The sequence below is a fragment of the Engraulis encrasicolus genome, unplaced genomic scaffold, assembly GCF_034702125.1.
Source record: "Engraulis encrasicolus isolate BLACKSEA-1 unplaced genomic scaffold, IST_EnEncr_1.0 scaffold_29_np1212, whole genome shotgun sequence".
In the NCBI taxonomy this organism is placed as follows: Eukaryota; Metazoa; Chordata; class Actinopteri; order Clupeiformes; family Engraulidae; genus Engraulis; species Engraulis encrasicolus.
The window spans coordinates 1,952,376-2,018,736 of record NW_026945588.1 but is presented as its reverse complement, the minus strand read 5'-3'; the positions used below and the strand labels follow the sequence as shown (position 1 = coordinate 2,018,736).

The following is a 66,361-nucleotide window of genomic DNA, read 5'->3' as shown; positions in this document are numbered from 1 at the left end:
GTGTGGTGTAGTCTGCCACCCGCAGGCTCCATGTGGAATGACACCTGTATATCACCCTGGAGAGGGCAGGCCCAAACACAGCTACGCCACAGGAGCAGCCAGGTGTCAATCAGAAAGAGGGCGGGCCATGACTAGTCCAGGGTGCATTCCCATTGGCCAGAAGAGTAGCAGGAGATGAGGCAGCAGTAGGGAGCCACCTGGTGGTGGTAGACGGAATAGACCATTGGGGCCAGACATCTGGAGATGTGACAAAGTTCTGTCCATTGTCATATCTCTTGTCCTCCAGTTTTGACTACATCGCAATAAGTCCTTGAGGACAGACGTTAAATTTAATGGCTCCTAAAATAGGCCCAGTCATCTAAAGAGAGCCCCATGGAGGTACAACATTAAAACATGAAATCTCTTCTGATAGTCTATAAGTTGCTAAATCGCCAAGGCCCTGAATATATTGTAGATATGCTCTAAGGTAGTGCAGGGGCCCTAGGTAGTGTGGGGGCCCTAGGTAGTGTGGGGGCCCTATAGTGCAGGGGTCCTAGGTAGTGTGGGGGCCCTAGGTAGTGGTGGGGCCCTAGGTAGTGCAGGGGCCCTAGGTATGGCGGGGGTGCTAGGTAGTGTGGGGGCCCTAGGTAGTGTGGGGGTCCTAGGTAGTGCGGGGGCCCTAGGTAGTGTGGGGGCCCTAGGTAGTGCAGGGGCCCTAGGTAGTGTGGGGGCCCTAGGTAGTGTGGGGGCCCTAGGTAGTGCGGGGGCCCTAGGTAGTGCAGGGGCCCTAGGTAGTGCAGGGGCCCTAGGTAGTGCAGGGGTCCTAGGTAGGGAGGGGGTGCTAGGTAGTGTGGGGGCCCGTAGTGTGGGGGCCCTAGGTAGTGCAGGGGTCCTAGTGCGGGGGTCCTAGGTAGAGTGGGGGCCCTAGGTAGTGTGGGGGCCCTAGGTAGTGTGGGGGCCCTAGGCAGTGTGGGGGCCCTAGGTAGTGTGGGGGTCCTAGGTAGTGCAGGGGTCCTAGTGCGGGGGTCCTAGGTAGAGTGGGGGTCCTAAGTAGAGCAGGGGCCCTAAGCCATCTGGGCTGGGAAATGCCCAATAGGGACCCTTATTGCACATCTGTTTTCACACTGTTCAGTGTTTGTAGGCCTAATGTTCACACAGTGTGTTAGGAGCTTATAGGCTACACATTGTATTCTGGCACTTACTACTTAGGCCTAGCCTGGCGATGCCATCCATGTACTCCACCCAAAGATTGGAGTCAACAGTCGGCTATTCGCCCAGGCTAACTTAGGCCTACTAATAAATAGAAATATAAGCTTACTGGTCCGGTTATATTAGTAATAAATCCCTAATTATGCATTAACAAGACATTTGCGAATACATGCCTAACAAATGTTTGATATTGCTTAGTGCATGCGTTACAAGTTACAGGCATTAACATTGTATGTGTTGGTGCTTATAGATGTAACGATAAAATAGTGTTACCAATACTACTACTACTACTACTACTACTACTACTACTAATAATAATAATAATAACAATAATAACAATAATAGGCCTAATAATCATGTTGGTCTGACTGAAGCCTATGCCCACAAATAAAGACGGTCAAGTTTTGATAATTCGATAATTCGTGTCATTGTTGTATTTGTATGTTGGCTAGAGGTTTGCAAATAGCCTACAGCTAAAACTTACTTGGTCTGACATGCAGTTCGTGGCTACATCCGTCCCAGTGGTGTAGTCTACTTTTTTATGGTGGGTATATTTGTGCTATTCAAAACAATGGATCAATTCATTTTAAGTGGGTATACTGAAATCTCTGAAATTTAGAAGTGGGTATACTCCATATACCCGCGTTCTACGTAGACTAGGCCTACACCACTGATCCGTCGACGTCAGTAGCCGAGAAGTATGCTGCGTCTCGGATGGAGCATTTGTTTTAGGCTAATGAATAGGCCTACGCCATGCCATGCGCACTGAAACATGTGACACTGACGTGCACATGAAAGTGAAAGTAGATTTCGACTCCATTTTGTGATCCAAAGCTACGTGACGTTCCACAATCCTCAATTGTAAAAAGAAAAAGAAAAAACACCAACAATGTAAGTGTTTGAATGAATGCCTCTTTGGGATTGTGCTGTAGGCTAAACACAGCAACCCAATATTATTTTGTTTGACAGTGGTTGTTTACGCACTTGCATAACTACTCGGAGTAGTCTCATAGTCGCACATTTTACTAACGAGGACAGGTGTTTATGGCAGCAAATATGGAAGACACGATGAAACTTTCCAAACGCGAGTGTCTTTGTCTAGTCTATCATGTTCTTTTACTGAAAAATATGCCGGACATGCTTAAAAGATCGGGGACAGGGATGTAAGTGGGCACATTCCTAGCCTATTGCACTTGGTTTGTTGCAAGCAAATGCCCCCCTCCCCCGTTTTGCTGTGATTCGCTTTCACGCGCCCCGGGTTCGTTCCGCTAACTGGTCAGAAACAAAACGCACACAGAGTGCTTACGTCCAGAAGTGAAGCCAAGAAGTGCGCCATTGTACAATGGCATTACTATTGCAATTATTATTATTTTGTCCACGAGATCAAAAGGCAAGGCGGCTAAATTGCGCTCTTGCGCAGCATTGTATGTCTGATGTCTCGTTCTTCACGCAAGAACCCAAAGCTCGTCATGTGTTGACACAAATAAGCGAAATAGATGATGCACGTCTCTCGCCAACATCTCCCTGTTAAGTAGCCTACTAATAACGGAGGGAAATGCTTGTAGGCTACTTTTTGCTTGTGTTTAGCCGACTTGACAGAATGTTGACCCAGTCATGATTAGGCCTAGGCCTACATGGTGTGATTCTCGCTGACGCTAACCCAAGAGTCAAAATATTTACTCACGATTTCTGGCATCATCTCTCTCTCTCTCTCTCTCTCTCTCTCTCTCTCTCTCTCTCTCTCTCTCTCTCTCTCTCTCTCTCTCTCTCTGTCTCTCTCTCTCACTCACTGACACACTCACTCACTCTCACTCACTGACACACACACACACACACACACACACACACACACACACACACACACACACACACACACACTCTCTCTCTCTCTCTCTCTCTCTCTCTCTCTCTCTCTCTCTCTCTCTCTCTCTCTCTCTCTCTCTCTCTCTCTCTCTCTCTCTCTCTCTCTCTCTCTCTCTCTCTGATAAGATCAAATGTTATGTAGACTACACCAAAGAAACTCAAGAGAAAGAACAATCTCATGGCGGGGAATGCATTGGCCACGGTGTAGTACGGGGGCGTTGCCTGAGGACACGAGTGGATGGAAAATTAACTCCCTTGCGCATGGTCATTGGTCATCCATCCACGATGGATGCCATTTTCGTACTCCGTAATTTGTGGCCAAGTAACGGCAGCTGTTGGTCAGCCGTAATTGCTGGGGGTAATTAAGGACAGCTGACAGACATTCACGCTGTCCTATGACCTGTTCCACAATGAATAACATTTCCGTACTCCCCTCGCCATCATTTCCTACTACGCTGTTATGACGCGAGTAAGCCCTCTTGTCTGAAGCCTCTTTGACTATACTGACCCCACCGTAGACATGGCAATTTTAACTCGATTTAAAAAAAAATATGGTTAGTTTTTTTTCTATGTAATGCAATGTAATGTACACTCTAATGTAAAATACACTGCAATGTAATATGGGCCTAACATTGTCAACAGCATCAGTGCACTGTAACATGTGAAGAAGACCCAGACATTATCTTCTCAGCTGATGTATCAGACGGCAGCTCTATCGTCCAGGATGAAGACAAACAGGTTTGTGGTTCCTTGCAGACTTGTACTGTTTTACGTAACATACTGAAGACAGAGTTTGGTGGTGTGATCTAATTCTTGCAGACTTGTGTCATGTAGAATAAAAAAGCCTCTACTGTTGCAATACACAATACATTGAGATTCAAAGTCTCCCTTCAAGGACATGACAGTGGAAAGTATGAATAATGTACTAATAAAAGCTACAAAAACTACTATGCTACAAGAAACGTGTTAGCTCCGGCCCTGCGGTGGCCTAGGGGTTGGACACTGGATTACTACGTTGGCGATCCGGGTTCCATTCCAGCCCGGGTCATTTGCAGACCCTTCCCTCTCTCTCCCCGCTCACTTCCTGTCTCTCCCCGACAGTCCCGAGACTTGAACATGTGGATGGAAGTGTTTTCCAGGCAATCTAGCCATTGTCCGCATCTATCAGCACTGACCATAGCTTCGTTTGGTGTGTGAATGAATTTACTCAACATTTTTTCCAATTACTTTCTGTGTCCTGCACATTTACATCAAGTGAAAATGATGGTGCGAATCAACAAGGAGAACTTGACTTGATCATTTTGGTTTGGGGACTATTTTCCGGTAGGCCTATTCCAAAAAGTACAATTGAAGCATAGACAGTTTCCAAATGAGGTTCTATGGTGTTTGCTCTTCATAGCAGTGGTCTGGCTTCGACTGTTTTTTTTTTCTTCAGAAAATAGTAAGAAGTACTCGTGTGTAGTACATAGTGTCAATGTAATGCAAACAATTTCACTAAAGATCACATAAAGTGTGACTTGCCACAAGAAAACAGGCCAGAACTTGCACATTCTACACCCCCCCCCCCCCCAAAAAAAAACACCTTTAATGACAATTTTGTGTTTATGTAACGGAGGCTAACTAGCACAGAGTTGGCGTGGAATGTTGGTAAACCTCCCTCCGATAGCCTCATACAGTCTCGTGCCGTTGGGCCGAGAGACTAGTCTCTTGGCCCAGCGGTATCGTACTGTGTCTCCCATTACCGGACCGTTGTAGTTGACGAGGTCGCACGTTCGATCCCCGAGGGGGGTGAACAGGTGCAAGATGACCTCCGTTACATTTAGCTCTCAGAGATACGTGAATCTGGGGTTGAAATTCAGTATCAAATGGTAGAATCTGAGTAAATAATGACACATGAACATCATTAATATGTGTTCCTGTGTGTTTAATTTCCATCCATTGAAGAGTGGAGTGAGGGGGTGTCCTGAAGATGAGGTAACCTGGGGTGCCACCAGGGGGCTCTGATGAGCTGGACTGGACACAAGCAGCAGCAGCAGCAGCAGCAGCAGCAGCAGCAGGGGAGTCGCAGCATCCAGAGAAGAAGAAAAAGAAGAAGAAGAAGAAGAAGAAGAGGGCCACACCTCTAGAAGATCCCATGGAGCAGGACACAGCAGCAGCAGAGCCACATTCTGGGAAAGGGTTCGAGCTACCTGGGAAAGAGGTCCAGCTACCTGGGAAAGGGGTCGAGGGACCGGAAGAAGAGGTCGAGCTACACACAGGAGCTCCAGACATCAAAGCGGCAGCAGCAGCAGCAGCAGCAGCGGAGCCTCAACCTGCAATATGGGTGCAGATAACTGGGAAAGGGGTCGAGCAACCTGGGGAAGAGGCCCATCTACACACCGGGGCTCCAGACATGATGGAAAGGTAGGCTGGTCAACTAACCACATAAAGACTTGTATACATTACTTTGTACTGTATACATTAGTGTATTTGTATATTTTATAGGGTATTTTATTAGTAATTGAGGTTTGCAATTAATGGTATGGCAATGTATAGTCCACAAGATATATTAATATTTATCTAATTCTGCTCTTTGTCTACCAGAAGGCCCCCTAGTCCGGTGGTCAGTATATTTTCTATGAAGAGTAATGAGTCAATGGGCATACCCCTTAATTTCAGAAGGGGAGAGGAAGGTCCCGGGTAAGAACTCATCTGAACAATCATTCCAAACCAGAATTAATATTTTCTAATCTTTTCAAACCTAAATGAATATTTTGTGTCTTCATTCAGTGATTCTCCTCTTTCTGCTCAGGAGGACCTCTAGTCCTGTGTCCAGTGTGCTGTCTGTGAGGAGTGATGTATCAATGGACACACCGCTGAATTTCAGTAGGGAACAGGGAGGTGCCAGGTAAACGCTTTTTTTCAGACTGCAGGGGTGGTGGTGTGGGGTATTATTCTGTGGAGGGCACAAAGGTACAAGAAAATGCACACATTCAGAAGAAAGACATTTGGATATTTGTGGAAATATGAAATTAAAACATAAATGTTGAGTCTTTCCTTGCAGTTCCACAGCAAACCCAGTCCCTTGTGACGTCTCTGGATGCCAGAGTCCAGCAGTGAAGTCCTGTGTGACCTGTGGAGATTCCTACTGCAGGACCTGCATCACTCCTCACTACACCGACCCAGACCTGGGGAGACACCAGCTGCAGGACCTACAGCATCAGGCTCTCTGCACTGAGCACAGACGAGAGCTGGAGTTCTTCTGCACGACCGACCAAACTGCCATCTGCTCACGATGTTTACTCCACAGACATAAAGGACACGATGCCATTGAGCAGGTGACAGAATATAAAGTCTGATGGTTCAATTATTATGTCTAGAAAAGGATTTAAGTTAAATGAAGTCATCTGTAATCTATTTCCTGTGCAGGTGGCAAAGGCCAGAAAAGGAGGTCTGTCTATTTTCTCAGGTCTCCCTCCTCCGGGCCAACTCCGGTTAGCCACAGTGTCTCCAGTCTCAGTGACGTTACGATGGTCTCCACCTGAGGGCGCTCCTGGTCCACACAGGTACACCGTTACCTGGAGACGAGGCAAAGAGCAGCGGACCTTCACGTCACCAAGCTGTCAGGTGGAGGTGACTGGTCTTCATCCAGGACAGAAGTACCACTTTAGTGTGGCCACCCTCAGCCAAGATGGCCGCCAGAGCACACCTGTGGAGGGATCCATACACACAGGTAAGTCCTTACAGGCAGATGTAGAGTGTAATTATGCTGTTTGTCATCAAAGATCACTGAAAACGTGCTACAGACCATTGGAGGATTCCCTGTCTGACGTTGACTGTTGTAGTGTATACAGATATATGTGTTTCTGATTTGCAGAGCTTCCAGCACCAGAGAATCTGACTGTAACAACCAAGTCTTCAGGTGTTTCCCTGAAGTGGACCAAACCAGAGGGAGTAGACCACGTGTCCTACCTGCTGCAGCTTTCCAGCCAGGAGGGATCACCAAGGAACATCCACACAGATGCTGTTCAACTCCACATCTCTGACTTACAGTGTGGCCAAAAATACACTGTACAGCTGTCTACCCAGAAGAATACATATCAAAGCAAACACATCTCCAGATGTTTCACGATAGGTAAGAACAGAATCGTCTGTACCTTTTGAGGAGTGTAATTCATCCAAACAGTTCAGCTGTGAGTAGGGTGGCCATCTGTCCATTTTTATGACGACGTCAGTGCATCCCTCTGTTTGCCTTTCTTCCTTTTATCGCCTTGTACTTATTGCCTCGAGATGCTAGGCAACATCATTTACACAAACTAGACTGACAATCGGTCGTGTTTTCGATATCTGCGGGCGGCCGCCATTTTACTACAGATTTTACTCCAGACTTTGCACAGCAAACTGTATTGCTGTAGCAGCCTAATGTCGGGGAAATCTGCGTGCGATTTGTGTTTGTGTTGCATGCATACATGAAGCACACTAATAGCGCATTCAGGCCGACTGAGAACTGTGCCGGTGCCCGTTGCCGAACTCAATCATAAACCGGCCATCGTGTTCACGCCACAGATTTTAGCGCTCGCGAACCGGAAAGTTAGTTCGCAATACGAACCGCAAAATACTAGGTTTTCTCCGCGAACCGTGACGACAGCGTGGGCGTCAGCAGGTTCATCCGGGTAACACAGTCACGTGCGGGAAAAGTTCAGAGCCCGGTATGCGGGCGGTTCGCAGATAAGCACTTTAGTGCTGAACGTAACTGGTACGGACACCGGCTCCAGCTCCGTTCTGGTCGGCCTGAAAGCCCTATAAGTGACTGTATGAAAGTGAAATAAGGTAGCTATATTATTGTCTAATATAGTCTGTCTCCTATTTTTCCTGCAATGGCAATGCATAGTACAAGTAAGTTTGACCACCAAATGCATTTACGACGAGGGCTCTCACAACTTTGCATCCAGGGCAAAGAAAGAGTCTTTCTGCACAGGCGCTCGCTGTCTGTATTCTGGGCATGTGTTACCCAAGCGTCTGCAGGAAAGATAGCTGACTGAAGCAGTTGCCTCTCGTTTTAAGACACAGCTGATATAAACACACTCCTGACCTTGATCTAATGTAAAGCAAATGCATCGAATATCTTATACAGATGCATAACTATCCAATATACATGTAAAACATGAGTGAACCTGACGAAGCACAAGGCGAAACGCATTTTTCACCTAAATAAAAAGCAGCAAAATGAAGTCCACCAGTGTGCGGTGATCCTTCTTGTTTACTGTGGATTAGGCTTGGGCGATGTCCCCCTAATTGGCAGCTGACGATGTTTGCAGTGAGACGATGCGATGGACGATGATATCGTCGTCGTCGTGGGTGGGGGGATTAATATATTTTTTTATTATAGTTTTTTATTAATATATATATTTCTTTTTTTTGTCTTCCGCTAAGCTATTATTTTATTATACTTTAAGAGTAGTCCTAAGTCAAATATAATAACAGTTTTTAAATTCTTACAATTTTTTTTTAGACCTCCTCCAGCTGCGCTACTCTGTCTGTGAGAGCGACTCTCCCCCCTCCCCCTCCCCCAAGCCCTTCTCGTCTCTCGTGTCACCATCAGCTGCTTCAAGCCCGCTACTCTTCCAAACTCCACTGCGTGGAAACTTATTTTCAATAAATTTCACGATGCAGCTTACTAATGCAGCCTACTGCAGGCTGCTACTAGACTGTGTTATTTATCAGTGTAGTTCTATTTCAAGACGAGCTGTGTCACGGCGTTTTTGCATACAAACTTAAGCCATACTGTGCAGGGAGGCCCAGATCGTTTTGTCAAATGGAAAAGATGAGAACCCACGCGTGCCCTCTCGAGGTTTTGCAATGGATTTTAGCCCGAGTTAGCAAATTACCTGACACTATACGAATGTTTCTTTAGCACATTGCGAGACTTTAAAAAAAAATCATTAATGGAAACGATCGCGGTGAAGCCACGAAGACGTGGGCAGACATGGCATCGCTTGCGCTATCTCTTGACAGTAGGCTAATCAGAAGTGTAGCTTACAATCTTGTGTAGCTACTTCACAAGACATCTCCATAGCGGAGAGATTAAACATTTTGAGTTGAATTTCCGTTTAACATGAAATGGTAAACTGTCGCAATTGCTGAAGGATCTGTTGCTTTCACGTTAGTCCGGAGGGAGAACCAATGCATCACGACTCTCCGTTGCAGTCAACTTATGTCACAGAAATAAATGTATGCAATCAGACACTTACTTGAACACATCTGTAGCAAACAATAGTAGGGTTTAGTTCACAAGTTTTATTCCATTACGGTTTTTTTCGTATAAAACTCACTCTGCTTGAGGCTTGTGTTGACAACCTCGGTCAGTTCAGTCCTGCTACCTGCGCAGTCCGCTGGTACCAAGGATTTTACGGTAATGTTTCTGTTCATTTCAATGCAAAGCACCGTAATGATGACATTAGCAGCGGCTTCAATAATACAAAAGTAGAAGATTCCTCGGCATCACAATGTTTGTGTCCATCGTGATGCCAGCTTTCCATCGCCGATGGACGATGATGTCGTCTATCGGCACAATGCTACTGTGGATTACTGATGACTGCACTTCACCAGCACCTGGAACCTGGCTGTGCATAGGAGTCTTAGATCTTTGAGTCCATGTAAAACATGTCTATAAAATGATAGACTACATAGATGGAGTGACTGAGGATGTGGGTGGAATGAAATGTGAAAATCCCTCCTAAAACGTCTTGTTTAACAACTAAAACTGCTGCTGAGTTAGTCTGGGGTAAGATGGTAGCGCTGCGTCCTGATCTCAGCCTACAGTTTAGAATGCAGACTTCATTGTTTTCTACACTGAGGCGGGGAGTAAGAGAGTCAAAGTCATGGGTATGGCGTGAGGACGGGAGTCCGGAAAGATGGTCACCCTAGCTGTAAACATCAATTGACAATGCAGAATCTCTCTAAATCATCCAGAGACCTGGGTCCTCTCCTCTGTACTCTCCTCGTCAGCTCACCCCACAGGTTCTCAATGGGGTTGAGGTCAGGGGACTGAGATGGCCATGGGAGGAGCTTGATTTTGTGTCTGGTGAACCATTTCTGTGTAGATTTGGCCATATGTTTAGGGTCATTGTCTTGCTGAAAGACCCAGTGACGACCCAGCTTCAGCTTTCGGGCAGAGGGCAACAGATTTTGATTTAAAATGTCCTGGTATTTCAAAGCATTCATGATGCCATGCACCCTAACAAGGTTCCCAGGGCCTTTGGAAGCGAAACAGCCCCACAGCATCACTGACCCACCCCCATACTTCACAGTGGGTATGAGGTGCTTTTCAGCATGCGCATCTTTCGTGGTACGCCAGACCCACTTAGAGTGTTTGTTGCCAAAAAGCTCAATCTTGGTCTCATCTGACCAAAGCACACGGTGCCAGTTGAAGCCCCAATACCGCTTGGCGAACTCCAGACGCTTGCGTTTATGATTGTGAGTGAGGAAAGGTTTTCTCCGTGCATGCCTCCCAAACAGCTTGTTGGCGCCTGATGGTTGATTTGGAGACTTTGTGACCCCAGGATGCTACCATTTGTTGTAATTCTGTAACAGTGAGTTTTGGAGATCTTTTGATTTCTCTTACCATCCTCCTCACTGTGCGTGGTGGCAAAATAAACTTGGGTCCTCGTCCAGGCTTGTTTACCACTGTTCCAGTTGTTTTGAACTTCTTAATTATTCCTCTCACAGTGGATATGGGCAGCTGCAGTTGAGTGGCAATCTTCTTGTAGCCTCTGCCTGACCTGTGAAGGTCGACGCACATCTGCCTCACTTGTATGCTGTGTTCCTTTGTCTTTCCCATGTTTAAGAGTGGATAAGAGAAATGGCCTCTGTGTCACGTCATATTTATACCCCAGGGAAACAGGAAGTGATGAATTACTAATTAAATGTTCCTACATACTCTGGTAAACTTTGTAAACTACTGTAGAAATGACAGAAATGCTTCAATTATATTTATTTCCTGGGAATTGTTAAGGGTACCAATAATTGTGGAACAGGTGATTTAATGAAAAATAATTATTTTTTAGTCAGGGATTTTTTTATTTTCTTACAATTCATTTGAGTTGAAGGCTACATTTTCCTACAATTTTCAGTGTGACAGTATTCTTCTGCAATAAACACTGAATTTATTTTAAGGCTTTTAACACATCTCAACCAGGGGTGCCAATAATTATGGAGGGCACTGTACCTACACAAATGCACAAAGACACAAACATACTGACTTAACCTTAGTTTTAAACTGGGAAGGAACTCAGCTAGAAGCGAATTGAATTGAACACATTGTTGTTTCAGCAATTCCAGTCCCAAAGAGTCTGGCTGTGAGCTCCATCACGGCATCATCTGCTAGAGTCAGTTGGCAGGTGCCTACTGAGGTGTGGAAGACTCCACACAACTTCCTGATCTCTTACCACAGTAAAGGGACTGAACCAAAGTCCATATCTACTGAGTCATGCAGCACAGACATCACAGGCCTGACACCAGGAACTAACTACACTGTTACAGTCTACACCAAGCTACAACATGGAAGGAAGAGCCAGCCTGCATCTATTCAGATGAGGACAGGTAAATAAGAAAGCCTTTTCCCCTTCACAATGACACTGAGCAATGTTTCGTAACCTTTTTCAGTCACGGCACCCTTTACATTAATTAAAAATCTCAAGGCAAAACCCTTTTTTAGACGTTTCCTAGTGGGTTGATTATGCAGTTTGACATTTCCATTATTTTACTCTTTGCTACAGCGTGTCCCAATAAAATGTATACACACTTATCATGTTTAAGTATGTGTTTATTAAAATTCATGTAATTTCCGGTGCATGTGTAGTAGAATTGACAGACATCCATTTGTTTGTTTTGTCACCACTTATTCCCAAACTGAGTGCAAAAGGTGAACGACTGGTCATGCACTAATTAATAGTCATATCACTCTCCTGACAGTAATCTAGACATGTGCCCTCCAACATCAGACAACCATACCATGCACACACTGCAAAACAACATACCTGAGACTCCAGGCGTCACTACACAACAATGGTACACACACTGATTGTGTTGATCTTCATCTAAAAAAAAAATATCTTTATTTAGCCTTTCTTTAACCAGAGGTGGTGGCCAAATGGCAAGAATGGCAGCTTAAAAAGATTACATTACAATGAAAAAGACAAAAGACAAAACAAATCACAGCTACACCACATCTAAACAGACAAAAAGAGCCTATGTACACAGACAACTAAAAAGCAGACAGCAAAATAGAGTGGAAGAATTTTCAAGATTTAATGTGGCCCAAAGTTTGTTCCAACCTTTTGGTGCATGTAATGAAAAGGCAGTTATACCAAGTTCTGTTCTTGTTCATGCAGCAAGTATAAGTAAAAGTAAAATAAGAAATCAGCCGAGATTGTCTCCCTATTTCAGACATTCCAGTTCCAGAGCGTCTGGCTGTGAGCTCCATCACGGCATCATCTGCTAGAATCAGCTGGCACGTGTCTACTGAGATGCAGAAGACTCCACACAGCTTCCTGGTCTCTTACCAGAGTAAAGGGACTGAACCAAAGTCCATCCCTACTAAGTCCTGCAGCACAGACATCACAGGCCTGACACCAGGAACTGACTACACTGTTACAGTCTACACTGAGCTCGAACATGGAGGAAAGAGTCAGCCTGCTGCTACTGAGATGATGACAGGTAAACCAGAAAGAGCCTTTTCCCCCCACAATTAAATGACTTTGTTTCGTAACCTTTTTCAGTCACGGCACCCTTTACATGAATGGCTATCTCAAGGCAAAACCTATTTTTTACATGTTTCCTAGTGGGTTTGATTATGCAGTTAGACTTAGACATATTCATTATTTTACTCTTTGCTACATGGAGTCCCAATAAAATGTATGGACACTTAAAGTCATTGTTAAGTACGTGTTAAGTAAAATTCATGTAATTTCCAGTGCATGTGTAATAGACAGACATCCATTTGTTTGTTTTGTCACCACTTATTCCCAAACTGAGTGCAAAAGGTGAACAACTCTTCATGCACTAATAAATAGTCATATCACTCTCCTGACAGTAGTCTAGACATGTGCCCTCCAACATCAGACAACCATACCATGCACACACTGCAAAACAACACACCTGGGACTCCAGGCCTCATAGACAGCGGAACGTATTTGAACAAGGGGGGGCCGCCGCAAGGGGGGGACCCATTTTAGGACGGGGGGTTTGGGGGTCCTCCCCCACGAAAAATTGCGTTTCTTAGATGCAATTTCATGCATTTTAATGCATTTTTGCATGACATCTCATGCCGGACAAGGCACTGAAAAGACGACGGACGGTCCATTCTTCAGAGGGACGTCTGGCCACCCCAGGCCACAATCGCAAGACAAGATGCATAGCCGAGGCTATGCGCGGTATAGCCTACATGGACAGGCATAGGCCTACATCATCACAGAACGGTGCAGAATAAAATGTTCTGCACCTCGTTGGTCGCTGGAAACGCAACGGAAAAACGGTGGGCTTGCTTGTACCAGTAGCCTACTTAAGCTATGAGAAACACTGAACACAAAGAAGTGAACCTTCTGTGGTGCTTAGTCAGATGAGTGCACTACACTGCCCCGTACATTGATGGAGGTTGCAAAGATAACTGTAACGTTCTTGGTAATCCACTATTAAAACCATTCGATGGATAATGGTTGGCAGTATTCCTTGCTGTGTGTTCTTTTTTATGGGCGGTGACACTGTACTTGGCAGCGGTGATTGTCAATAAAAAAATAAGCAGAGCTTTTGTTAAACTTTCGTGTGTGCTCTACATTCCCGCGGCATGCTGAAGGGAGCACTGAAGCACCATGATCTGCTGATCGAAGTTGGTGAAAGCGCATGCGAGTCTACCCGCGCTTTCAGATGAATAAGTGGCAACGCTTGCTGTACGTTCCCGCGGCAACCTGGCTTCTTTGCGTCGCTGTCTGCTCAGCGAAATGATTAAATGATTAACTGTTTTGGACGGTTTGGTGAGACCTTACTCAACCTCGCCTATAGGCTACTTCTTCCGCGCGATTTTTAGTGCTGCGCTATTGCTTGGAACTCCAGATTTTGCATCATTCACGCGCACGTCAAATATTAATATTGGTTAATGAAATATTGGTTTAGGGAAACGCTTTATTGCATTATTACAGCGAGGGTTGTGTTTAAGTTTGACATTGTCCACGGGTTTTGACTTGGTTTTTTTAAAAGTCCTTCATTCATTTATTTTTCAAAAAGTTACCCGGGCCACGGCCCCCTGGTCCGGCCGTTTCCGCGGTCCATGCCAGGCGTCACTACACAACAATGGTACACACACTGATTGTGTTGATCTTCATCTAAAAAAAAAATATCTTTATTTAGCCTTTCTTTAACCCGGAAGTGGTGGCCAAATGGCATGACTGGCAGCTTAAAAAGATTACATTACAATGAAAAAGACAAAAGACAAGACAAATCACAGCTACACCACATCTAAACAGACAAAAAGAGCCTACATATACACAGACAACTAAAAAGCAGACAGCAAACATAGAGTGGAAGAATTTTCAAGATTTAATGTGGCCTGAAGTTCATTCCAACCTTTTGGTGCATACATGAAAAGGCAGTTATACCATGTTCTGTTCTTGTTCATGGAGCAAGTAAAAGTAAAAGTAAAATAAGAATTCAACTGAGATTGTCTCACTATTTCAGAGATTCCAGTCCCAGAGAGTCTGGCTGTGAGCTCCATCACGGCATCATCTGCTAGAATCAGCTGGAAGGTGCCTCCCGAGATACAGGATACTCCACACAGCTTCCTGGTCTCTTACCAGAGTGAAGGGACTGAACCAAAGTCCATCTCGATTAAGTCATGCAGCACAGACATCACAGACCTGACACCAGGAACTGACTACACTGTTAGAGTCTACACTGAGCTACAACATGGAGGAAAGAGACAGCCTGTTTCTGTTCAGATGAGCACAGGTACAGGATGAGTCATAACCTGAACTTGGTTTATCACCATACTGTGTGTATCTACTGTAAAGATGTTTTGCATATTTGTCAGTCTGAAATAGTACTGTAGATAGAGATCAAGCCAACACAAAAACATGCCGATTCCAAAAAAAGCCATCTGACCCTACATGACCTCATGTGGAAAAGTAATTTCCCCCTCAACCTTAATCCCACCCCCAACAACAATAATTTTAGTCAAGTGTTTACAAGAATTGGAAAAGAGTATTTCACATCACTGTGGAGGATTGTTTTTGCCGACTCTTCTTTGCATAATTGTTTTGAAATCAGCTACAGTGGAGGGTTTCCATGAATGAACACAAATTAGTGGTTACAAACTGATAGCTAGACATTATCCTTCGATATGACCTATTACACATTGTCAAACAGGTTCTATTCAAATCTTAACTTGATTTGAAAGGTCTGATAGCAGTCAAACTTGGGCAACTGTGAAATGTAACTCAGTTGTCCAAAATAGTATAATTAATCACAGATATCTCCTCATTTGACAAAGGGTGCAATTACTTCTTCACACAAGTTTGAATGGCATTTTTCTCTTAACAAATGAAATAATCACAGACAAAAACTTGATTTGGTGTTAACTTGGGTTATCCTTGTTTAATGTTTACATTTGTTTGGTGACATGAAAAGGTTAAATGCTACAAATGTGCAAAAAAGTGAAATATCCATAAGGGGGCAATAGTCAGGGTCATTTTTCCAAAAAGTTGACACCTGAAGGCAAATCATGTTAATTTTCGGCATGCAACTGATTAACGGGGTATTCAAGGGTGCTGAATCCAAATCTGCCGTATGCCGGACGTAAAGATGTATCGAAGTGCGTCAAACTGACTAAATCCAATATGGCTGCCGCCACCGTGTTAAAATCCTGCAATCACTTTTCTTTTGGACTAAATAAGATATGAATTTGAAAATAGCACTTATTTTTATGTTTTCAGACATGGGGAAAGCCATTATGTCATCAGATTTAAGCTCAGATTGGAAGAAAATGCTTATGTCATTGGCTGGCAGCCATTTTAAAAGCAGAGAGCCCCATATTGTCAGCGATTTTTAACATTTTTACTAATCTTTCAAGATTCACAGAAAAAAATGCTCTTTGTCTCTGTGAACACAAATACTACAGAAAACTACACTGAACTGTCTACTTTCACCTGAAAAAAAGAAGTTTGTGTCTACCTTTTTCCATTCTTTAGTTATGGGCAGTAGAACATGGGATGACACCACAAAAAAACACTGATTTTTGACCCCAAAATACTGCACTTCTCTCTGTCCATATTTTTGCTTTAAGGACATATTGTCTTTGATAGTGTTCATGTTTGATGTGCAACATTTTCAGGGGGTTTGAAGGGTGCTTAATGCCAATATGATGTATAAATAAATGTACTGTATATTCCCATAGTACATCAAAATGAAGGAATCCAATATGGCCGCCGTCACCAGTCTACAGTGTACGTTTCTTTGACAAGGTAAACTCTTAAGTACATTATGTAGCATTAGGTTTTCATACAGGGAGAATTAATTTCCATACACAGATTTAAGATAGATATCAAAGGAAATTATTTCAGTGTAGTCTGAAGTCATGATTGCCACAGGAACATAGGGTGACACCACAAAAAACAATATTTTTTGACCCCAAAATACTGCACTTGTCTCAACCCACATTTTTGCTTTAAGGACAAAGTGTCTTTGATAGTGTTCATGTTTGATATGCAGCATTTTCAGGGGTCTTGAAGGGTGCTTAATTCAAATATTCAAATATGCTGTGTATTAGGCTCAAAACCTCTTTAATAGGCCTACCTCAAAATGAATTAATCGAATATGGACGCCATCACCAGACAAGGTGGACTCTTAATTACATTGTAGCTATAGGTTTTCATACATGGAGAATTCATCTCCATACTCAGATTTAAGATTAGAATCAAAGGACATGATTTCATAGGTTGAATTCATGTTTACAAGTGACAGTTGACTTTCATGTCAATAAGCTGTTCTTTTGAATGAAAATGTTTTCTCTACTTCCACTTTTATTTTAATGCTTATTATAACATGATGCAATATGTCCACCATTATGAGACTAATTTACACACATAAGTCTGAATGTGCCTAAATATAATATGCACATCTACATTTTGTGCATTAGGAATTCATTGTTTGCCGATTTTATTGCGGGGCTTACATTATATCTTTGAATGGTGGAAAGGTGAAACGTGGATCAAAACAGTTTATGTTATTTTAAGGAATTTACTTGATATATGTTAACTCATTCCCAACCATTAGGCCTATCAACCTCCTCCTCTCCAGTGATTTGGCAGGACACACAATATCATGCACTGCATGGCACTTTTGCTGCAAATGCAACAAAAGCAAAGTATGACGCTTTGCAATGATCAGTCCTATCTAATTCAGATGTCACATGGTTACATAAAATGCCCCACATTATCAAATCTCTATATTGAGTCAGGCCCACATACCCCTTCCTATCCTCCTGCCAGTCACCGAAGTGGGATGGGTGGTATTGAACAGGGCTTTAGTCCCACTGCTACTGTATCTGCCACTTATACATGGGTTCTCATTGTTTATCAACACAATGTTATGAAGAGGGGCAAGACACTGGCAGCCAACCACGTGAGCTATTTTTTTTGACAGACAGCGGTTTCCAACAATCAGAGGCTGAGTTGTGCGCGGCTAGGTTCACTGTCAGGTTATAAACAAAATTTAGAACCCATGTATTCTCAAGGCACACAAAGACATCACAACTTGTGCTTGCCTCATCCAACACTGCATCTGCACTGGAGTCAAGCAGTTGCTGCAATTCAGCAACTCCAGGAGGGGTGATTAGGAATAGGTTAACTTAGTATACCAAGTAAACAATTTTGGTTAGAGTAGAGGAGGGTGACTGTATGTGCATATATACGTATTTGGTATATATAAACTGGTATCAGAAGTAGTGTGGAGTCAAGTCTCTTGGCGGAAATACGTAGGATGGTGTGCAAGGCTAATAGAAATGGGCACCCTCCTGTCTTTCTCACAGGCAGCACATGAACACAATATTCAAAAAAGGACATTCCAAGTCAGCAAGGACATTCTGATTTTTGATACCTCCTCCTCGTATAACTTAACCCATTGTGTCCTGGAAACACATATACAGTGCCCTCCATAATTATTGGCACCCCTGTTTGAGATGTGTTAAAAGCCTTAAAATAAATTCAGTGTTTATTGCAGAGGAATACTGTCACACTGAAATTGTAGAAAAATGTAGCCTTCAACTCAAATGAATTGTAAGAAAATGAAAAAATCCCTGACAAAAAAATAATTATTTTTCATTAAATCACCTGTTCCACAATTATTGGCACCCTTAACAATTCCCAGGAAATAAATATAATTGAAGCATTTCTGTCATTTCTACAGTAGTTTACAAAGTTTACCAGAGTATGTAGGAACATTTAATTAGTAATTCATTACTTCCTGTTTCCCTGGGGTATAAATATGGCGTGACACCGAGGCCATTTCTCTTATCCACTCTTAAACATGGGAAAGACAAAGGAACACAGCATACAAGTGAGGCAGATGTGCGTCGACCTTCACAGGTCAGGCAGAGGCTACAAGAAGATTGCCACTCAACTGCAGCTGCCCCTATCCACTGTGAGAGGAATAATTAAGAAGTTCAAAACAACTGGAACAGTGGTAAACAAGCCTGGACGAGGATCCAAGTTTATTTTGCCACCACGCACAGTGAGGAGGATGGTAAGAGAAATCAAAAGATCTCTAAAGCTCACTGTTACAGAATTACAACAAATGGTAGCATCCTGGGGTCACAAAGTCTCCAAATCAACCATCAGGCGCTGTCTACACGCCAACAAGCTGTTTGGGAGGCATGCATGGAGAAAACCTTTCCTCACTCACAGTCATAAACGCAAACGTCTGGAGTTCGCCAAGCGGTATTGGGGCTTCAACTGGGACCGTGTGCTTTGGTCAGATGAGACCAAGATTGAGCTTTTTGGCAACAAACACTCTAAGTGGGTCTGGTGTGCCACGAAAGATGCGCATGCTGAAAAGCACCTCATACCCACTGTGAAGTATGGGGGTGGGTCAGTGATGCTGTGGGGCTGTTTCGCTTCCAAAGGCCCTGGGAACCTTGTTAGGGTGCATGGCATCATGAATGCTTTGAAATACCAGGACATTTTAAATAAAAATCTGTTGCCCTCTGCCCGAAAGCTGAAGATGGGTCGTCACTGGGTCTTTCAGCAAGACAATGACCCTAAACATATGGCCAAATCTACACAGAAATGGTTCACCAGACTCAAAATCAAGCTCCTCCCATGGCCATCTCAGTCCCCAGACCTCAACCCCATTGAGAACCTGTGGGGTGAGCTGAAGAGGAGAGTACAGAGGAGAGGACCCAGGTCTCTGAATGATTTAGAGAGATTCTGCAAAGAGGAATGGCTGAAGATCCCTCTTTCTGTCTTTTCCCATCTTGTGAAACATTATAGGAGAAGATTAGGTGCTGTTTTGTTGGAAAAAGGGGGTTGTACAAAATATTAACACCAGGGGTGCTAATAATTATGACACACATTATTTGATGTCAAATAATTATTTCTTTATGTGGGATTTTTTCCCCACTGAATCAATGCACTTGTATTGAAGGTTGGATTTTTCTCTTTTTTTCCATTAAGGTCCCATATTATTTAGAAAAAAAATAAAATAATTGGAAGCTAAAAAACACATCTCAACCAGGGGCGCCAATAATTATGGAGGGCACTGTAGGTTTTTCAGGATCTTGAGATTTTAGCTGTTTTATTATGTTTTACTATGTGGGTATGTTAGAGCTGAATGAACACATTACAATGCAAGGGGAGGGTATTGGCTTTTAAATGTAACTCATTTCATGTTTGTATGTGCTTCGGAGGCTGAGACATTGCGGATTTAATAGGAAGAGGGCACCCTTTCCCAAAAAGGGCTTAGGACAAAATGGGTTAATTAGCAGTCCATTTTTGAATATTGTGTTCATGTGCAGTGAGAAAGACAGGGAAGTGCCCATTTCTGTGCCTAGGCACCTTAAAACTACCACTTGCTCTTCTGCCTGCCATTGGCTCTCTCTCTCCAGCTGAGCACCGTTATTGATACACTGCAGATGTACATTCCAGTATATTTTAACTAGGCCAGTTTAAAGTCTATACTTGCACAATTCTACCAACAGAAGATAACAGACAGACTCTCTTTTCCTCCTGCTCCCCTGTTCAGCAGGGCTGGATCCCCACATGGCTGCATGCTGAGCCCCCATCTAAAGTCTATCCGTCCATGACTGCAGCATGGCCAGCAAAAGGGACTGAAGGTGGCAGCCTGGTGTACAGAGACCGAGACAAATTTCTCTAGCTCTGAATGAAAAGAAAACCAAAGAGATCATTGCTGCCTTCAGGAGGCACACCTATAGCGAGAATAGACCTAGCCCTCTCTGAACTTCCCACTGTCACAGAGCTAAAACATTGTCTTGGACATTATCCTGGTTCTGAGTTCTTGGGTCTCTACAGATGTATCATTGGCACTACAGATGTATCATCAAAGTAAGGACCAAAGACTAAAACCACATTTCACACACATGGACTGTCTGACTGTTCATAACAATCTCTTGTTCCCCCTGATCTCCTTCCATCCTCCGGTTGTTGTGCAATAATTGATACAGTGCAATGTGTTGAGCTGAATTCTTGCCGTACTACAGAACAAAGGCCAGCCTTGTAATTAATGGTTATAATTGTCACAGAGTGGCCATCTCAGCTGAAATATGTACATTAAGCAAGACAATCTATGCAATAACTTTGGATGACTGAAGTGCAATACCAGCCTGAGTATGTCCTTTGTGTATATATTCACACACACACACACACACACACACACACACACACACACACACACACACACACACACACACACACACACACACACACACACACACACACACACACACACACACACAATGCCACTCCCTTATCTGCACACTCTATTCTATTCTATTCTATTCTATTCTATTCTATTCTATTCTATTCTATTCTATTCTATATATTATTCACATCAGTCTGCCTCTTGATCCCCTTTATAGGCCTAGATATACAGTGATCTGAGCACAGCAATTAAAAACATGAAGTAAAACCATTGTACAAAGGATAATATTAGAAAATATTCGATTTAGGGACTTTCAGACTCTTGTGTGCATTTATTTTTTATGGGTGTGGAAACATTGTGTGGTGGTTTGAGGTGGGAACATTTTTCATGGTATAATGCATTGAAAGTGTAATTGAAATAGGGAGAGATTTAAATACAAATGGTCAATTTATGGAAAAGGTAATCTCCTGTTGCGAACATGAATTCAGTCTACACTGAAATAATTTCCTTTGATATCTATCTTAAATCTGAGTATGGAAATTAATTCTCCTTGTATGAAAACCTGATCCTACATAATGTACTTAAGAGTTTACCTTGTGTAATCAAAGAAATGTACACTGCATGGACGGCAGCCATATTGGATTCCTTCATTTTCATGTACTATGGGAATTAAAGGCATTAAGCACCCTTCAAACCCCCTGAAAATGTTGTATATCAAACATGAACACTATCAAAGACAATATGTCCTTAAAGCAAAAATATGGGCAGTGAGAAGTGCAGTATTTTGGGGTAAAAAAAAAAAGTGTTTTTTTGTGGCGTCATCCCATGTTCTACTGCCCATAACTAAAGAATGGAAAAAGGTAGACACAAACTTCTTTTTTCAGGTGAAAGTAGACAGTTCAGTGCAGTTTTCTGTAGTATTTGTGTTCACAGAGACAAAGACCATTTTTTTCTGTGGATCTTGAAAGATTAGTAAAAATGTTAAAAATCGTTGACAATATGAGGCTCTCTGCTTTTAAAATGGCTGCCAGCTAATGACATAAGCATTTTCCTCCAATCTGAGCTTAAATCTGATGACATAATGGCTTTCCCCATGTCTGAAAACATAAAAATAAGTGCTATTTTCAAATTCATACCTTATTTAGTCCAAAAGAAAAGTGACTGCAGGATTTTAACACGGTGGCGGCGGCCATATTGGATTTTGCCCGTTTTGAGGCATTTCGGTACATTTTTGCGTCCGGCATACGGCAGATTTGGATTCAGCACCCTTGAATACCCCTAAATCAGTTGTATGCCGAAAATTAACATGATTTGCCTTCAGGACCTTAAATAAGCACCTTTTCAGAAATCCTGCCTAGACTACAATCCGTAAGGAAGCAAATACTTTCGCTCAAAACTGTGTGTCTATGCTGTTTGATTTAGAAAGAAAGGGACAAGTCATCTGAGGTATTGCAAAATAAATAAATGTATTGTCTTTCATTACAGGTATTCCAGTCCCGGAGAGTCTGGCTGTGAGCTCCATCACGGCATCATCTGCTAGAATCAGCTGGCAGGTGCCTACTGAGATGCAGAAGACTCCACACAGCTTCCTGGTCTCCTACCAGAGTGAAGGGACTGAACCAAAGTCCATCTCTACTGACTCATGCAGCACAGACATCACAGGCCTGAAACCAGGAACTGACTACACTGTTACAGTCTACACTGAGCTCCAACATGGAGGAAAGAGCCAGCCTGCTTCCATTCAGATGTTAACAGGTAAACAAAATACTTACTGTTTCACAAAGTAGATTCTTGTTCAAGTCCATTCTTTTTTAAGTTCAGAATTTGGTGATCTCTTGAGATGAGTGTAGCTGTGATACATCTTGCCAATTGAATACTTTTGTCTTTAAAATTAGGGGACCTTAATGCCTATATGGAGGCTAAAAACCAATGGTGCCAGGGAGAGGTTGGGTTGGGAGTTTAAAAGCTGACACGGTTAGTTGTCCTTTATTCGATGTCCAAAGTTGAAATACAAAAGTTAAAACGCATATCTAAAACCGCCACCATGCAGTGTGCTACTGGTGTGAGTTAAAGTGCCAAAGTGCGTAAGAGAGCAAATGTTTCTATCGATGCGGTCAACAAAAATTGTGCTCTCCCATGCATACCCTTCTCCCTACTAGTGAGCAGGTGCACAGGTGCCTAAATACTACACTAATTGATACCCTAAATCAGGGCTATTCAATTGGCGGCCCGCGGGCCAGATCCGGCGGCCAGCCGCAACAGTAAAAACGCCATTGGGGAGTCTCCAGAACAAATTAACATTTTAAACCCTCGCGGAAAGCAGTTAGTTTGTTTCCCTCTCTAACAGTTAGTCTAGTCTCTAATAGTTTTGCAGTCTCAATATGCCAGTTTGTGGACTATGCCTACAACAAATAGCCTATTTTCAATTAGGCTGCGTCGTTGGAAGAGGTGCCGTTGCGCAACACGCAATGTGCAGCACACGCTCGCGTGCCAATGCTGCATTGTGCGAGGTGCCTGCGTTTGAGATGTGTTACTGTTGCATTATAGGTCTGTGCTTCTTGTGGAAGAGTTGTCGACTGAAAAAATGAGCAACTGTAGTCATGGAGCGTCTTACAACGGAGATATGAAGTTTGACAACACAGTTCATGCAACACGGAGACGAGGCGGCATCTAGAAGTTATGTTCTTAAAATAAATGAAATCTACAAAGTCTGACAAAACGACACGTCAGCGCTGATGAACATTTCACACTGTGCATTTGAACTGTGCACGTAGCCTAAATGTCCGTATCCACCTGAAAGAAAGAAGTGTGGGACCGTCAAGTAGGCAGGGAACGCAGACGAGACCATTGGGCATGTGGAGAGGGAGAAGACGTTTAAGTGGCCTATTTTATTACAGCTGAATTGGAAGGTGTGGATGACAATTGCAGCATTGACTGGTTTTAAAGTGAAGCTGCAACGGGCGGGTTATGCTCTCTTTTGAGCCTCAACGTAGTTAGTCAAAGCAGTTTTTATTTTTGTTCCATTCTAGGTCTGCGCTATCCGTATCCCGCAACGGTAGGGGCAGCGACAGGACAGGAGTAGCGACAGGAGTAAACTAGACTTGTCTGTTGTTTTGTAGCCACACAGACTCGGCGACAATGAAAACGAAACAAATATTTATGTCACATGCATTTTTGATGGCACTACCAGCCACCGCGGTAGTTTGGAAGAAGTGGATCAACGCTCGAGAGGGGGGGAAATATTAGAGGCGCATTCAGAACGCAGATTCTTCGACTTGTCAACTCACTTCAACGCTCCTTCAACAACGTGTGTCTGGCAGTAGGCTAGTGTTCTATGGCTACAGAAATATGGTCACTCATGCCCGTAACGTCCGTTCCAATTTAGGATGTGGTCACTAATGAATGATTTCAAGATCACTTGCCATTTATGAGGTCAGATAACATTAGTCATTGAACTGTGCAATACTGCAATATATTGTGTCCACCATATTACAATACAGATTTGTGCTAATTGTATTGCACAGAGTAATTTTTAAACTATTATTATTACCTTTATTTAAATAGGAAGATCCAATTGAGTTACCTCTTTTTCCAGGGAGTGTATGATAGTCACCCCTGCAGATTGTTGCAGTAGGCCTAAGTGCTGTAGCACTGCAGTTTTGATTTTGCATGGACAACAAATTATTCTCTTAACTATTCACTTTTTGTGAATCTCTGTCCTGATTGTAGGATTGAACATTCAATGTTAAGATTAAAGCTAGCTTTTAAAAATCTAGAAAAAGTTATTTTACCACCTATAGCCCAGTGACCGGCGGCGGCCACTGACATGTGCGGCCCACCTTCACATCTTGGTTTCAAAATGTGTCCCACTTGAAAAACTAATTGAATAGCCCTGCCCTACACTCACGTGACACCCTGCGGTGATCGCCAAATTAAAAGCATCTACAAAACACATGAGAAGGAGTCCGAGAGCCGTGGGGTTGAACCCAGAATTTTTTATTTTTTTTTGCTTTATGTTATAGATTGTTGGTAGGTCTTCAAGATTTCAGAGGGTGCCCGGTGATATCCCTTGAGATATTGAGCCTTTATTGTCCTATGCCAATTATGACAAAAAACAACAGGCACCTAATTTTACTGTGAATGATGTTACAAAATGTACCACATTGCTTATATTATCTGAAAAAATATTTACATAGGACTGTCTTAACACTGCCCTCATTGAAACAAGCCCAATATGGGGTAATGATTAACCCTAAAGTAGTGTAGGTGATGCGCGCACATCCAGCAAAACAGGTGCCGGATCAAACAAGCGTGTGCAAAGGAAGAAAGGAAATCCGCACTGCTCCCCGATTTATTGAACACAACGTTTCGACCTCAGGCGGTCTTTGTCAGATGTATAGGTGTGTGTCAGCCCGTGAGTGACAGTTCTTATAGATAAGGAAGGGGTGGGCATAGGGTCAGCTGATATGAAAAAACCGAACGACGTTCGGTTCACGAGATATTGAAGAAAAACTAAAAAGCATGAATTATCATTCAAAATTAGCATTAGCTCAAGTAGGTTTTATTGTCAATTTCTTTACATGCACTGGTCATACAAAGAATTTGAAATTACATTTCTTGCTTTCCCATGCAGACATAGACTAATCTAGGTAAGGACATAGACAGTATAGACATAGACAGTACTTATACATGGACATAAGACAGTATGGACATAGACATTGCTCATACAGACATTTAAAGTGCAAGACTGGACAACAGAAGACTTGTAGAGAACATACATTAGGAGGAGGTAATTGTTGTGCTTTTCCTAAAAGTCCTTTATAGCGTTCTGACATAGTAAAATGGAGTCTGTACGACGTTCAGTTCCCAAGATATTGACACTTTTCCTGCAGTTCCTTTGCCTACCACATGGTGGCGCTATACCTTATCTACATTTCAGGCTTATAGAAGAGTTAGTATTCATTATGTGCATACATGTGTGCGTTTGCACGGTTTTAAAACACTCCAAACTGAAATGGTGGCCAACTTCCTGTTTTAAAATGCCAAAAAAGTCAAAATATGTGACTTCCTGTTGGGCGTGGCCATATCGTTGTATGGACTATATTGTGCGCCTTAGTGAGATACACAACTTAAAAAAACTCCCGAGTCTGTAGCTCAAAGTAGATGTTGGCCCCGCCCCTAAACGTGTTTGGGGGCGTGGCCTCCATTTCAGATCAACAAGTGCCTGCACACTTAGGTCTCAAAAAATTCTGAAAATATTACCAAGTGTACCCATGGTACTTATCTAATTCTAAAACAGGAAGTTGGCCACCATTTCAGTTTGGAGTGTTTTAAAACGGTGCAAACGCACACATGTATGCATATAATGAATACATAATGGCCAACTTCCTGTTTTAGAATTAGATACCTAAATTCATTGAGCCGCCGAGATATGAAAAAATTCCGAGATATCAGATATTCCTTCGCAATACATCATCGTCAATGCCTTGAGCTCATGTCCACAGAATATGAAGTCAATACGATGTACGGTGTAGGACAAGTACGTTAAAGTCCGAAACAAATGCCAAAAAATGCCAAAAAAGTATAAATATTTTCCTGTTGGGCATGGCCATATTCGGACTTTATTATGCACCTCAGTGAGATACACATTTTAGAAAAACTCCCGAGTCTCTAGCTCAAAGTATATGTTTGCCCCGCCCCAAAACACGTTTTGGTGCGTGGCCTCGTACCCGTGTTCCATCAGGGGTTAATATTTGGCGTCTGAGTAGCGGTGGGAATCTCCAATGTGACACCAAGTGGCGTAAGTATCCGAGCAACGGAAGTACCCGAAAAATGGCCCAACGTGGCTGACAACTAAAGCTGGGCTTACACTGTGCGACTTTTGCCCCGATTTTGCCCCGATTTGGCACTCGCACGACTTTTTGAGAGTCGGGCCGATTTCTTGCTCAATCGCAGGTCAATCGTGAGTCTTGCATCGTGCAGTGTACATGGGGTAACGACAAGCGATTTCGCCTCACGATCGTGCAATCGCAGGGTCGCAAGAAAATCAAAACTGTTTGAAATCCTGGTCGTGGCTCGTGCGTAAATCTCACAGATAAAGCAGTGCTATGACCCGATTTGACACTTCACATGCACAAATGAATAGGGCCGTGCGATTCGCTGTTGAGTGCGACCTCATCTCCACCTCAGGTGCGCATGTTCCCTCCTCTGCAGACCGGGGAAACATGCCTGTCGCGTCGTAAGGTGGAACATTTCCCTCGCATCCGACTGTCGGCTCGTGTAGTGTGAGGACGTGAGTCGTGAGATGTGAACTTTTAAACAGTGAAATGCCATCGTGCAGCGTGAGCAGAAGCTTAAGACCCACGAGTGAAAATATCGCACAGTGTATGCCCGGCTTTAGGAGAATAATAATAATCCTACGGAAAACAATAGGTCACAGTGTGGCCCTTGTACTTCGGTGCTCGGGCCTTAATAGTGGGGTCATATTAGGCTCAGTCATTTCAAATTTGTGTTAAAGTTTGGTTTTCACTTCCAAGTTGAAGTTTGGGGTCTATAGAACAATTTGAGTTCGAGTGTCAAACACACAGATTACAAAATGGCCTGCGGGGGGCGCTCTAAAATATATAAACTGCTATAACATTTGATTAGTTTAACCAAATTTGACATATGATGTATGTATGGATTCAGCATGAAGAGGAGAAACCGGTGAGCTAAGTGTTTGGTTACCAGATTGAAGACACACTATGTAATAAACACACTTTTAGTCAATGGACAGCTAAATCCGGGCTTTTTTAAGATAAAGGGTGGAAATGCCCTCAAAGTTGCAATAAAACATAATTTATTATTATAAGTTATTGTAAATAAAGCCTGGGTTATCACTTAACTTGATTTGTTCAGAATATCCCTAAGCACACAGATACTTAGGATACCTATACACAAATATGGCTGCATAAAGCCTACGGTATGTGATATAGCACCCAACTTGCAACTTTGAATTCATGAATTTAGGATCATGAGTACCAGCTTTTTTTTTTTTTCAATCAAGCCATCATTTTATTCACAACTTAAAAACTTTATATCTGGAAGAAAGTAAATCAATAATAATAATAATAATAATAATAATAATGATGATAAATACTATGGGGAACATCATTTTTTCCTGCATTCAAAAAGCAAAACTGAAGACCATAGGGCTAACATTTATTCCAATACTCCACTCTACAATAAATATGACAGAGAACAGATGTAAACACAGTCAGTGGTCAGTCTTTTTGCATGTGCACTTGTACAGACGTGTGCACTTTAACTCTGCCTTCATGCACTTGCACCGACATCTGGCAGGTCTATTTGTACAAGTACTAGTACAGCTGCACTTCACCTCTAGTTGGAATACATCTTTGGCAACGGCATATTTGGTAGTGTAGTCCAAATCTGGGAACTGTTAATTTGTTACCAGATTGGCAGGCATTTCTGGCAAATGCAGATAATAAGAACGGTTTTCATTCCTGTCAACTACGCTGGTATCAAATGGACAGTTCAAGGGGTGACAGAGATGTCCTCATAACAGCAGATGATTGTGTCTATCATGTATGAAATAGTCCTATAGTGTTATTTAGTATGCTTGCCAAAGGCCTCTGCTTGCCCCCAGCAAGCATAATTGCTCTACAACAGTTTATTTAGTATGCTTGCGGGAAAGCATACTAATAGTTCATCAACAGTTTATTATTATTCTACATTTTTCCATTCACCTCGCCCTATGGGAATCGCCATTCATTAGTGAAGATTCGTGAAGATGATGATGTCACAAACTGTGGCAGTTAGAGTGAGAGATGACCTGTCCTGGGTTTTTTAACTAGGTATCAACCATAGAACTAATATTTCTATGGGTATCAACTAGGTAAAGGCATTGTCAGAGAGGTCTTGGCTCTGAATACAAACTGTGTGAAGATCATAAGCCAACTCTTAAAAATGTTTCAGAGAGAGCAGTTTTAAAATCCCTATGATGTGACCCCATTCACTTACAAAAAAAAATGTGTGAACAGCTCAGCGCATAGGCCTGAATATGTCAATTTTTTGACTGAACCATTTGGCCTAGAAAAGTGATCTCAGCTTTGACATGAAGAGCAGGTTTTGCCATTTGTGTGTCAATATCATCTGACAACTTGCAAAACGTTTGGAGAAATGACAGCGTACAAATAAGGCTGCACATATTACTCAGCTATTGACTGCCAAACCAGAGAGAGTAGATAAGAACATGTATACAATATACTTAAAGAATCTCTGCTAATATGGTGCTGTGGCCACTGTATACAGTAAGTGTATACAGTAAGTGGCAGTGGCCTACTGGGTAGGGTGTTGGTCTGTCAGAGGGTTGCAGGTTCGAATCCCACCCTTACCTCTCCCTACCCACCCATTGCTGAAAGGCACCTGAAGCATCTCCATACATGCACACACACACACACACACACATCTCTCTCTCTCGCACAGACAGACAGACACACACACACACACACACACACACATCTCTCTCTCACACACACACACACACACACACACACACACACACACACACACACACACACACACACACACACACACACACACACACACACACACACAGAGCTCCATCTCTTTCCCTCGTGTTTCTGTGTGTGTATACAACAGCTCTGTGTGTGTGTGTGTGCATAAGCCGCAAGCATACTAATAGCATTGTCTCTCCGGAAATGCAGTCTTATTATTATTATTATTATTATTATTATTATTATTATTGATTTATTTTCTTCCAGATATAACGTTTTTTTTGTGATTTTATGTGTGAATAGAATATGGCTTGATTGAAAAAAGTTGATACTCATGATCCTAAATTCATAAACTCAAAGTTGCAAGTTGGGTCCTAAATATCACATAGGCTTTATGCAGCCATATTTGCGTATAGGTATCCTAGGTATCTTTGTGCTTCAGGGATATTCTGAACAAATCAAGTTGAATGATATCCCAGGCTTTATTTACAATAACTTGTAACAATAAATGATGTTTCATTGCAACTTGGAGGGCATTCCCACCCTTTATCTTAAAAAAAACCCTGAATTTTGCTGTCCATGGGCTAAAAGTGTGTTTATGACATAGTGTGTCTTTAATCCGGTAACCAAATACTTAGCTCACCAGCTCCTCCTCTTAATGCTGAATCCATACATACCTCATATGTTAAATTTGGTTAAACTAATCAAAAGTTATAGCAGTTTATATATTTTAGAGCGCCCCCCGCAGGCCATTTTGTTATCTGTGTGTTTGACACTCGAACCCAAATTGTTCGATAGACCCTAAACTTCAACTTGGAAGTGAAAACCAAACTTTAACACCAATTTGAAATGACTGAGAAAAATTGTACATGCCTACGACTCCACTATAATAATAATAAAACCCATGCAGTGAATAAATATATACACGTCACCAATACTTTAGATTGCCAGTGTTACCATCTTACCAAATCAATATTTACAAGATTACATATTTCAACAAGCCTAATGCATACCAGAAGTCCTGCAGAGCTGAAGTTAAGTTCAAGCTATAGGAAAGGCTTAATGTCAAACTCCTCATTTAATCCATGTGGGGACATAGTATTCAGAAGATGGATGTTGTATGTCTCTCGTTTTAAAAGAAGGCGATCATGGTTGCCCCCTCTATGGGGCCTCTCCACCTTTTCAATGACAGCATATACTGTGTCCCGCAGAGAGGAAGTGTGCCGCTACAGGGTTGCGGATCACTGATTCTTAAAAGTTTGGCAAAAACATGTCCCTGCAGTAAAATATTAATTCTGTTGAAAATCAACTAAATTTTCACAAACAAAATGAACCCAGGTAATGGCCAAGGGGTCTGTGACACGAATACACAGTTGTTTGAAATATTTAAGTGTAATTTTATTACTTTTCATGGCTATAAACCTGTCCACACCCTGTAAAAACGCCTGTCCCAAGGACTGGCATCATCATTTCAATTGACTTAAAATACAAAAATCACTAACAGAATTGAACAATATCACCATGATGTGGAAGACCATATTAAAGTGGTTCTACAGATGTGCACATAGTGGATGTAAAACAATATTTACTATTATTTACTAATTGCTCAAAATGTGTCCAGCATATTGGTCACCACCGTCAGATTTTTTCTAAAAGACAATAAAATCAAGTATGCACAAGGTAATTTTCATTACTGAGGACCCCTTTTCAAACCTTTAGCTCCACTGCATACTCTGACACTCCTGTAAGTTTACTATTTTGTCCTCAATTTGTTAATTTGTTTGGACACTGGTACTGTCCCAACCATAAACTGTCAACACTGTCGGGGGTTTTAATAGTATTATGTTACATTAATGTTAATTATATATACTTTTTCAGAAGCGGCATGAAGCCCCTAAGAAACAGAGCGAAAACGAAGTGGCTAATGTGAGCAAAAAATGCATAATATGTAAGAGTGTTTTTTTGTCTCACACCGTCAGATGTCACCACCGTCAGATTTTGTTCCGCTCATCATCTTGTTCCATATTTTACTAAATTGTGCTGGTTAATGAAACATTACCAGACATGTTAGTAATAATTGTGACCCAAACTTATACTCCAGCCTCCACTGAGGTGCATTTGGAGGTTTTTTTGTCAGAAAACCTGACGGTGGTGACATCTGATGGAGTTCACCAAAAAACACATGTTTTACGTGTTTTTGACATGTTTTAAGAATATGCATACAATAAGTATCTACAGTTATGTTGAATTGTTAAAGTAATTCACTTTAATACAGTAAACATGTGTTTTTACTTCTAATTCTGTCTGCCGCTGTTGACAAAACAAGAAAGAGCCCATTTTATGAAAAATGTTAAACATGGGGAGCTTGGCCAATGCATTCCCTGCACAGCCAAGACCTACATCTATGATAATACACCTCTTTATTTTGGATTTGAACAACTTAAAAGCTGTTTTTACCACATTTTCAACAACCAGTGGCTTACTTCCTAGATAATCTAACTAATGAAGTAAAAACACATGCTCATACTGTGCACACACAAAAATAAAGTGTTTATGCAAGATGCCATTGACTTGAGAGGGCTATTTATTTTGCTAAATGCAGGTACTAATTAGGCCACTTTCACCACTCTCAGGGAATGTGCTTACAACATTTTCCTTAGGAGTTGTTGAGATATCAAAGTAATAGCCAATTTAAACCTACACGAATATTTGTGAAATTACAAAAAATTGTTTGTTGTATTTAGCAAATGTTTAGGTGAAATGCACTTGAGCTGGAGGCGGCAAAGGAGAGAGTCCCTCCCTGTTTTTAGCGGTCTTACACACCACTGAGCCCCGGCGAGAGGTAGTCTAAGGGGCAAAACATAGCCTACCAAAGCCGAACGAAAAGTTGCCTAAACCCTCGCTGAAGTTAACAAACAATCATGTCCAATTAATTAGGCCTACCACTGTTAAAAACATGTGAAGTGCGATTTCGCAATACTTTTGCAAGATGGACAGTGACCACTCCCGCAGAACTAATTCGAATTAAATAGGCTACCGTTACCAAAAATAGGCTATTGGATTTCTGACTGTGTCGGCCTTTGCTAGATGTAAAGTTTACCCCAAGTTGTTTGTGAGATGGACAGGGACCACAGTCCGACAGCATGATGGCCGTGGACAGATAAGTAACGTTGAATAGTGATGTTCAATGAGGAATGCGAGGAAGGAAATGTAAATGTGCTTCAGCCACAGCGCCAAGACATGGACATGAGCCTCGTAGGCATAAAAAATAGGCTTATACGCTTATTCCCTTCTGTGGTTGTTTAAGTAGGGCCTATAGGCTATGAGCCGAGGGGTCGACCGGTGCCATCTGGGGGGAGGAATGCTAGCAATGTTTTTTGGCAAGGTATATCCCCCCACTAGTAGAAAAAGCTTGATAGCAGTCATGGGGTGGTAGCGAAATCACTTTTTTCAGCTCTTGAAGTTACTACCCCCCTATAATAAATACTGTTTTTTGATATCGGCTGTATATGTAGTTATGGCTTATGTTGGGGGTATTGCCAATATCCTATACCATCGTGCTTGTTATCACTGGAAAGGGGACCTTTCAGGCTTTCATTTCAGCCCATTAATGAATCTGTCTGACATACACAGAAGCCACAGCACGTCATTAAACCAGAAATAGCTCCCATTTTCACACAAATTGTGCCAAAACTGTGCACTTTCGTTTACATCTGTGGCATGAAAGAACACCAAGGACACCAAAGTTAACAACCTCAATACTCAGGGCACTCTACCGATTCAGAAAATGTATAATATGCCCATGCTATCATTTAGTATATGTCTGTGAGACCCTTAAATGTCACTTGTGCAACCAGCAAAAATGTCTTCAAAATCGGACCCAATAGAATGGACTAATACAATGCCGGTATCACTTTACTTAAACAAACTTTGTTTATACTGTAGTTCATATGTGAATGTACATAACATTCACAAGTTGTTAAAGTATTCAATTATTGTAGTGCAGTGTTTCTCAAAGTGGGCCGGAAGCCCCCCTAGGGGGGCGCGTGAAGTCAGAAGGTTTTTCTTTTTTAATACTTTTCTGCTTTGCCATTAAGTCACTAATATTTAGAGAACATAGGCCATACTGTACGTGCATATCAGGCTCTAATAAACTTCATGACGGCCTATTTATTTGTATTTTCGTAACCATTTTGCTCGAGGGGGGCGCAGACAGACACCCTTCCTCTGAAGGGGGGAATGGCACGAAAAATTTGAGAAACACTGTTGTAGTGTATGTGAAGAAATACAATCTAGATGGTAGGCCCTGGAATGATAGGGCATTGGGTAACACTTTACTTAAACCACTCAAATATGATATCTCATTAACAGAATTTAGATAAATGTTCATATACATTTTATACAGGCTATTTCATAAACAAATAGACTGAGACCCTATACAAGGGGTTACAAGCCAATAAAGAAACATGTTGCAAAGGGAATATGTTTAATGAAAGAATAGTTTCATGCAGATTTATATTATTTCGTCGTCAGTACTCTTCATCTTCCATGTCATCCCCTTCATCTGAACTGTCTATGGTTGCCTGGTTTCCGCACACTCTCAGTTTACACATGTCTGTGCACCTGAGGCCATTTACCAGACAAACACAATGATGGCTAGAGCATTTTGTAGTGCAGTTGCACGAAAGAAGGTCCAGGACAGCTTGGGATATTGTCAATATTCTATACAATAGCGCTTGGTATTACTGGAAAGGGGACCTTTCATTCTTTCATTTCAGTCCATTGCTGAATGTTTCTTACACACACAGAGGTCACAGCACTTCATTAAACCAGACATAGGTCACATTTTCTCACAAATGTTGGCTAAACTGTTTGATTTCGTTTATCTCTGTGGCATGAAAGAACGCCAAGGACACAAAATTACACAACCTCAATACTCGGTGGACTCGGAAAATGATAATATGCCCATACAATTATTTTGTATATGTTTGTGAGGGCCTAAAATTTGACTTGTGTAACCACCAATAGTCTTCAAAATAGTAGCCAATATAGCAGGTCATTAGCTGGAAATATCAGGCCTTTTTTCCTGCCAATGTTTGTGCTGACATTCACAGAGGTCATTAAACCAATAATTTCTCGGCCCTATCGTGGCCTAATGGTAGGACACTGGTCTACTACGCGGCTGACCCGGGTTCGATTCTGAACCGTGCCCTTTGCCGACCCTCCCCCATCTCTCCCTCCCAACTCGCTTCCTGTCACCTCCTTCACTGTCCTGTCTCATATAAACAAAAAATAAAGGCTTGAAAAGCCCCCCCCAAATACTCAAATGATCACTCCTGCCAATTTCAATATGCTGTTGTATTGCTCACATTACCCTTGACTTGTCAGTACCCGGAGATGCTGCATGCTGCTATTCTAATGGGGGCAGATTTTGTTTACATTTAAAAAAAAATCTTAACATGGGCCTACTCCAAATATTTTCCCAAAAGGTAACACCTGCCCCCATTACAATGACCAGGATCTTGGAAAAGGCTGAAGAAAAAAAAAATCTCTGGTACTGACAAGTCCAGGGTAGTGTGAGCATTACATGCATGTTGAAATTGGCTGGCGTTATCCTTTAAACCAGTAATTTCTCACAAATTCCACCTCAACTGTATGATTTATGTTGTCCCTATACCATGGGAAACCATCAGGGTCACAAAACCAAATGATTTTAAAAATCTAGGCATGCTGTTGATTCAGAAAATGTATAATGTACCCATACAATATTTGCAGGAGCCTTTAAGTAAGGGATAATGTATTGTCCACACGTGACTATAGGAAAATATTTTCCCGACGGGGCGAATAACCCCCCGACGCCGAAGGCGGAGGGGTGTTATTCCGCTCCGAAGGGAAAATATTTTCCTATAGTCACGTGTGGACAATACATTATCCCCAGAGAGAGTAAATAGAATGGAGGCCAAAATTCTATTTCATTGTTGAAGCCAAGTTGGAGCCAAGGTTGGACCCAAAAAGACCAAAAAATGGCCAAATCCCATTCATTCCTATGAGAGACATAAAACCCTGTATCTCCCTTAAATGCCACTCCAGGGGGATCATTTTTCGCTCAACTAGTAGGTCCCCTTGCTCTCCCACTTACCAGGGTGGTGATTTTTTGTGGTGATGTTTTATTTTAGAGAGATATTAAAAGTTAAATTGACCAATGAGCATCAGAACATGGTTTGATTGACCGTTAGAAGTCTTGTTGTTGTCCAATCAGCACCTGCGTTTGGCGTTGCTAAGGTGGAATGTAAGTTGGAATGTTCCCAAATCTGGCTTCAAAGCGTTGAATGGCAAATAGCGTTGATTTGGCGTCCATTCTATTTACTGTCAATGATTATCCCGCTTATTATACGGCTTATTATACTGCCGAAATGAGAAAAGAGCCACTAAATAAACATTTTTTTCGAAAAAAAATAAGGGTTTATTAAACGAATGCAGCCTGAATGCAGCTGCGAAAAGTAGTCCTCGGAACGTTCGTTCCTAAGCAACACTCCAATGCTTGGACTGGCTACTTTGTAGCGCTTCAGTCTCCGCCGACGAAACATTGTTGCGCTGTCCTGTCTCTCTCTATTTATGGATGTTAAACTGCACGTTGCCATTGAACGTGCAGTTCGAAAGGAAGAATGGTCCGGCGTCCGCGGAGAGGTCCTGGTTTATTTCTCCTCCTCCTCCTCCTCCTCCCTGTTTGACCACAGGTCCTGGTGTGTTAGAAGGGCCTGCACCTGCAAGCAAAGGCGCACACAATTAGACTCGACCCTGGAGTTCTGCGAAATAAACAAACGAGTCCCCACTGAAAACAAATTAAGCAAGACTTTTACTAACCTGATAGGATGTGGCTCCATCTCTGCCTGTCGGTGGTGCTTGGAGCCCAGTAGCTTTTTAGGCTGGTCTCACATCTGTGGCCGGTGACGGTCATGATTTCCCTGGTCTCCAGTCCAGCCGATGATAGCATTTGGACAGCGGTACTACGCAGGCTGTGGTTTGTGTAACGCCTTGAAAGCCCACAGACCTGGCTGATATTGGCCATCATGCTGCCAAGGTAGTTCTTTCCCATCGGTTCCCTAGAGAACCAAATGGTTTTTTGGTCCAGAATGGCCTGATCTTGCTTGATTGGATGGAGATACAATGCTGTCGCGTCAGATGGGCACAGCGACAGATACTTTTTGAATGTCTGTACAGGGCAGTTGGGGTTGCCTGGCTCCGAGTATATGCATCCCCGGTACACCTGTTGACATGGATCTCTGGGGTCTTTGTGGTTCTTTGTCTCAGCATTGTGGGCGAGGGTGATGTACTCGTTGCCGTTTTCATCTTTTTTTAACTCGAAAGAGGCGGGTGTGAGCTCTCTGTTCCCTTCTCTTCCTCTCCTGGCGAGGTGTAACTGCGTGTTGAACCACACCCTCCTCACCAGTCCGGTGGCAGTGGAGGTCGAGAGGGCCGGCGAGTCTCTGATGCGCTGGAGGTCTGCTGGTGAAATGGCCTGGTGGTGTTGGCTACAGTCTTTTCCACTTTTGCGTAGATCTTTCAGGACCGATTTGAAAACGTTATTACTGCTCTTAAATGCCGTGTTGTGGTAGATGTTAAATTTGCTGTAGTACCTGCTGATGCCTCCACGGAGAGCAGCATAGCTGGCCACGGAGTACTTCTTGCCTTGCGCGTTTCTTACAGAAGCATAAAACAATCTCAACGCTTTGTCGAGAGCTACTTCATCGAATTCGTCTAATTCGGTTCTTATGTTTTTTTCCAATAGAAATTCCTTGAAAACTTTGATGGTCCATGCCGTGCTCCTTTTGGTGTTTATCTCATGGCGATTTTCTTCTATTTGCTCCAATTCCTCCTCCGTCAGATCCTGGTGTCGTTTGGGTTTTGGTGGCGTCAAGAATTGCGCTTCCCACCAGCGCTGAGCATTTTCATATTTTCCATAAATGTTAAAATTAATTGGAAACTCCATTGTTGGCCGAGAGGTGTCGCCAAATAGTAGGACTAAACAGAAAAAAAGCCGTTGCAGAATATTTACATTCGAAGTTGCCGAACTACTTGCGGAGTGATACAATTCACGTGAATCCAAGTGACAAACTCGTTGCCATTGGCAGCGGGTATTATTAGTTGGGCATTACAGAAAAGTAGTGACCATCGAACGTTGGGGCCTCCCATTGAAAGTGAATGGGAGCTCTTGCACCATTCTAGAGTGCCGTATAATAAAAGACCGTAATGATCCTCAAGGCCCTAATGACCTATTTTCTGACCAATTCTGTAATATCTCCTTACAGACAGAGAGTGTGTGTGTGTGTGTGTGAGAGAGAGAGAGAGAGAGAGAGAGAGAGAGAGAGAGAGAGAGACAGAGAGAGAGAGAGAGAGAGAGAGAGAGAGAGAGAGAGAGAGAGAGAGGAGAGAGAGCGTATGTGTGTGTGTGTGTGTGTGTGTGTGTGTGTGTGTGTGTGTGTGCGTGCGTGCGTGCGTGCGTGCGTGCGTGCGTGCGTGCGTGCGTGCGTGCGTGCGTGCGTGCGTGCGTGCGTGCGTGCGTGCGTGCGTGCGTGCGTGCGTGCTCTGTTATATTCTCTTACAGATATTTTACCAAAGGTTGACTAAACAAACAAAAAATAAGTTTGATTTCGCTTCCTTGAAGCAGAGAATAGTCCTCCTACAATGGTCAAATGGCACATAGACAGTCAACTGCTGAAATAACTAGGCCTATGGTCCTTGCAATGACGTAAGCCTATAATATTCATTGATGAGTACGGTTCCTTTTTTTTAGCACAATTATTTCCTATTGCCTAATGGACAAATGTATTCATTCATTCATTCTTTCTTTCATTTGATTAGGACAATACACACTAATCAATACATCAGTTAAAAAAACATCAATATAAATATGTTGGTATTTGCATAGTTGCCAAATGTCATCCGTAGTCCTAAGGCAGGTAGCCATAATAAAAAAACAATACTGCATTACAGTAGACATGACATTTTACCACAAACACCAAATATATCCAGAGTAAAACAATGTTCATACTATTAATTAATAGGAGCAGGTCTGGTTTGTTTTCAGCCACTGTTTACGGGTGATTTTGAAGATGCTGATGTTGTCACATAGCCTGGCCACGCCAAACCCCTAGGGGCTTCTAGATTTCTAGGCTAGTTGTCACACAGTCCGATATGAGCATGGCTGAACAATAGAAGGTGAATTTCGATTTTGCCACCGTGACATATCCTAAAGAAAGTGGTCAAAAATTGCTCAATTAAACATATACACAACACTGCTGAAACTAGGGCATCTCAAATTCCCTCCAACATTCAATATGGTAGACGTTTCTGAAATTATTCCAAATATTTTATCATTAACATTTATCCACCCTTACCCCCACCTGCTCCCCCACTCCTCTCCCCACCCTACAGTGTCTTATCTCCCCATCCCCCCTCACTTTCCTTTAAGCCCCCCCCCCACTCACCTACCCCCACTACCCCCCACTCCACAGTGCCCCCCCCCTCACCTACCCCCACTACCCCCCCCCACTCCACAGTGCCCCCCCAGTCACCTCCCCCCACTCAACAGTGCCCTCCACTCACTTTCCTCCACTACCCTGGCCTTGCCCCCCACCCAACAGTGCTCCCCTTCAATTGCCCCCACTCACCTCACCCCTACTTCTCCCCCTTGCCCCCCCCCTAACTCTACATCTACTGTACATGCAGTGCCTCCCCATGCCCCCGCTCATCTCTTTTATCTCCTTACGTCTTATGTCTCCTTACATTTCCTTACGTCTATAAAGAGATAGGACAGAATTGGACTTAAATTATGTCATATTAATGGTCATTATGGCCTTTTGTAAGGCTCTCACAATACATTGTATGGGTATATCATGCATTGTCTGAATTAGCAGAGTGCCTTGAGTATTGAAATGGTTGGGGTTTGTGTCCTTGATGTTTTCCCATGGTTTACAGTACGTAGGGACTAAAGAAAGCCTACAGTTTAGGCGACATTTGTTATTATTATTTCTGGTTTAATGAAGTGCTGTGACCTCTGAGTATGTCAGACAGATTTAGTAATGATCTTAAATGAAGGCCTAATGCCAAGCAGTGATGCCAAGCAGAAACTTTGGAAGGAAAAAGGCCCAATACTTCCAACAGATGACCTGCATGTATTGGCTATTATTTTGAAGACTTTTGCTGGTTGCACAATTCAAATTTAACGCTCTCACAAACGCATACAAAACAATTGTATGGGCATATTATACATTTTCTGAATCAGCAGACTCCAAAGAGTATTGAGGTTGTCCAATTTTTTTCCAGTGTTCTTTCACGCCACAGAGATAAACGAAAGCAGACAGTTTGGCCAAGAGTTGTTGGAAAATGTTAGCTATGTCTGATTTAATGAAGTGCTGTGACCTCTGTGTATGTCAGACAGATTCACCAATGATCTTAAATGAAAGCCTGAAAGGTCCCCTTTCCAGTAATACCAGGCACCATGGTATAGAGTATTGGCAATACCCCACGAAATGAGCCTGAACTAGACATGCATCCGAATTCAAAAATGGAATTTAATAGAGGGGGGTAGTCACTTCAAGAGCCGAAAAAAGGGGTTTCGCTACCACCCTGTGACTGCTATCAGGCTTTTTCTAGTAGTGGGGGGATATACCTTACCAAAAAAAATTGTTAGCATCCCCCCCCCCCCCCCCCCCAGATGGCACCGATGGCCAAAATTTGGGGCCATAGCTCAAGGCCTACTATAGCCTACATGTTGGTCAAAATCATTATGCTATCCCGTTCACTAATAGGCAACAGCTCTATTCGAGTGTAGTGATGGGCAAATGAGGCTTCCTGAACCAATGAGGCTTTCAGGCAAAAAGGTTTGAAGCATTTTTCGAAGCCTCATTTCTCACTGGCGCCATCTGGTGTGCAATGAAATGAGACGGCAGGCATTGATTTCATTTTAACTTTTTTTGTGTGTGTCTTCAAGTCAAGTCAAGTCAAAGTTTATTTGTAATGCACTTTTAACACAACAAAAAGCAGCTGACCAAAGTGCTAACAGGAAGGCCTAAGTAAAAAAAGACTTGAAACAGCATAAAGCAACACAGACAAAAGACATAGGGACATCCATAAAACACACAAATATAAAAGCACAAGCATTAGTGGATACGATATGACTGAAAATATACTGAAGTATTATCAGTCTTATCAGTCAGATTATTTAGTTGTTTACTCGGTCAACTTAAGCTGGGCTTACACTGTGCGACTTTAGCCCCGATTTTGCCCGATTTGGCACTTGCGCGACTTTTTGGGAGTCGGGCCGATTTCTTGCTCAATCGCATGTCAATCGTGAGTCTTGCATCGTGCAGTGTACATGGGGTAACGACAAGCGATTTCGCCTCACGATCGTGCAATCGCAGGGTCGCAAGAAAATCAAAACGGTTTGAAATTCTGGTCGTGGGTCGTGGCTCGTGCGTAAATCGCACAGTTAAAGCAGTGCTACGACCCGATTTGACACTTCACATGCACAAATTAATAGAGCCGTGCGATTCGCTGTTGAGCGCAACCTCATCTCCACCTCAGGTGCGCATGTTCCCTCCTCTGCAGACCGGGGAAACATGCCTGTCGCGTCATATGGTGGAAGCATTTCGCATTTGTGAGGACGTGTGTCGTGAGCTGTGAACTTTTAAACAGTGAAATTCCATCGTGCAGTGTGAGCAGAAGCTTAAGACCCACGAGTGAAAATATCGCACAGTGTATGCCCGGCTTTAGACAGAAGGCTACCCTGCGAAATAAAGAATTAGTTGAATTATCGTCACATTGCTACCACAAGGATTTGAACCAATAATCCTGATAATTCAGGTCGGTCAGTTTAACGGCAGAGCTGAGTTTCCTTCTTCTAGTCAACATGACACAACCCGCACAAGAATCATTAAAATAAAACATGTCTGCACTGTTATTTAGCTGTATATAGTTGAGTACTAATAATTAGTAGCCAGGGGGGGTTCGAGGGGTTCGTTATGAGTAAATAGTAGGCTAGTTAAGTTCACTTTACTATGAGAGAGAGAGAGAGAGAGAGAGAGAGAGATGAGAGATGAGAGAACTCATTGGATTGGTTAACGCCCCTGTTAAGAGTGACTTCTACTATGAAGGTTTTTTTTCAGCTCTATGGGACAGTAGCACAGCAAAGGCTTTCTGTTGGGAGTTTGGCCAATCGTTTTGTCCACAACTGGAGCAAGAAACAGCACAAATTGAAGTGAATTCCATACATGTCAACAACTAACATTTCCCTTACACGCGGCACGCGATGTAAACGCAGTTAGCGATGATGCATGCGACTATGCGATTTGGACGAAGATCCTCGCATATCGCCGCGTCATAACGCATCGTTGCGCACATGTTTTGTTACTCACCCGATGTATGTGTGCACACATGAATCAACTGCAATACCCTTACGGTCACTTCCTAATGCTTTCCCCTCATTCTGTGTTACCGTGGGACTAATTATCTAACCAATACAGTACCAGCAGCTTGCTACATAGCCTACTTTTGAAAGACAGTATTTTCCCCGTCACATTACATGTCTCGCGATCGACTGCCACCCTCGAGATCAACTGGTAGCTCGTGATCGACTGGTTGGGCACACCTGAATTAAGGACAGCAACAACAGACTTGCGACAAACTTATAATGAATAAAGTGTGTCTAAATTTAAATATTTTTAGGGTGCTCGTGTATTTTGGAAACATTGGAGCCGGGAGCCAAATAGCCTAAAGTCCACTGTCTGGTGGAAAAGATCCCTCCCACCACAATGCTGGCTATGGGCCTGAAATCTACTTCAAAAGGGATAGCCTAGATCATAGGTGGCTAACCCGCGGCTCTCGAGCCGCATGCGGCTCTTTGCCTGGTGTCTTGCGGCTCTTGCGTTCATGTCCAAGTTTGTGTTTATGTCCCATAGGCAATATGCATTGTAATTGCGCACACAAAGTTGATTAGAACTATGGCAAATAAGTGCCCTGTGGTCTTGGTACTACTGTAGTAGGCCTGCCTAAATGTGTCCTGAATGATCACCTTGATGTGTGACATTTGTTATTGCATTGGCCCAAATACAAAACGTGATTTAAGCATGTTCTAAAAATAGCGCTTTAAAAAGTGACCGCGTCTTTCGCTGACTAGACAAAATAGCGGCAAAATGTTTTAACCTGAAAGATTTGGCCATCACTCCTCAATAAGATTACAACTCTCAATAAGGTCAAGAAAATGTACTACTGTCCATATGTGGATTCTATCGCTCGGATATGGCGGCAATACATGTGCAAATGATTATCTGCTCAAGAGAGATGCGTCTGTCTGGAGCAGAGATGCGACGAGAATCTCTGTGCTGCGTAGCCATCTCTGCGCTCTGTTAGAAGGAGTGTTCATGGCTATTGACCCGAATGTGACATTGTGTTTTTGGTTTAAAATCGACTTATTTTCGCGGGCTATACAAAAAATAGCGCCAAAAATAATGTTGTTTCCTGGTTTTCGCTGTGAATGTCGGCCGTGGTCTATCAGCCATTGTCAAAGCGGCGCGGGCAGACAGCGTGAAGGTGGGAAACAAGTTCAATCGACTTGTCGCTTGTTCGCGCTCAGTTTAGTCTCAAAAAGAAAACTTTGTTTTTTCCCCTGGCCCCCTGTCAGCACCCGCTGAAACATTAATGTGGAAAATGAACGGCGATTTGACGAACCACCTTGTTAAGTTCGTCGTGTCGTGTCGTCGTCAGACATCCAATGATCATCTGTGAGCACGAAAGCGGTGCCTGTGTGCTCATCACCCAAATGAGCTAAGAGTGACGGATAAACTTTGTGCTATCTTGGTGCTCTGTTATAAAGAGTGCTCATGGAAATTATGCTGTGTTTTAAAACGTGTTTTATTAAAATGTGACCTGTGTATGCCTACCTGTGTAGGCCTACCCTTGTCTTCTTATGTAAAACAAAATTTTTATCTTGAAAAAAAAACTTTTACCCAAAAAAAATGAAGCAGTAAAAAAAAAAGGGGGAGTCATCTTATATTCAGGATTGTCTTGTAGTCAGGCCATTACGTTGGAGTGTAACATCAATCTGACACTTTGTGTGTGGTGTGTGTGTGTGTGTGTGTGTGTGTGTGTGTGTGTGTGTGTGTGTGTGTGTGTGTGTGTGTGTGTGTGTGTGTGTGTGTGTGTGTGTGTGTGTGTATAAGGAAGAGATGGTTGATGTTCATGCCCATGTGCTGTTGTGTATGCTGGTCTGTGGTGCGAGAAGGATGGGTGATGCCCGGGGGGTCGTTTCTCGACAGTGCCTTTGCTAACGACGTTAGCCATTTTGTTCGTTCTTAAGACCAACGTTGTAACCAAGGTCTTGAGTTGGTCTTAAGTTGTTCTTAAGTTGTTCTTAAGTTGGTCTTGCGTCTAAAGACCAACTGAAGACCAACTTAAGACCAACTTAAGACCAACTCAAGAGCAACTTACGACCAACTCAAGACCGACTTAAGACGGTTAGCAAAGGCAAGAATCGAGAAACGGAGTCCAGGTTGGTGGGTGTGCGCATGTTTATATGCCCGTGTGATGTTTGTGTGCCGATGTGGCTCTTTGCTGTGACACATTACAAAATGTGGCTCTTGGTCTCCGACTGGTTGGCCACCCCTGGCCTAGATCATATTTGGACATTTGAGTCAATCTACGGCATGAGCTGAATTTAGGCCTATTGTATAGTGGAACCAAATCACCCATATGAAAAAGTCTTATTAAAAACGCATATGGATTATATCTGTTCCATAAGAATATTATAAGGGTCATACAAGGCACAAACCCACATATACAAATCTAACTATTTTTTTTTATTCATTTTCAGTCATATATGCCATACACAATTTATGTTACTAAGGGCTTATATATTTCGTATAAGTAAAAAGATTGGAAAATAGTGCTGTTTTTGGATGAATGCCAATCAGATGTGTGCTGTATTTGTGCCATGTTGTGGAATTACCTCTGGGTCGGACAGGGCTAGCCAGCTACCCACCCTGCTACGGTGATGCCTGCCTGGCTGCTGCCTTCAGTCCCGGCTTTTACGGACCAAGAGTAAGTAGGACATTGTACATCTTATAATATTCAACATCATTACTGTCACGGGATAGAGATGTGAAAGAGAGCGTTGTCCATTCCATGTCGTGATGCAATGTCTGACTGTCATCCTACGAAATTTACATGAAAGCTGTAAGTTTAGCTCTACACTTGTTGCCTTTTCAGATCGAAGCGCTGGTGTGATGTTTCCCCGTCGACTGATGAGGGGAGGAAGGCAGCCATGGCACACGATTGTTCAACATGACAGTCAAGAAAGACAAATAAAAAATCATGAGTGAAGTTCTTCGTCAGGTTGTTTTTTTTCCGGGAAGCTTATTTAGACTGTCTAGGCCTGTGTTATATACAAATATTACATTTAAAGTCTCATGCTTCATATGAGAAATGTGCAGAATTCATATAAATATTGGTGTCAGAAACTGTTTAAGAAATGTACAAATTAAATAAGGTTTGCATATAATTAAATGTATAAACTTTATAAAATTTATATACGAATATTACATTTCAAGTTGTAAACTTCATATAAACTTAATATAGAAAGTCTGTAAAATCCAACTACGGAACATGTACGGAACATACGTGTGATGGAGTGACCATCACTAGGGTTGTGGGTGTGTTCTGACTAACATGCCAACGAGCCTGGCTCTTTGGTGTAGTGGTCAGAGCCCCGGTTTACTACCCCAGAAGGTCTGGGTTCAAGTCCCAGCTGGGCAACTCTACTCCCCTTCGCTACAAATGATGTCAGAAGTGGGATGGTACCGTGAGGCCATCGGAAGCGTACCCATGGTGTATGAGCCGTAATTCCATGTGAGGGACCCCCAGGATTGGTGACCCCCGTGTGAGGGACCTCAGTGATAGGTGAAGCATTGATGATGGGGCACACTGGATGGGAGAAGCATGATGGGCAGTTGCGTGAGGGACACCATGAGTGTGTGAAGCGCACGGGTGCGCTTCCCGAAGGGGAAGGCAATGTGATGGAGTGACCATCACTAGGGTTGTGGGTGTGTGACTAACATGCCAATGAGCCTAGCGGTCAGAGCCCCGGTTTACTACCCCAGAAGGTCTGGGTTCAAGTCCCAGCTGGGCAACTCTACTCCCCTTCGCTACAATACGTAAATTGAATAAGACTTCAATATGATTTTAACATAAAACGTGCATTATTTCTGTAGGAATGTAGTAGTTTTCTCCTATGTTTTAGTCAATATAATATAGTATTATGCATTGTTGGCATGTCAAACTCTTATAAGAATTTATACTGCATGCAGTCATGTTATACGGCATGCATATAAGTTCCATATAGTATTTCTTTTCGAAAAGGGGCCATAATCGACTATCATGATAGACATATATTAGAAAACGTATAAGTGACTCTTGCAAATCTGGCACATTTTTTCTATACGATTTCATGTAAGGAACATGCATGTTTGCAGTATATGAATCATATAATTCTTTTTCATATGGGCATAGTCACTACATATCCAGTCTCAACAGTCACACAACAAACGCAATCTGAAAACTTGATAACTGCTCCGAGGCGCAGAAAGCTCTTTTGGGTAGCGGTGCGCAAGGAATCGTCCACGCGCCTCGCAAAATGTGAAGCCTCATCTGGCATTGCCACGTGGTTTTTATTGACGACACACGCCTCGAAGCATGACTGTTAAATTCTCTGAACACACTACTGTAATGGTGTGCATATAAACCTGCATAAATGACACCTAATCATTACACAAATATCATATGTGTCTAAAAACAAACCGAATGTCCTTGGCGGATGTCTGCACACTCTGGGTGCATTTCTAGTTAAGTATGTGTTCATTAAAATCCATGTAAGACCGGGTCGAGCCGGGAAATAATCGCAACGTTTTCCTGTCAAGGTTTTCTCAATGGATTCTTGTACTGTGGACCATAACGATCAAAATAAGCTTTTGCGCCGTCAAAAAAGTTGTCCGGAATCCAAGATGCCCGCCAGAAATTAAATATGGACACCAGAATACCTAAAACCAGTCCTATGTTGGAGGAAATTGTTCAAAGATCACTTTCTTTGGCCTAATTTGAAAATTATTGTGACGGAAATAATATTCTGTGGCTTAGAGATCATTATCTCATTGTGCAAATCCAGGATGGCTGCCAAAAGAGGTCCCCTATACTAAAAACTGCCATATCCTGATCAAAAACCATAATTCTGGTGTCTATTCATATGTTTCCATGGTCTGAATCCATTTCTGCATGTATTTTGTGAATCTGACCATTTGTTTAATCGTGCAAATCCAAGATGGCCGCCAAATGTGTTCCCCTCAACCACAAACTGTCTTATGTTCGGATCTAGAAGGGCCACAACTATAATTCTGGTGTTTATTCATGTTTCCAATGTCTATAAATATATTAATGCAGGTGGGCTGCAAATCTTATCATTAAGTCTATTAGAAAATCCAAAATGGCAGACGATTCCAGTACCTCTGCTGTGGTGAAACAGTCAAAGACCTGACACAGTATGACATTTCATTTGTAGTCTAGAAACCTAGATGCATGACTCCAGAGAGATAAGAAGAATGTCCGCACACTGCTCCCGTGTTGCTTTTTTTTTATTTTTCTCAAGTGAGCGCTTTCGAGCTTTCGCGCTCTTCATCAGACTTGAATTGAGGTAGACACATGTCATATTTAAAAGGAAAAGTGAATCACATGTTACATCAAACAGGTTCCGATTGGATGGTAGGCCTACACCAGATACCAAGTGCTTCCCAAAGTGTACAGAAATATTTACAAATACATTATACATGAGGCATTATCAAATGTCCAAACATATTTACAAAATATATACAGAATATTTACAGTGCCCTCCATAATTATTGGCACCCCTGGTTGAGATGTGTTAAAAGCCTTAAAATAAATTCAGTGTTTATTGCAGAAGAATACTGTCACACTGAAAATTGTAGGAAAATGTAGCCTTCAACTCAAATGAATTGTAGGAAAATAAAAAAAATCCCTGACTAAAAAATAATTATTTTTCATTAAATCACCTGTTCCACAATTATTGGCACCCTTAACAATTCCCAGGAAATAAATATAATTGAAGCATTTCTGTCATTTCTACAGTAGTTTACAAAGTTTACCAGAGTATGTAGGAACATTTAATTAGTAATTCATCACTTCCTGTTTCCCTGGGGTATAACTATGACGTGACACCGAGGCCATTTCTCTTATCCACTCTTAAACATGGGAAAGACAAAGGAACACAGCATACAAGTGAGGCAGATGTGCGTCGACCTTCACAGGTCAGGCAGAGGCTACAAGAAGATTGCCACTCAACTGCAGCTGCCCATATCTACTGTGAGAGGAATAATTAAGAAGTTCAAAACAACTGGAACAGTGGTAAACAAGCCTGGACGAGGACCCAAGTTTATTTTGCCACCACGCACAGTGAGGAGGATGGTAAGAGGAAATCAAAATATCTCCAAAGCTCACTGTTACAGAATTACAACAAATGGTAGCATCCTGGGGTCACAAAGTCTCCAAATCAACCATCAGGCGCTGTCTACACGCCAACAAGCTGTTTGGGAGGCATGCATGGAGAAAACCTTTCCTCACCCACAATCATAAACGCAAACGTCTGGAGTTCGCCCAGCGGTATTGGGGCTTCAACTGGGACCGTGTGCTTTGGTCAGATGAGACCAAGATTGAGCTTTTTGGCAACAAACACTCTAAGTGGGTCTGGCGTGCCACGAAAGATGCGCATGCTGAAAAGCACCTCATACCCACTGTGAAGTATGGGGGTGGGTCAGTGATGCTGTGGGGCTGTTTCGCTTCCAAAGGCCCTGGGAAGCTTGTTAGGGCGCATGGCATCATGAATGCTTTGAAATGCCAGGACATTTTAAATCAAAATCTGTTGCCCTCTGCCAAAAAGCTGAAGATGGGTCGTCAACTGGGCGGGTCTTTTTTCAGCAAGACAATGACCCTAAACATATGGCCAAATCTACACAGAAATGGTTAACCAGACACAAAATCAAGCTCCTCCCATGGCCATCTCAGTCCCCAGACCTCAACCCCATTGAGAACCTGTGGGGTGAGCTGAAGAGGAGAGTACAGAGGAGAGGACCCAGGTCTCTGGATGATTTAGAGAGATTCTGCAAAGAGGAATGGCTGAAGATCCCTCTTTCTGTCTTTTTCCCATCTTGTGAAACATTATAGGAGAAGATTAGGTGCTGTTTTGTTGGCAAAAGGGGGTTGTACAAAATATTAACAACAGGGGTGCTAATAATTGTGACACACATTATTTGATGTCAAATAATTATTTCTTTATGTGGGATTTTTTTCCCCACTGAATAAATGCACTTGTATTGAAGGTTGGATTTTTCTCTTTTTTTTCCATTAAGGTCCCATATTATTTAGAGAAAAATAATAATAATTGGAAGCTAAAAAACACATCTCAACCAGGGGTGCCAATAATAATGGAGGGCACTGTATATACACATACAAGCATTTACTTTGAAGTTTAAAAAACAAAACATTATATGCTCATGAAGTCTAGGGTGTACAGAGAGATCCATCCAGAGTACTTGAGAACGCATCAGGCCATATGGCCATCATACATTCAAGTACACATGAGGTGTCTAACCCAATCACAAGGTTGGTATTATCATCAAGGAGACTACAGTACATCATTATGTTAAAATCTTCATTACAGTTAATAGGCCTACACATTTTCAAAGGACAAACAGAAGAACAAAAAAAACATTTAGGTAGGATATTCTCACTTTCTCAATCCAGATTGCCTGTCCCTGCTTACTCGGACCAGTATCACACACACACACGCACGCACGCACGCACGCACACCACACACACACACACGCCAAACACAACAAACACACACACACACCACACACACACACACACACACCACACACACACACGCCAAACACACACACACACACACCACACCAAACACACACACACACAAGACGCACAGCAACTCAATAAGTCCTTCCGAGCTTCTAGTCTGGCCAAGCGGTTCTGACTTCAAATTTGTGAGCCCGGTTTACCCACCTATGTCCAAGTAGAAAATAAACATAATGCATTTTTACAGGTATTGTAGTTTCTGAATTCATTCACTTATATCCAGCTACAAATCAAATATCATACTTTTTGCATAGCGTGCATATGGCCATTCCTCAAAGTTGAGGTGGGGCGTTGTGTGCCATTTTTGGATTTTCTTTCAGGAGTCGGATTCATAAAATACCTGCAGAAATTGATTCAGGGACCATGAAAATCTATTGAATAGGCACTAGAATTCCGACACTATTCGTAGAACAGGAGATATCCTACTTCATAGGGCCCACGTCTGACAGCCATCTTGGATTTGGACGATAAAAATTCTGGTTAATGATATGTGAGTCACAGAATACTAATAAAATGCATTATGTTTTCTGAATTCACTCATCTACATTATATCACTTCACTACAATGCATATTTCATTCCTGCTGTGTAGCCAATCTTTCACAATTTCCCTGAAGTGGAGGTGGCTGCATTGTAGTGGTGTGGATCGGCACTGCCCTCACGATCCGATCCGATCACGATTTGGGAGGTAGTAGATCCGTTTCGATTCGATTCTATGTGATCCGATCCGATTCAATTCTACAGTGCATTGCAATGCATTTCATTTCTACTGAACGCAAAGCAAATGCTAATCAGCCATGATGAGGCAATACAAGTAGTCAGATACCGAGCAACAATTTATTGGCTGTTTTCTGTATCAGTCTGTATCAGTCTTACAATGCTTTGAGGTGCTTTTATTTAATTTAACATTCATTTGCTCCCGAAATATCCATGGAAGTACTTGAAACTTAAAAAAATTGCCGGATCGATTCTGGAACTTGCTGGATTGATTCTGGATCGTCCATGCCCCGCATCGATTCGGATCGCCGAATCGATCATTGTTGACACCACTACTGCATTGTTGGCCATTTTGGATTTTCTGATAGAACAAATGGCGAGATTCACAAAATACATGCAGAAACCATGGAAACATATGAATAGACACCAGAATTATAGTTGTGGCCGTTCTAGATCAGGACATAATACAGTTTGTGGTTGAGGGGAACACATTTGGCGGCCATATTGGATTTGCACAATTGAACAAATGGTCAGATTCACAAAATACATGCAGAAATGGATTCACAGACCATAGAAACCTATGAATAGACACCAGAATTATACACCTTTTTCGATCAGGAGATATAACAGTTTGTAGTATAGGGGACCATGTTAGGCAGCCATCTTGGATTTGCACAATGAGCTAATGATTTCTAAACCACAAAATAATATTTCTCTCACTATTAATTTTGAAATTAGGGGAAAGTGATGTTTGAAGAATTTGGTGGAAGATAGGAGTGGTTTTAGGTATTCTGGTGGTCATATTTAAATTCTGGCGGCCATCTTGGATTCCGGACAACTTTTTTGACGGCGCAAAAGCTTATTTTGATCGTTATGGTCCAAAGTACAGAAATCCATTGAGAAAACCTTGACAGGAAAACGTTGCGATTATTTCCCGGCTCGGCCCGGTCTTTTATACACTCTGTGTGTAATAGAATTTACAGTCATCCATTTGTTTGTTTTGTCACCACTTATTCCCAAACTGAGTACAAAGGTGAACAACTCTTTATTAGCAGCTAATAAAAATCGTCATATCACTCTCCTCCTGACACAGTAGTCTAGACATGTGCCCTCCAACATTAGACAACCATACAATGCACAAGCTGCAAATCATAAAGAACAACACACCTGTGACTCCTGACAATTATGGTAGGAACACACATACCATGTGTATATATTCATTTTTATTATTTTTTTTATTTAGCCTTTAATCGGGTAACGGTGGCCAATTGTCCAAGGTGGCAACTTAAAAAGATTACATTACAATAAAAAAGACATATCACAGCTACACCACATATAAACAGACAAAAAGAGCCTATGTTCACATAGACAACTAAAAAGCAGACAGCAAACATCAAGCCATGAAATAAAAAAAAAAAAAAACAATTGCAATGGTCGGTTAATGTTGATTTTTAGAGGTCTTTAAAATCATTTATGGGTGAAAGAACATTCAGAGTGGCTTGACGTTCATGCCAAACTTTGGTGCATGTGGTGAAAAGAAAGTTCTGTTCTTGTTTGTAGGGCATGTAAAAGTAAAAGTCACATACGAATTCAACTGAGATTGTCTCACTATTTCAGAGATTCCAGTTCCAGAGCGTCTGGCCATGAGCTCCATTACTGCATCATCTGCTAGAATCAGCTGGCAGGTGCCTACTGAGATACAGAAGACTCCACACAGGTTCCTGGTCTCTTACCAGAGTGAAGGGACTGAACCAAAGACCATCTCTACTACGTCATGCAGCACAGACATCACAGGCCTGACACCAGGAACTGACTACACTGTTACAGTCTACACAGAGCTCCAACATGGAGGAAGGAGCCAGCATGCTTCTACTAAGATGAAGACAGGTTAGAAATAATTGAATTCTTACACACACACACACACAAACATACATGCACGCACACACAGACACACACATGCACGCACACACACACACACACACACACACACACACACACACACACACACACACACACACACACACACACACACACACACCCACGCGCGCACACACACACACACACACACACACACACAGTTAAAGGCTGAAGAAACTTGTCATTGTTATTGCAGAAGTCCCCCTCTCAGATCTACTGTCTGTGTTGGGCCTGAGGGATCTGCAGGGAGGGAAGCTCACTCTCAGCTCAGTCCTGGAGATCAGCAGTAACACACTGTCTGATACACCACCACAAGGTCTACATGATCTACCATGGAGTTTTTTAAATAAACTGATTGTGTCCAATCTAGATGCAAGAAAGATCAAATGTTCTCAAGACCAACCAATGTACCATTATGGTTTTACTGACAATAATGATGATTCTGGTGGTGTGAACCCTCTAGACTTGATCACTGCCCTTTTCCACTGTGCAGATCCTTTCCTCCAGCAGGAAATGGTCTCCAAAATGTCTATGTGCCAGTTTGCTGTTCCTTTGCTACTGCCAAACTGTGACACACAGCAGAGCACTCTGATGTTGTGGGCCATGAGAGATCTAGTTAAACACTTCAAACACCAGTCTTCATTAGGAGAGGAGAAATTAGTAGAGGCATTTGTGGAGGGCAGAAATAGTGGAGATGGAACTCCCTGTGGTGTCTTTCATTAGAGTAGGAGAGAGTAGTTTGCCTAAATCTCAAACTCTTAACAGGCTGCTCAGCAATACATCTCAACACTGTGAAGCATTTATCCATTATGACATGCCATGTGGTGATGTGCCCAGGAGAATCTCAGAGGGGCTGGTTGAAGTCAGCTGGTACCTGCCATGCGGAAACAAAAACATTGACGTACTCACACAGCCAGTGGCCGTGGCCAACCTGAGAGGAGACAGCAGGTCATTTGAAGCTCAGGTGTCCTTCCTGTGTCAGACCTCAGCTGCAGTCTTCATCTTCAGTGATGACCTAGAGGTTGACTTCAGTCCGTTCACCACCACAGAGAGAAAAGCAGAGCTATTCCTGGTCACCAACTCTCAGAGGAAGGGCTATAACATGGAAAAACTTAGGGAGACCTGCAGAAAACACAACATTGAGGAGGAACATGTGGTAATCAGAAAAAAACAAAATGAGTCTGAATTTGTCAAAATGTTGCGTAATCTTGTAAAGGGAGTTGTTGAAAGTAATTGTGTGAAAACCAACATGTTTAACTTAGCAGATTCAGCTCGAAAGATTGGTATTCTGGTAGATGAAGACTCCAGTGAATGCAGGAATGCCAGACAAAATGCTGAAGAAATCAGTGAAATGGTGAAGAATGTTGCAGTCTTTAAGAAGGAGCAGCTGCCTTTGCATGGAGCCATCTGGAAGGAAATCAGCCAGTTGGAGAAGGAGAGATGCAGAATGAGGAAAGCCAATCGAGAGCAAGAATTAGAACATTACAGGAGTTCACTCAACAGACAAGAACTGGAACTGAGAAAGAGACAGCAACAGAGATATTTATCAGATGCCATGGTCAGGTTTGTTGCTGCAATCTCAGAACAAACAACAGAGCGTCTCTACTTCCTGAAGTGGCTGAAGATGAAGCTAGACACTGTTACCAGACAAAACCTGTCGACACTGAGACAGCAGTACAAAGACTGTTGCAGCAGGAATCCACAGAACAAGGACCAGATTAAAAAGTTAGATGAGCAGATTTCCAACAGCTCTTTGGGTCCTGAGCATTTTTTCAGAGAGTTAGGACAGATTTATGAGTGTGCTTGCTCCCTTCCAGAAGATGACCCAGCCAGACATCAAGTCCAGCACCTTCCTAGTCTGTGTGCCCAGATGCTGCTGGATGGGTTTCCAGTGGAGCTGATGGATGGAGATGCTTCAAACATCCCGATGAAGTGGATATCAGACGTCCTCATTCAGCTGCACCAGCTGGTGGACAAGAAGAGCAGGATCCTGGTGTTGACTGTGTTGGGAGTGCAGAGCACTGGGAAGTCCACCCTTCTCAACACCATGTTTGGGGTGCAGTTTGCTGTCAGCAGTGGAAGATGCACCAGAGGAGCCTTCATGCTGCTGATGAAGGTCTCTGAGGAACTCAGTTCTGAGCTCAAGTGTGACTTCATCATGGTCATCGACACAGAGGGCCTAAAATCACCTGAACTGGCAGCACTGGACACAAGCTACGAACATGACAATGAACTAGCAACACTGTTGATAGGGCTCAGTGACATCACTATTATCAATATTGCCATGGAGAACAACCAAGAGATGAAAGATGTTCTACAGATTGTGGTCCATGCCTTTCTGAGGATGAAGGAGGTTGGGAAGAAGCCCAGATGTCTGTTTGTGCATCAGAATGTGTCAGACATGTCTGCTCATGATAAAAACATGAGAGACCGGAATAAGCTGGTGGAGCAGCTCAATGAGATGACTCAGGCAGCAGCTAAAATAGAGAAGAGAGAAGTCAATACAAAGTTTACTGATGTGATGAAATATGATCCTTATAAAGACAGCTACTACATCCCTGGACTGTGGCATGGAACTCCCCCAATGGCGCCAGTGAATACTGGTTACATTGACGATGTTTATGAATTAAAGAAGAATTTGATTTCTCTCTTAAAATCTGATACAAAAGAAAACAATAATGCAGAAGAGTTTGTGCAATGGACTGAGAGCCTTTGGGATGAGGTGAAATATGAGAACTTTATATTCAACTTTAGAAACAGTCTGGTTGCAGACGCCTACTCAGATTTATGTAAGAACTACAGCAGCTGGGAGTGGGCATTCCAGTCGGAGATGAACAATTGGCTCATTGCCAAGAGAACAGAGATATCCAATTTTGGAATGACTGAAAAGAAAGTTAAAATCAGTCAACTTAAGACTGTATTAAGCAATTTGGTGCAGGAGGCCAAAGCCAAATCACTTAAAGAAGAGTCGAAAATCCAAGACAATATTCAGCAATATTTCAAGCAAAATAACTACAAGGTTGCTCTGGTAGAAAAATACAGACAGGATTTTCAAACCAGTGCCTCAACTTTAAGACAACAGACGGAGAGGTCTGTAAACCAACAAAGTTTTAGAACAGGCTGTTGAAATGAAATTACACTGATGCACACATCAAAGATCTCCTCAATTTTATATTGGTGGAAAGATTAAAGATATATCTGATGAAGGTGAGGCTAATCTTAAAATTTCATATAATTGGATTTGCAGCAAGTTGCTTCCAGAAAGCACACAATGACTTCAATTCCCGCAATGACCCACAAGGGCATCTGAAGCAGTCTAAGCACACATTTTCTTGAACAATTTTTTTTAGCATTATTCAATGAAAAACGACCATTGTTTTAAAGAAAGCTCAACAATTTGCAGAGACATGTGTGAAACCTGCAGTCTCAGGACTATGGTGTCTGCGACACCCTTGGCCAGGCAATAGGCAAGATTGAAATTGAAGACAGGAGATGAGGGGAAGCGATCTGACAACACAAGAACAAATATTCCAGTTTGCTGTATTGATAGAAACAACAGCTGCTTGGAACGGAAAAATCTTTTGACAAAGTACAACAAATTCACCACATCACATGAGGCATTTGTGAAGGACTGGATTAAGCAGCATATCATCATTATAATGTCTGAAAGGTGACCCAGCTGCCATGCAACTCCGGAGAGAGAGCGGTTTCTGCTCTCGATATTGTGCGGGAAAATAAACCAAAGCAATCACCATGTCTTCAGGGACAATAAGGTCATCATAGGAGTTCATCCAAACACAGTTCTGCGTTTGCCCTGAAGCATCAGCTCGGCCCATCCCAAGAGATGCTGTAGGACAACTTCCTGATGTCTCATCAGATGCCTGACACAAGACCAGTTCATCTTCCTACCTCCATGAGTTCATCACGGATATGGAACGAGTCTTTGACAGACGGAATACAGCAGAACAAACAGTGAAATGATCACTGAAAGAATTGAGGAAACTGCCCTTCTAAACCACATGATCTGCTCTTTCTTCCAGTGTGTGTGGCTGTGGACATCAGTGTCCCTTCCCCCCCCCCCCTTTTGTTCTGGGACTCCTTGTGAATTCAGGAGGACAGGGCCACAGAATACACTTCGCCAGCATGCACAGAGACCTTGAAGGTTTGCTGGCCGTTATTTGACTTTCTACCAAGAAAACTCCTACCAGATATATGCACAACTGCAGTCATTAGTAATGGTCAGCATTTAAGAGTTTCAGCAACAAGAGGTGACTGGCATCCCCGTATTAGAGAGTACAGAGAGATCTACCCAGACGTGGGACATGTAGCAGGCGATGCCCGCAGTGATGGCCTGGGTCGAGACTACTGGAAATATGTGCCGTAACGAAGTTCAACAAAGGAACTGGCTGAAGCTTATGGTGCAAAGCCTGCACGACATCCCAGCGGACTGGAAGAAGCTCACAGGACAGGATGCACTGATATGCCTGAACGATAAACATTTGATTATGGAACTCGAGCTGGAACGACAGATGACGGGAAGATGCCTCGAGAGATTAAGATGCGCTGGCAGGTCTGTATTGAAGTCATTTAATATGAAGACTAGTGCAGGAAATAACAACCGTTAGTTTGTGATTATTGACTGTTGTACATTAGAACAGTTTTTTTAGAGTAATTAATGCTGAGGCGAGGTCACATTTCACAAGTTTGTATAAAAATATAGAGCTATATAAGATCGTCTGTCTGCTTTACGGATCATTAAGACAATGAAGGGAGTGGCGGTTTTTGGGACTTTTGTTTTGTTAAGTTTTTGAAATGAATTTTTTCTATTTGGCTGTTTCATCAAATGATAATATCTGCTGATGTCCTCACTCTGCCTTTTATTTTTGACATTTTCCCATAATCTATGCGGGCTTAACGCCCTTTTGCATGGGCCACCACTCAGCGTGCCCTTCATTTTTTTTTTTTTGCTCTACTGTTGATCTCCAAGCGATTTTGAAACGCGACCAGATGTTTTATTACGACAGCTCCCTGTTTTAGATTTTGTTTTTCAATCCTGAAGGGCTATATTGATTCTTTCCATTTTCCCATAGACTTAAGTTACAACGCAGGAGTTCACAAAAAAATAGACAGTTGTGTTCACATATCATTCTCTGTAACTACAGTCAGTTCACCACATTTGAATAAACTAACTTCATTATTGAATACCATATCTAATATAGGCAATAAAACCTAACCAATATCACTGCTTCAATTTCCAAGGCATGTAATTGGATTGATATCAATATCATAACTGGATGAGGCACATCTTTTGATAAGTATCGACAAACAATATATATTACTCTCTGGAAACTACAGGCAGAGTTCACATTTCTCATGTTTTGTGATTTGCATCACATATTCGTATAAGTTGAGACGCCAGTCCTCTGACACAAACTTGAAGAATTAAAGTTTTACACACATACTAGTTTTTGAATCAGTGTTGTTTCAATAAGTTCCAGTTGTTATTTGATTCATACTTCAATAAACTAACAATCCAAATCATAATAACTTGAGTGGTGGTTTATTCTATCACTCTTGTACTGCGGTCATGAGAGATGATATTACAAATAAACAACTGTGGCTGTGAACAAGTCTACACTTATGCTCTACTGTCCTAGAATGACTTTTTACTTTTTTCTACGGGACTACCCTAGTACAACACAGACAACGTAAAGAGAACGTTTTGACTTTTTATGGTTCTCTAAAGGTTTGGCGTTATTAACCAAAGCCAAATTGTACTCACTTAGAAACGTTCCCTTTGGTTACATGTTAAACAAAACCAAGCAGCCATTGGTTCACGGTTCGGTTCCTGGATTACGTTTCGGAGTACGTAATTTTTCTTGGTTCTGTTTTGGTTCTCTACACTGGGTTGCCAGGAAACGTTTACAATTTAAGTTCCCACGAATGGGAACGACTATATGTGTGCGTTCTACCATTCCATTCCCTCGCCGTTCTCAAAGGTCCGACTCACCGTACCTTTATTGCCTTTTTCCAATGTTTGTTCCCACTCATCGTATCTTCCCATATGGTTTCCCATAATACGCTTGATGGTTACATTATAAGGTTCTGGTCACGTCCTGACTTCCCTAGACGATGCTCCTGATGTTCCCCAACAACGTTTGTTTTAGTACTGTGTTGTCTTAGAAAAGCATAAGCAAATGATGACTGTCCACTTCCACCGATTAAATAATATCCACGTCTACAACATCTACATATTAGTAACAGTACATTGTTCCTCCAGATTTAATCACATGTACCACAATACTATATTTTTTTCTTCATTCCACTTTCATTCATTTAACCATTCAACTTGGTTGGGTTGATCGTAAACAGTTTGGCTGTGCACAACAACATCACACAAAAGAACACAGTGGTGAGTGAAAGCAGCCATAACTTGAGAACCTTGTACAAACACCCCTTTGCCCGGGTAACAAGCAGGCCCTTTCACAACCATCTGATCTGATCATCAGCGCCTGGCCAACACACTAATTACTTAGGGCTGGTATCAATCATGAACCTTCAAAACATTGCTTAGCACCTGAAAAACTCCTAATCAATCTGGTCACATGGTACTCTTGAGCCTGTATATAAACCTGCTGTCAGAGTGCTTTAGTTATTTGCCTGCCTGCCTGCCGGCTGGTCAGCATGGCACAGCATAGCGCTTGTTTAACTGCTTTGCAAGCAAGCTAATAGCGCCTTTGGCTTATGGCATTTGTTAGCTACATCTTGTGTCTTGCTTTGTGAGCTAGTCAATAACAGCACATGTTACATTGCTTGCGCCATTGTGCACTTGATATAGATGGTATGATTATCTTTAAACTTCATTAAGGAAAACATTTGGTATTAATCCCCACTAAATTGTGTTCATACATGCTCAGCTGATATTTCTCTCACATTGTGGTGCAGTACGGCATATACTGATGTATAAAATATAGACATCATACGTGTTTTCAAGAACTTATATTACCACACTAAGACAGCAGTGTGCCAAACTGATGCCAGGCGCAGGGTGTTTCAGTGATGGTGGAGGATGGGAGGTCCTTAAGTACCATGATCAGGGTACCTCAACTATGGTGAGAGATAGTGGGGCAGGACCAAAACACATTCACAATAATAAACAAGGTTGGGGGAACATCAGGAGCATGTTTAAGGAACCAAATATGCAACCAACAAGGTTAAGGGAACCATATGGGAACGGCAAGGGAACAAACATGACATGAACAGGAATAAAGTGACGGTGAGAGAACAATAAGGGAACGGAATGGGAACTACACATATAACATTCTAGGAACGAAAATTAAACTTTCCTGCCAACCAAGTGAGAATGGAAAAATAACCAAAAATGACTCTCTGGGGACGTACCCAGAACTAAACTGGAACCAATGGCTTGTGTTCCAGGAACCTTCGTAGAACTAAAAATTGTTAGTAGGGTATACTTGTATTGGAAAGACTGAAGATGGAAGTTAGCCTCATTGCTAGATTCTTGTGTATTTTGCGATGTTTAAATGTTACAGTATGTGCTTTTCCAAGTGACACCTCACCCATCCAAGGGATAGCCCCCAGTGGCTCCCCGAGGGAGCAGTGCTGCAGGGTAACCTCAGTCATGGAGGAGGATGGGGGACAGTAGAGTACCATGCTCAGGGTACCTCAGCCATGGAGGAGGATGGGGGACAGTAGAGTACCATGCTCAGGGTACCTCAGTCATGGAGGAGGATGGGGGACAGTAGAGTACCATGCTCAGGGTACCTCAGTCATGGAGGAGGATGGGGGACAGTAGAGTACAATGCTCAGGGTACCTCAGTCATGCAGGACGATGGGGGACAGTACCATGCAGGAGGATGGGGGACAGTAGAGCACCATGCTCAGGGTACCTCAGTCATGGAGGAGGATGCGGGGAGAGCACTGGTTAGTTACTCCCCCCACCAACCTGGCAGGTCGGGATGCATGGTTTACTCCTGAAAGTTGTCCCTATTGGTGTTTCTTCACACAGAATTATTAGGTGAAACTAGTATGAATAAAGTACAAATTGTACATGGCATTTACAGATAATGTGTATGATACAATTACTTTTCGTAGTATGCTTCATATTATGTTCATATGTTAAGAAATTCTCTGCATTTATACATGTATTATTGAAAATATAAAATGTGATAAAAGTATAACTTGTAGTTAGGATTTTTGCTTTCTGTGTTTCTGGTTAAACTGTGGTTAAAACTCTGTTCTGTGAGCTCTTGCTGTGAATTATGTGACATCTGTACCATGAGGAGACTTCTCTCCCAAGGTTGTCCCAGACGAGTTACCACTTAGCAGAACTATGACCTTTTATGTTTATTCTTCCTGTTAGCTGAACTAATGACCTTGTATGTTCATTCTTCTTTGACGTGTTTCTCCATCAGAGGGGGCCTCCGTGGAAGTTCTACATCAGAGAAGCCGTCCGTGGAAGGAACGAAACGATAGTTGCTTTACTGTGTTAGCTACTTTGTTGTTTTGCAATACAATTTCCCATTCACAAAAACCCAAGTTTGCTATGGCAATCAACTACGCTTTCGAGAAACACACTCCAGTGTAGTCACAGCAGCCTAAGTCGTTAAGGACGCCTTTTCTGACACCTTATCTGACATTTGTATGGATACTCTATGAAGGACTGTCATTGTATACAACTTCAGCAATTGCCAAAACTTTGTATGTTTCATTTTACACTAATCTACCAAAACAAATACAAAAAATCATATAGGCCTAAATCTTTAAGAATTCATATAAAACTTGTAAGAATTGTGTATGAATTTTGTATATCTTTTCCGTATGGGACACTCTACATGAAACATAATCGACAAATCAATAGCCAGTCACAGGGCACACATTCACACCCAATCAAAGACACAGACAATATGAGGTATTGAGATATTGAATAAAGCTTCTGTCGTCAATGACATCTTGCTTCCCATCATAAGGCCACAAGCACAAGCGAGGACGGGAGGTTAGGATAATGGAAGGTACCGTGTGTGTGTGTGTGGTGTGTGCACGTGCGTGTGTGTGTGTGTGTGTGTTGTGTGTGTAAATAATCATAATCAAGCATATTTTCCACCATAGCGCTGTCATTTTCCACTATGTCTCATTGCAGTGTGTGTGTGCATATATGCTTGCGTGTGTGTGTGTGTGTGCGTGCCTCATCCAGTTAAGTCTAATGTTCACTAGGTGTCACTAAAGCACACAATGGAATGATCCCAGACTGGCAGGAGAAAATGTGTGTGTGTGTGTGGCACGCACGTGTGGTGGGGTAGACTGTCCATTGAAAATGTGTTTCTGGTGAATGGCAGTCAGTGAGTGGTTTTAATATGCGACCTTGCCTCCTCCACTTGCTTCTCATCATGAATGACATCACTGACAACAGCATTATATTTCAATATCTTGCAAAAGCTCTATTGTAAAGGCAAGGTCACATATTGGGATGCACCCACAGATCCTTCTAAAACCGTCTAACATACTTAGCATACTTAACACCAGGAAATGGACAGAGCGACGAGCCAATCATATCACACGCAGTGTTGCCAGAGGTGTCTGATCACTTCCAGTTCCAAACGGTGCTCAAAAAAAACCAGTGAACTCAATTCCACACCCTATTTTCAACCAATTGTGATGTCTATGGGCATAAAACTACTGGAAAAACCTGCCCAGTGGCCATTTTGACCGATTTCACCCGCAGACAGCAATCCCAAGAAGCCCAATTGGGCGGATAACCACCCAATCTGGCAACACTTTACACACATGTGATATCGTCACCACTAAAGTTCCCTCCTGACCAGTTCTACCTGTCTCTCTTCTAACACACACACACACACACACACACACACACACACACACACACACACACACACACACAGCTACACACACACACACACACACACACACACACACACACACACACACACACACACACACAACACATTTCAGTTTCACAGCTCAAGAGGATACCGATACAGCAGCAGGTACGGACGACATGTCTCACCTACACAGCAGAAGACTAAAAGATTTATATTACTGTAGCTGTAGCCAACACATTTCAAATGCAATGCAGGACAGGAGGTGTGGTGTGTGTGTGTGTTGTGTGTTGTGTGTTGTGTGTTGTGTGCGTGTGCGTGTGCGTGTGCGTTGTGCGTGTGTGTGTGTGGTGTGTGTGTGTGTGTGTGCGTGTGTGTGTGTGTAAGAGAGAGGGGGGGGGGGTGTCGAGCATTATGCACTTCATCTCTGCTGCACTTTATGCAGCATGGGATGGGGGGGTCAAACACTGGTGTCACTTTTGCATTATTGCACTTTACTTGAGAACCTGGCTGCCGTTTGTACCCCAAACACAATTTTGTTGCCTTTTTGACAATGACAATACATTCTTGCATCTTGAATCTTGACAAAGGCAGAGGCACGCACAACACATTTCAGTTTACTACTGTAACACGTTCTTTGTGTTAACGTGTAAACCTACAGTTTAACACATTTCAGCTAAATGCCAGGCTTGATGTGTTGTGATTCATGTTTACACGCAAAATCTATGTGAGCTTGAAACGCATTTCAAACTACTTACAATATTAGTCTAGGCAGGATTTCTGAAAAGGTGCTTATTTAAGGTCCTGAAGGCAAATCATGTTAATTTTCGGCATACAACTGATTTAGGGGTATTCAAGGGTGCTGAATCCAAATCTGCCGTATGCCGGACGCAAAAATGTACCGAAATGCCTCAAAACGGGCAAAATCCAATATGGCCGCCGCCACCCTGTTAAAATCCTGCAATCACTTTTCTTTTGGACTAAATAAGGTATGAATTTGAAAATAGCACTTATTTTTATGTTTTCAGACATGGGGAAAGCCATTATGTCATCAGATTTAAGCTCAGATTGGAGGAAAATGCTTATGTCATTGGCTGGCAGCCATTTTAAAAGCAGAGAGCCTCATATTGTCAACGATTTTTAACATTCTTACTAATCTTTCAAGATCCACAGAAAAAAAGGCTCTTTGTTTCTGTGAACACAAATACTACAGAAAACTGCACTGAACTGTCTACTTTCACCTGAAAAAAGAAGTTTGTGTCTACCTTTTTCCATTCTTTAGTTATGGGCAGTAGAACATGGGATGACACCACAAAAAAACACTGATTTTTGACCCCAAAATACTGCACTTCTCACTGCCCATATTTTTGCTTTAAGGACATATTGTCTTTGATAGTGTTCATGTTTGATATACAACATTTTCAGGGGGTTGAAGGGTGCTTAATGCCTTTAATTCCCATAGTACATCAAAATGAAGGAATCCAATATGGCCGCCGTCACCAGTCTACAGTGTACATTTCTTTGATTACACAAGGTAAACTCTTAAGTAGGCCTACATTATGTAGCATCAGGTTTTCATACAAGGAGAATTAATTTCCATACTTAGATTTAAGATAGATATCAAAGGAAATTATTTCAGTGTAGACTGAATTCATGTTTGCAACAGGAGGTTATCTTTTCCATAAATTGAACATTTGTATTTAAATCTCTCCCTATTTCAATTACACTTTTAATGCATTATACCATGACAAATGTTCCCACCTCAAACCACCACACAATGTTTCCACACCTCTTCACCCATAAAAAATAAATGACCACCAGAGTCTGAAATCGAATATTTTCCAATATTTTGTGTGTGTGTGTGTGTGTGTGTGTGTGTGTGTGTGTGTGTGTGTGTGTGTGTGTGTGTGTGTGTGTGTGTGTGTGTGTGTGTGTGTGTGTGTGTGTGTGTGTGTGTGTGTGTGTGTGAATATATACACATAAAGGACATACTCAGGCTGGTATTGCACATCAGTCATCCAAAGTTATTGCATATATTGTCTTGCTTAATGTACATATTTCAGCTGAGATGACCACTCTGTGACAATTATAACCATTAATTACAAGGCTGGCCTTTGTTCTGTAGTACGACGAGAATTCAGCTCAACACATTGCACTGTATCAATTATTTCACAACAACCGGAGGATGGAAGGAGATCAGGGGAACAAGAGATTGTAATGAACAGTCAGACAGTCCATGTGTGTGAAATGTGGTTTTAGTCTTTGGTCCTTACTTTGATGATACATCTGTAGTGCCAATGATACATCTGTAGAGACCCAAGAACTCAGAACCAGGATAATGTCCAAGACAATGTTTTAGCTCTGTGACAGTGGGAAGTTCAGAGAGGGCTAGGTCTATTCTCGCTATAGGTGTGCCTCCTGAAGGCAGCAATGATCTCTTTGGTTTTCTTTTCATTCAGAGCTAGAGAAATTTGTCTCGGTCTCTGTACACCAGGCTGCCACCTTCACTCCCTTTTGCTGGCCATGCTGCAGTCATGGACGGATAGACCTTAGATGGGGGCTCAGCATGCAGCCATGTGGGGATCCAGCCCTGCTGAACAGGGGAGCAGGAGGAAAAGAGAGTCTGTCTGTTATCTTCTGTTGGTAGAATTGTGCAAGTATAGACTTTAAATTGGCCTAGTTAAAATATACTGGAATGTACATCTGCAGTGTATCAATAACGGTGCTCAACTGGAGAGAGAGCCAAAGGCAGGCAGAAGAGCAAGTGGTAGTTTTAAGGTGCCTAGGCACAGAAATGGGCACTTCCCTGTCTTTCTCACAGCACATGAACACAATACTCAAAAATGGACTGCTAATTAACCCATTTTGTCCTACGCCCTTTTTGGGAAAGGGTGCCCTCTTCCCATTAAATCCGCAATGTCTCAGCCTCTGAAGCACATACAAACATGAAATGAGTTACATTTAAAAGCCAATACCCTCCCCTTGCATTGTAATATGTTCATTCAGCTCTAACATACCCACATAGTTAATAAAACAGCTAAAATCTCAAGATCCTGAAAAACCTATATGTGTTTCCAGGACACAATGGGTTAAGTTATACGAGGAGGAGGTATCAAAAATCAGAATGTCCTTGCTGACTTGGAATGTCCTTTTTTGAATATTGTGTTCATGTGCTGTGAGAAAGACAGGAGGGTGCCCATTTCTATTAACCTTGCGCACCATCCTACGTAGTTCCGCCAAGAGACTTGACTCCACACTACTTCTGATACCAGTTTATAGGCCTATATATACCAAATATATATGCACATACAGTCACCCTCCTCTACTCTAACCAAAATTGTTTACTTGGTATACTAAGTTAACCTATTCCTAATCACCCCTCCTTGAGTTGCTGAATTGCAGCAACTGCTTGACTCCATGTACTCCATGCCACTTCTTGCAGATGCAGTGTTGGATGAGGCAAGCACAAGTTGTGATGTCTTTGTGTGCCTTGAGAATACATGAGTTCTAAATTTTGTTTATAACCTGACTGCGAACCTAGCCGCGCACAACTCAGCCTCTGATTGTTGGAAACCGCTGTCTGTCAAAAAAAAAAATAGCTCACGTGGTTGGCTGCCAGTGTCTTGCCCCTCTTCATAAGATTGTGTTGATAAACAATGAGAACCCATGTATAAGTGGCAGATACAGGACCAGTGGGACTAAAGCCCTGTTCAATACCACCCATCCCACTTCGGTGACTGGCAGGAGGATAGGAAGGGGTATGTGGGCCTGACTCAATATAGAGATTTGATAATGTGGGGCATTTTATGTAACCATGTGACATCTGAATTAGATAGGACTGATCATTGCAAAACGTCATACTTTGCTTTTGTTGCATTTGCAGCCAAAGTGCCATGCAGTGCATGATATTGTGTGTCCTGCCAAATCACTGGAGAGGAGGAGGTTGATAGGCCTAATGGTTGGGAATGAGTTAACATATATCAAGTAAATTCCTCACAATAACATAAACTGTTTTGATCCACGTTTCACCTTTCCACCATTCAAAGATATAATGTAAACACCGCAATAAAATCGGCAAACAATGAATTCCTAATGCACAAAATGTAGATGTGCATATTATATTTAGGCACATTCAGACTTATGTGTGTAAATTTGTCTCATAATGGAAGAGGTGGATTGAGGTGGACATATTGCATCATGTTATAATAAGCATTAAAATAAAAGTGGAAGTAGAGGAAAAAAAAATCATTCAAAAGAACAGCTTATTGACATGAAAGTCAACTGTCACTTGTAAACATGAATTCAACCTATGAAATCATGTCCTTTGATTCTAATCTTTAATCTGAGTATGGAGATGAATTCTCCATGTACTGTATGTCAACCTATAGCTACAATGTAATTAAGAGTCCACC

At 42.3% G+C, this 66,361-nt stretch overlaps 1 protein-coding gene across 1 annotated transcript; it reads left to right on the top strand.

Annotated features, from left to right (window-relative positions):
• The first annotated feature begins 9,911 nt into the window (after positions 1-9,911).
• On the top strand, positions 9,912-55,219 carry LOC134443255 (up-regulator of cell proliferation-like). Its single transcript, XM_063193130.1, is given in 6 exon segments — positions 9,912-9,915; positions 11,362-11,631; positions 22,438-22,707; positions 51,793-52,062; positions 52,289-52,776; positions 52,778-55,219. Coding segments are annotated over 6 exon segments (3,744 nt in total).
• Positions 55,220-66,361: the final 11,142 nt, after the last annotated feature.